Raw genomic sequence first — 72,089 nt, forward strand, 5'->3', positions numbered from 1 at the left:
TGACACATCCATAGGAAACCCCCAACTCATCCAACACTGAGATTGCTCATAAAAGTTACAAAACCTGTGTATCAGGAACTTATTTTCTCTGCATAAATGAGCACACAAGAACTACAGTGATCTACAGCAGTGAAATTATTAAGCGTGAATTGTTTGCATATGCAGAGAAAAACTGCTCCAATGGATCATAAAGCTTTACACTTCAGGTACACACCCATGGCAATACCATCCATGCCCATGTAAATGTTTGCAGGGCTACAACTACTGCAATTTGAAGATAACCACCTTCAGGCTTGGCTACCTATTTGCTTCTGTGCAAGAAAGAAGTTGCAGTACCTATAAGAAATCCATTTCCACTCCTGCAAGCATGGCTTACAAAGTTTGAAACAAAGCCTTTATCTTCTAATCATGCAGTGAGCTGCACATGCACTAGAGATTCCAATTCCAATAATCAATGACCTGACATTAATTAAAAATACCTCTCTTACCAAGGCTTCATTCCCATTTTTGGCTGTCGTTTGTTATCTGTTCTCTTAACACACTGACAGGATATCCATGGCAGAAAATGCTTCAGGTGCTCAAGGGGTACACCTGCAATAGTTAACTGAAGATTAAACAAAACATTTGTAAGACAGGATCTCAATAGCCAGACATCACAACATTTACATCAAAAGGTCTTAAGTAATACAGAGATGTTCCCAGATAAGCTAGTAATAACTTCTCAGTCTCTAAAATAATCCATCTTTTAAATAAAAGCTCTTTAATGCAATCTTTCTCTACAAATCCTTGGAACTAACTGAACACAACACTGATGTCTCATGCAGCTTCATGTTATTATTGAAAATTGTCTGCTATCTCAAGCAACGGTATCTCAAGAGAAGAGAGTGAAGCCAGCAGCAGGATTGCTCTCCTGCCTGCAGCTGAGCTGGGTGACAAGTTTGCTGATCTGCACAGCACTTGCCTTCTCCCTCCCTTCCAAGTGCAAGTGCCCCTTCACATCTGCTGATAGCAGTGCTTGTGTAATTGCTTTCTATCCTATTTCTGGCAAAAAGAAAAGAAGATCCCAACAAAACACCACAACAAGAACAACTACTTGCATGTTAAAAGCCAATGTTGCTAGTTGAGTATTAAGAGTTAGCTAAATAATTAGAAATAATTTATGAAAGCTGTGAAATCCTAAAGAATTCTGGGGCTCCTTGTTAAATATTCACAGGACAAAGACGGAACTAGAACAGCAACAAGGATCAATTTAAAGACTCATTGGGACTTCTAAAGAAAGCATTTTTCAAATGGACATCTTGTGGGAATGGAAGCAAGCAGAAAAGGGATGCATGACAGAGTCAGTACAGAATAGGGCCTGAGAAAAGGTCTGCTTAAGAACTCAGTGAGTTGGTCAGAGCAAAAAAAAAAACTACAGAACATATTTAAGAGAAGGACTTTACAAGAGTGACTTGGGCTTCAGTTGTTTTTCTAACTTGAAGTTGTTTATCTAACTTACATCTTCCAGAAATACATTACTTTCACTTATAAACACACAGCACAGAGTACCACTCAGAAGCACCACAGTCAGGCATTTAGTTTAGACACTTCTTACACTTTTAATAATATAACCTGTCTACAAAGTAATTTTTCAGACTATGAAGGATTGAATTAATATGAAAAGTATGTAATTTAAATATAATTACAGTAACTTCTGAAATATATGATAGAGTCAGCCTACACTAATAGAATTGTTGGGGCTGTCACTGCATGTATCCTCCACAATAGTTCTCATCTGCAGTCATTTAAACTGGACAGAAGAAAAAAAGCAAGCAAGAAGTCAATTAAACCAACAGACAGTAAGACAATGCAAGTGCAAGGCAATTTGAAAATTACAGTATTAACAAATGTAAGAGGACAGAAAGGCTAACATATAAGCAGTCAATGAGGTAAACTTCAAAGCTGCAGGGCTGGGAGATCAGCTCTACGTTTAGATATCCCCAGGACTGCAAACCCCAACAGTTCTTAAGCCAGAAAGCAGCTACACTTAACATGGATGTGCTTCAGGAGCTGCAGGAAAGGAAACCATTCACCTCTGACAGGTGAAAAGTTGGACAAATATTTAATGTGGTATTGGTAATTACCTGCATAAGGTAATGAATTTTCTTTCCTCCCACATTTGGTCTTATTCTGTAGAACATAATAACAAAAGGTCATTTTAGGTTGAAAAAGGTTACAGACTTGTGAATGAGCATCATTATTCCAACACTGGAGCAAGAAGGTGGTTTCAAAAGGCATCAAGCTATAGGATGGTAATAAAACGTTATTGATTTCCTTCTTCAGAAGGCAAGCTGAACTCTATTCTAATAAATAAAACGAATGTGGATGCAGGAATAGTGCCCATGTTGACTGGTGGCCCCAAACCTACACAGGGTTCACATGAGAGTAGGGATCAGACAACACAGCAAAATGCCAAGCTGGGGCATGGGCCTGCACTGCTGCCAACTGCCTCCACCTCCACTGAACTTCCAATGAGCCAGCATTTCTCAAGCATTGCTATTTACAACGGGTCAAGGAAATAAAATCTCCCACAATCACTAGAAATCAACTTATCCTATTGGAACATGTGGCCTCCTGATAAACTCTATTTTTACTAAAATTTACTCTTGATTTCCCACAACTGCACTAAACTGCCAAAAACAACATTGGGTTTGTGATTATCATTAGTTTCTAGAAACACTTAGAACCGAATTTCATGAATTCTGAAATTAACATTTAAGGAAGAAGATAGCTATCATTTTTACTTTATGGCATGCAGTCATGCATTAATCCCTAAACAGCATCCTGGATTTCAGAAGTATGAAAACCATATTTCTTGCATACTATGTGTATAACTGCTTTTATGGTGGCCCTTCACTGCAAGCATCATAAAGCACAGAGCACATAACAAATGATTTATAGCTAATGGAGGTTTGTGCTGACCCAAACTGCAAGACAAACCTGCCCTTTCTCAAAGTTATCTTGCCAAAGCACTGAGAGTGATAAAAAAAAGGTTAAAACATTATTAATTTTAATTTGATTGGCTTCAGAAGTATCATACAAGAAAACCTACATTTTTCAGTGACTATGTTTTTCCTTTCAAAACAAGCTCAAATTTTTTAGCTTCTTTATTCTTTAGCAATGCATTAAGCTTGAGTAAAAATAGCCTGTGTTAGTAGGTTACCACTGTGCTCCCTTTCTAAATACATATTAATATATTTGAAGGGGCATAGTTGTGTATAAAGAATGGTATGCATGCATGAACTGATCTCTCCTGCATGGCATGTGCACCACCTTAACACACTTCAGCATGACTGCTTTGCAGTTCAGATTAGCTTTTCTGTAGGCCACTTTCCACAGTAAGCATCATAATTGCCAAGGAAAGGTACATATCATAGCCCCGTGCTCCCTAAGTGGAAGAAATACTTCTGTTGTTGTTACCATGATCTGATATATATGGCTAAAGTGAGCATCAACACCAATAAAATATTTAGCAGCCTAGATTTAACTTGGCTTGCTATAGAGTACAGTGAAGCTTCTGACTTGATTAAATATTCGCCTTTAGTGTGGGATGCAGGTTTCGTATTTTTTAATTCTTCCCCAGAGCATCATCCAGGTTTTCATATAATTAAGTGGGTACACTCCAGACTGTTTACAACTGGGATCCCTGATGAGACTACTGTCTGAAAACTTTATGTTCTTTTCATAACTACATGCAGACTGTTGAGTTCTTTAATATTTCCTGTGCTGTGGCAGTTTCAGAGAACATTTTAAGCCATTTATTGTTAAAGCAGCCAAATGGATGCCACTCTCACCTCTCCCCACACCTTTTAAGTTTTTTAAATTTTTTCATCTGTTCTCTGCCATGGGTTTATGGCTCTTACTTACACGAGTAATTAGGAAAAAGCTGAAACAGAAGTGGCTTAATTTCAGGCTCCAAAATGAGCTCTATTACAATATATTAATCCATGGCACAATCACAAAGCAAAGAAGAAACATTCAAGTTCATTCAAAAATCAAAAATGCCAAAGCTACAGGAAGAGAACTCTGCTTGACAAATTAAAAACAGGAAAGCTGAAACAGTTCATTTCTTTACTGGTCACCACGCTGTACCAGTTCACTACCCCATCTGCCATCACATGGCACTAGGATGCAGATCTAGAATGCACACATATATATAAATTTAATATACATATTTGTAACTAATTATGTATTTAAATTAGGGTTTTTTATATATATGTGGGGAGGGAGTCTGTGTATATGAATTAATGTTGAATAGGAAGCGGCGTTGGGTAGGAAGCTTATATACAAAGCAAATCCCACAGTTACAAAAAGAAAAACCTATTACCTACACTGCCTCTGTGAAATGACCCACGACCCAAGCCAACGTTATGTGAATGTGTGCTCTTACACATCAGAGTTCACCAGAAAATACAGCCATCACCTGATTAGCAGTGCAAATACCTGGGATACAGCCGAGCCCTTTGAACACACGGCACTACCAAGAATCCACTAAGCACACATCCAGCATTACTCCACATTCAGCTATAAGCATGTGGCTGTCACATCAAATCCTGCAGTGTCAAAGTCAGAGAAGTTATCAGTTCCAACCCACCCACTGTAGACAGGAAGATGAGAAACACTGCACATTCTCAGTATGGCACTCAATTACAAGGGCAGAAATACAGTGGTGTATCAAGAGACATAAAATCGTAATTTCCTCCTAAGAGGAGCATTCCTTCCCAAATCCTTTCAATTTCTAATTTTGTTATACTGTAAATTGAGGTTGTGGCCTTGACTCCTTTTTCTTCTTTCCTTCTATCCTTCAGAGATTTCAGCAGCCACCCGTGCAGTACTGCAAAAAGCCATGTGCAGCATCAGGGAAGGCTCCCTCAGACTCTTTTCCCTATTGTATGACTATATTTACTATCACGTTAAATGAAATACAACGTTGCACGGCACAAGTTGCCATGCTCCAGTTTGTTGGTAATTTCTTTGGGGTCAGCAATCAATACAAGTTTAAATGAAAACTATGAACTATACCCCAGCTGCATTCAGATCTCTAAGTAACAGCATAACAGTACCTCCACACACAGAAGTACAACACTCAGAAAAGTGCCCTCTCGCCCCAAATCGGACACAGACATTTACATTTCAGCTTCTGCTCACGAGCCTCATGTTTATACATGAATTGCATAAGCTGTATGCAGCGAAGCTCAAAAATTCAGGCTTTGGAATAAGGACTGCTTCATAGCCAAAACTTAATGCTGAAGGAGCTCTCTGCATTCAGTATGAATTACATTTGAGCTTTAGCCCTTGGACCGACTGACATAGCGTCTGGCTTTCACTTTTTCTTTTTTAATGACAGCACAATGAGCACTTTCATTTGAAATTCAAGTGTGTGCTAGCGTGAAATACTTGCTCAGGCTTACACTTATTCAATCACTTCATTATTCAACATGTTCATCACTTAACTTGAAAGCTTCCTCATGTTTCAAAACCATCTCCTTGCCTTGAATTGTGGTGTTACTGAACAAAAGACTGCACCTCAGCATTGCTCACTGGAAAGCAGAGAGCACGGATCCTAAGGTAAAGTTGTTCTGACTGCAGCAAAAAGGGTAATGGGACAAGCCACTGACATCTGCCATTGTGGAATGGTCATAGTGGGCTCTGTGATTGGGAATGGTGGCTAGAGCTTGGCAATAAAGTCATACACAACCCTTGGAAGTAAGCACACCAAAGCACTTTTAATCCCCAAGATACACTGTATTAGCACATGAACTAGAATGTAATCAATTTTTGGCAGTGAAAGCCAGTTTACTAGGCAATAAAGATTTCAGTTTTCAGCTACAACTACTTCAGTGCCTGCTGGGCTGTGGCTTATGGCTCCAGAACTCCAGTGCTGCTCAGGTTCAGCAAGCTTCACCAGCTTTCCCACAACCACCTTCAGAGCTCAGCAAAAGCTTTTCCCTGTCTGCTGCACACACATACGATATATACATTAACCATGAAAATAAGACAGAGAGATCTCACCAAGAACTGAGCTTGAAGAGGCCTTTACAGTTGGTGAAAGGCAGTAATATACTGACACTGTGAATTCTAACATCCTCCCTGCTTTAGTACTACTGGTTTTACACACAAATTAAACACTCTAAACACTTCGTTACACTCCTGCTAACGTTATATCAGAGATAGCAAGTCAATGTGGGACAAGAAAAGTGAGTCCAAACACTGCAGTATTCCAACAGATAACTTTCAAACTATAATTCGTTGTAGGAAACGCCAGCAACATAAAGCCAAGTCTGTTGAAGACTGGCTTTCATACTGAAAGCATTATTTTCATTGCCATTGGTATATAACAAAAAAAGATTTTAAAACACTTTGTTTCCTGAATATTAAGTTCCATGCTGTGTAAAGCAATTGCCACTTCTCTTAATTTCATGATAATTGCTTTATTCTATTAAAACTGGAGAATGTTTTTAGCATAGAAGATAGTACATAAGTTTTCATTTGATCGTAACAGCCAGTCTGCACTCATCCATGCAACATTAAACACCAACTGTAAAGGAAGCAAGATGTACAGGGTAAATAACTATGTTGCATCCAGAACTGCTCCTCTATGATCTAGTAAATCCTTTCACTGAGCAAATGCCTGAAGGTGAATTGGAAGGAGGCAGAAAAATAAACAAACAAATCACTCTAATCGGAGAGAGAGAGGGAGGCTGGTCATCCAGTGCCAGTGGCTCACAGACAACACACCACTTAGCACATAACCAAGGTACAAGAAATCAGGCCTCTACCACACCAAAAAAGCCTCACTTTTCAGTGCCCTGGACATGCTTTGCTCTAAGCACTGCTTCAACTGCTGAGACTGAACTCAGCAGATATAATAAACAAAACATGAATAAAAAGCAAAATAGTTTCCATATGCCCTCCATGGAAGGGAAGCATGCAGTTTTTCTTCTTGATAACTTCTGTTCCATTACATTTCACAAACAAGCAGTTTTTACTACAAGTGGGAGAACTGAATGATATCTTCTCAGCCTTCCACCCAGCCTTGTTTTCACAGGGTAAGAGGAAACCCGAGACCTTGCTGCTTAGACATCAAAATTCACACAAGGGTAAAAATAAAAGTGAAAAAAAGGGTGGCTGGGCAACAAGAAGAGAAATTATAAACATCAGTTTAGAAATAACTTACATAAGGATTTCCCAGTATATTGTAGGATGCGACTTTACAAGCATAAAAGCTGAATGTGCAGCAGATTATAGCACCATGTGCTGTCCTGTAGGATTCTGCTGACCCTGCATGACAGCCAGACATAAGCAGGAACATCTGCTCAGACCTCTGGCTTCATTTCCCTCTAACACGTTGTCTAAGCCTCAACAAGAATTAACAGCAAGGAACTGCACAAACTGGGTGAACACTAATAGAAGTACTACAGACTTAATCAACTAAGACTTCTCGTAAGTTATTTTTCATACTAAACCAAAATTAATTACCAAAAGAAGATGAGGAAAAGAAAAAGAAAGGCAGCTTGAAGCATTTCTGGTGCCAACTAACTTACTAATTACAACGACTCCAGGGGAACAGCAATGAAGTAAGTACACAAACTCATTTATTAGATTCTGTAAGAACAAAATCAAGCATCAAACAACAACACAAGTCAAGGCTCATATGTATGTTAGCAACTTCCAACAGTGGACTTCAAACCCATGACTGGAAATAAAAGTACTACATCTGTGTTAACTGTAGACTGAAATCTTGAAGACATTCCTTAGAATCAAAAGTATTTCCTTCCCCTTCTTCAAAGAAAGGAGAACTTGAATCTGAGAAATGTACTGTCTACTGACAGTTATAAACGTTCTTAAAAGTGGTAGAACGAGTAAGATCTGAATCTTCAGACAGCGACAAAAAATCCTTAACTTTATCATCATTTCAGGCAGATTAAATTCTTGAAACAAGCATTGCTGTGATCAGTTCTTAGAGGCAGACACCTATCCTGTTCAGTCCATCATTTCATTACCTAGTGAGTGCTCACTGCAGGCAAATTAAGCAAGTATTTGAGGATCTGTAGGATCGGGAATGAAGACGTTGAACCCAGCTAGACTTACAATGAAGCCTGAACAAATTTGTTCACTTGAGAGCATAGAATTCAGTCTGTAGCTTCTGTGTACAAGCCTCGTGTGTTTAAACCCAGATAACTCAATAAAACAATATCATATTTATCTATAATTAAGATTAAAGCTAAACACTGGCTATAACTCCGACAACTGAACACTTCTAATTTTAAATAGAGAGCTCTGGGAGCTGTAACAAAACAAACCCCAGAATTGCCATATAGAATTGCCTGTCTGGAGGGCCTAAATAATTGAAGGCCAAGTAACAAAAGCTGGAAAGATTTTTGTGTGTGTTTCGTTTTTTGGGGTTTTTTTTGCTACGTAACTACAGCAGATTTTCTTCCAATAACACCCTCTGAGATTTATGAAATCTTCAAAATAGGACACTCTCTCATTTAAAGTCATTTTACAAACTCTTTCAAAGCCATTATCAAACTCATTTAGAGCTTGCAACACAGCTTGCCACGGCGTTATGACACTGTAAGCACTGCTAATTCACCAACCTTGAAGGAAAAGCAGGCACAGAAGCCTTTTATCGTCATCTCTGATCTTTTTCCTCAATATCAAGCTGAAAATAGCTATTTTTCAATAAAACAAGTAGTTAGATGCTTTTAATATGCTCTAGCAGATGCTTTAAAAAGTTAATTTGAGAGCTATGCTTAGAAAAAAAATCTTGTGTGTATGCATGATTATTACACACAAGACTAAAAGTCACAATACTCTTAGGGCAGAAGCGGGGTGTGTGGGCTAATGTTTTTTTTGTGTATTTTCCTGTGATGAACAGCTATAAACACAGGCTTTGTTGGAAATGCACGTTTTCATTTTCCTCCCTTTGAAGTTAATGGAGTTCTGCTATTCTTTTTGATAGTAGTACAGTTTGCTCCTCATTTAAGACTCCTATCCTACATTCACTTGCACACACATATCTTAATTACACAGGAATTACTGAGCAGAGAATCCAGGCTATCTTCTTTATTTTTACTTAACATTTGAACTGATTAAAAAGAAAGAAAGAAAAAAAAATCAGATTGACTTACCATCCTCTACACGCTTCCCTTTTTGCTTGGAGACAAAAGTTACAATTACTAAACCATAATTAGTCTCTTTCAATCTCCAGCTTTCTGATAGTAATATTCAATTTTTAACTAAGTCAAAAAAGAAAAAATCTGTTCATTATAAGAACATCGTAAATTCATCTCCAAGCATCCCAAGTTTAGCAAAGTCCTTGTTACTTGACAGAATGCAAGACCTCAGAGCAGCAAGGGTTGGTCACACTGTACTAGCACGGCACTGAGAATAGGAAGAGCCTCCCCACCACTGAGCGAGGTGAGCAGGACAGGTCTTGTTAACAGCCAGGTTCAGTCGAGAGCTTGGATCATCACATAAGTCCCTAGAGCAACGTAAAGTCAATGAGTTGGGCTCAGACACCACAACAGCAGCCAGAGTCAGGCACAGAACATTAATTGCTTAGAAGGTCCACGGTGGAAGCAGGGCTGCAGTTGCAGATGAGAAAGGCCCACGGGCAGAACTCTGTGGAATTGGAGACCCATGCTCCTAAAGCATAGCACAGAAAAGGACTGAAAATCCCAGGCTCAGTCAAAACGGGGCTCCCAGGCTCATGGGAGGGTGTGAGAGATGGCTCCAGGTGAAGGTGGTCAGAACTGTTAAGGTCTGTTAATTCCCTCAGGTCCCAGCACAGAGATGTATTTTCAGTTTTGAAGCAGCAGCTGAAGCAGATATTTGTTCTCTAGGGGACAAAAAGAAGCAGCAAAAGATTTAAAAAGGAATTTCTCACTTCTGAAAGCCTCATAGCTTACATCACAAATGTTTTTTTCTTCTTGTAGATGAACAACAGAGGCAGCTAGTTTTTATGGCCTGTGGCTTACGCAAGACAACTATGTTATTTTAAGAATAATAACCAAAGCCAATCTGAGAGGACTGTCAAAATGAAAAGATCAGAAAGGATTTCTGTGTAGGACTTCTAAAAGCCAGAAATGCTGTTCTTGATCTGAGACATGCTGTCTGTTTCCTGGAAGGTAGTGAGCCTTCAGCTTCCATCTCCTCCCTGTATTTTGCTCTTGAGCTTCTTGAAGTTTCCAGCAATTACTGAATCATGCAGAAACTGAACAGGTGGCATAAGGCTGCCTTATACTTTTTAAGTTCCTTAATGCTTTGATTTAATTTCACTTATTCACAGTCACTTCACTTACACAAGTGTCCCAACACACTAAGGAGAAAAGTCTTGCTGTGTTGATAAAGCTTTCGTTTTCTGGCTGAATCAGAAGCAAACATTTTATAATGCAGTTTTCAAAGCTGATGTGCATTTACCAGAACAGCCAGAAAGACCATCTAGGCTCAGGTATGCTTCTGACACAGAAGCCTTTTAGGCTTTTGTTAACCAAATTTGCATCATGGCTTTACAAAGTGGTTTATTATATGAGTGTGTATCTGTTAAAAAAATACATCGGTTTAAATTAAACTGTTAAGGATATAGATGAAAAAGTTCTATTTCTAGCCAACATGAAAAAATAAACATTCTCACATCATTATGGAGCACTGCTGAAAAAAAAGCTTTATTTTGGGTTTTTCAGAGAGCAGTCTTGTTTAACTAAAGGACAGCCACTTAAAACTGCAGCTCTGCTGTTCATCAACACTGCACCTTCAAACGTCACGTCAGTGTGTTACCGTGGCACAGAAGCTGGCTTCGACAGGCTTCAGAGGTGGAACAGGACTAACCAGCCAACTTCTGAGTTTTTACTCTTGCTGAAGTTACAAAGTTGTTAAGAGAACTTCTGAAATGTAATTCATTGCCTCTGGAACTTAATATTTTTTAACTGTTTTTCATATATTTTAATGCTTCTGAGTCATGTTTCCCTCCCTTAAGGGTTTCTAAGCTTATCTTATGACCTGCAGTTCCCCAGCACTACACTGCTGACATTACTGTTTTTGTCCCCGGGAGCTCTAACATTGTTCTAGAAATTTTTAATTAGATATCACACCAGTGGTAGTGCTGTTTTTACACTGCTCTATTCAGTGGTGAAGAGGGCCTGGTTCTGCTCTCAATTCTTACTTCAGCTGCAGAGAATCAATTCCTTGTGATTCCCAAAGTGGAGACAGCTTTGTAAGTCTGGATCTATATAACCCACAGAGCATGTATGTTCAGCTTTCCTCACCAATCATCCTGCTGCATGCAGAGAGCTCTGAACCCATCAGTGGAGGCTTTGTACAGGCTCCAATGGGCACACTGCTTGCAGGACCACATCATCAAATTGCACCATCAAATTTGTGCAATTTCCTGGACTTATTTCAGGCCAAACAGATGTCACCAGGCCTGGCCCCAGCTTGCTGGGACTGGGAAACAACCTCTTTACCCACACTGCTCAGTCAAGCGAGCAGCAGACAGCCTTCCAAGAGCCCAAACAGATTAACTGCCTGAAGAGCATTGGGGCAAACTGTTTTAGATGACACCAGTCTTAAAACAGCATTATCCATGATGCCAACCGAAGTGTGTGTAAGGACCAGGGGCTCACTCACTGCGCAGCATTACCCAGAGCCCATTCTGCTTGTGGATCAGGCTTGGAGACAGTGAGCAGGGAAAAACGGCAGTGACAGGTGAGAAAGATCCAGGAATCGCGAAGTTAAAAAGAACGTGCACTGCGTGAGATAAAAGCTTTGCGCAAGGAAGGACGACCCACAGTGCTAGTGAGGGAGCATCCAAACACAGCACCCACCGGCTCGCCACACTCAAGATGGCGGCACACTCACTTCCGATTGGCGGGTCTCCAGTGCCAGCCAATCAGCGCGCTCGTCGCCGCACGGTGGGCGGAGCCCGGCCTGGTCCTGCGGGATGAGCCGCTGCGGGATGAGCCGCCTCGGTCCGTGCTTGCGCTCGCGGCTCCTCCTGCCCGAGCCCCGCGGGCCGTACCGGGGTCTGGTGGGCTGCAGTGCCGCCTCACACGCAGGCATGGAGGAGCTGCTGAGCCGCTCCGTGCCGCCGCTGCCACCGTACGAGACCAAGGAGAAAGCGCCGCCCCCGGCGGAGCTGCGCAGCGCGGAGTTCATGCGGTACTACCGCGGCCTGGCGGCCGGGCCGCCCCGCGCCGAGCTCCTCGCCCTCCTGGCCCGCGACTTCGGCGTGGACCACGGCAAGGTGGCGGAGCTCAGCGCCAAAGTGCTGCAGGCCCGAGAGCAGCAGAGGGAGCTGGGAGCCCTGCTGCAGGCCGAGGACCGGCTGCGTTACTATCTGAACCCGCGGTACCGGGGGCTGTTCCAGCAGCTGGGCCGCCTGGAGGGAGGGCTGCGCTTCCTGGTGGAGCTGAGGGGAGACCTGGTGGAGGGGCTGGCGAGCAAGGCGGTGGATGGGCCTCACGTCAAGGTGAGGGCGGCGGCCCCAAAAGGCGGTCAGGGCCCTAGGGGGTGTGTGCTGCCGGGCTGTGTCCCGTGAGCACGGCTCGCTTCCAGGTGTATGCGATGGGGTGGTACTGGGGCAGTGATATGGAGTCACTGAAGATGTGGCTGCCAAGCTGTGCCAGATGCTCGTAGAAGTGGTGTGTGGCTCTCACAGCAGCGGGTGGTGGCAGGGCCGCCGCAAGTCACAATCCAAAGGTTCTGTTTGAAGGAAAGGTGATGAGTTAGCCAGCTCAAATCCAGGCTGGACAGGGCTATGGGTGGCCTGACTGGCTGCCTGATTCAGTAGTTGGCAATCCTGCTCGCTGCAGGAGCTTGTAACTGGGTGGTCTTTGAGGTCCCTTCCAACCTGAGTCATTTTACAATTCTAAAACCTCTCCCTCTTCCAATCCAAATCAAGTTTGACAAGAGCAGGGTGGCTTAATGTCAGTACTGAGTTTCTAAATTTGCTAGGAAAACTGCAAATCATGGTCATTGCATGGCCAATGTGGAGACAATTGGTAACACTGTAGTTACCAAGCTAGTGCACCATCATCATCAGTTGACTGCAACCTTTCTCCCAAGGAGTCCACCAAAAGTACATACAGAACATGTCATGAATAAATATTTTTCTTTGTAGCTTGTCCCATAAGTGGGTTTTCTTTTCTGTTAAGTATGACTCAGCTTTTCCTTTCATACGCCTTGTGGACAGTGTTATGGCCCTTTCCAAGAACCAGTACTGGCTCAGAAGGCATTGTTTGGAAAGGCAGAGTGTAGTTGGATGTGTTTATTTTTCACGATGCTTTTGGGATTGTTTTCCTTTTTCACATTCTACCACATGCGTGTTTTCTGCTATCTTCATAGCTGAGTTAGTTTTTTGATGAGCCCCCTTGCAGTATACAGTGGAATTTGCTGAAATCCTATGGATTGTTTTTTTTTTTGGCTTAAGCTCTCTTCATTACTGTGCAGAACACTCAGCTGCATTACTTCTTTTTCAAGCCCAAGAAGGTCTGTAATTAAGTATTCTTTCCTCTCATAGCCACCTGTACAAGGACGTGAAGTTGGACGTTTCCTTGAAATAACTGCAGCCTCATTGACAAGGGCTCCCAGTGGATTAGGATATCTGTTCACTTGTATGACAGTGCTGCTGTCATGGCGCTCCAAATATTGAGGCAGTTTTCCCTGAAGATCTAAGAAGCCCTTATCTAGAGAAACAACTGGGAGTTAAAAGTTTTCCTATGAAAGAAGGAGGTGTTTGGTATTTACCTATGTAAAGGCATCTCTAGCCCCTCTAGTTATTGTGGATTTTGTTTAAGTTCTCCCCTGCATAAAAAGCAGAACTACAGAAAGAATTTAATAATTGCTGTTTGTATCTGCACTGAGAGCAAAACATGGAAGTAAAATAAAAAATATGGTTATGGTGCAGGAGAATTATAGAATGTTGCCTGCTGGCTTTTGGGTTTTGCCTGGTCTGAAAGATTTCTTAGACAGTCCCTAGATTTTACTTTGCATTTTGAAAGGCCTATTAAAACAAGGATTGCCCACTACTATGTGGTGTAAATATAAAATATTGCCTCAAAACATCAGCACACAAACAGCTTGGACTGTTATATACTGGTTTATAAAGCATTAATATTTGGTATTTGTTCTAGACGTTGCTGTAAATAATGAGTAGAGGTGGTAAAGTTGTTTCCTCATTGAACTAATTTCCTCATTGGGGAGGATTTCTTAATACAAGAAAATCAGGCTTTTCATAAGGCTTTTCCCATCTGTTGCCCAACACAGATGTGATATGAAGATCAGAAAACTCCTGTTTTTCTGACTTATACCAAAGTTACACTTTATTATACACAGCCAATATAGTTGGTAATTTTTCATGCTGTTCTGAGTATGTCTAGTGTTCAAATCTAAAATGAGGCTAATTATTAAAAGGGATTTTTTTATTTGTTGTTCTTATTTAAGGAATAAGGGCTAAAATTTTATGGCTGGAAAAGCCTTTGAAATGAAAATAGGAATTAATTTACCAGTAAATGTATGAAATAAAAGAACCTGACTTAAGAATGTTCTTACTGGAACCAAACCTGTGAACACTATGACGTTTGACACAGCTCAGTGTTTTGCTCATGACTTGAGTCAGCTTTACAGCACCTACAGTGTGATGCTTTTCTACACAAAGAAGCTTTGTTGACATGCACAGTTTGTTGAGCTGTATGCAATCCTCTTGCTTTATGAAGTATTGTTATTTACAACCAACAGATGATGTGTGTTGAGTTGCAGTTGCCCATAAATAATATACCTGTCTACCAAAGTCATTACTTCACTTTCTTCTCTGTTACAGTTGCATGGCTTTTATACCACTGTATCTTAGACCTAAAGTAGCTCTGTAATGCTACCCTTCTGCATTTTGGAAAGTAACTTCTAGTCCACTTAGAGTTACATCCCATCTTATAGAGTATGCTTGCTAAACCTGTAATGCTTCTGGAAGCAAAATGCATCTGATTCCATGTTTTCAACTTGTAAAAGTTTCTGTGTAGCACGGCTGCCTTTCTCCTGGGTCTGTGGGGGACTCGATGACTAGCAGGGTGCAGCATCAGCATTTTTCCTCGTAGCTGCTGGTCTGCAGCTTGAAATGGTGTTGACTTTTCAAAAAGCAAGTGTGTGCCTGGAGAGCCATAGGATTCTGTTAGTGTGACCCTAACTCCGACAGCTCTGGCTTAATTTACTGGCTTGTGTTGTGCCCTTACAAAAGAAAACAAAGCAATCATGAGATACGTGCAGAAGCTGTCACTACAAGGAGGGGTGTACGTTATTTCAGTTTCATATTTACTTTTTATTAGCATGCACAGCCTTATGGTACAAGTGCAGGTGGAAGTACAGCGTGACAACAGGCTTTCAGCTCATGGAGCAAGCATGTTGTGTAACGTAAAGGCAGCTCTGCTGAGAAAGACCAATAAAGAAATTACACAGATTTGTAGATGTGACCTTATGGAGGAGTTTATGGGTATTCCCTATGTTTGGAACAACACAATTGACATTTTCAGTATTTGCAGCCTGTGTCCGCATATGCTGCAATAAGCAAGCTCTTTTCTTAGATTTTTGAGGATGCTACTGAAAGCTAGCAGAAAGATGGTGTTACATTTTTGTGTGCAACAGAATTGTTCTGTGTGGGTGAATGTAGTTTTCTTCCAGGTGGTTTGCCCTCATAGACAAAAATATATGCCAAACAAAAGCCTCTGTTTTAGTTTTGGTAGTATTTCTTCCTTTAGGAAAGTCCTGAGACTACACATAAGCTTTGGTAAAATGTTTTAAGCAGTGTTAATTTCTAGTTGGTTTTATACTTTTTTCCCCCTTTTTGTTTTAGTTAGATGTAGCAAGCTGAAGTGCACTGGAGCAGAATTTTGTGTCTTTTTTATCTGCAGCAGTGGCTCTTTGATAAAGGTCTGAATAGAAAGTGAGCAGCTTTTAGTTTCAAATGAATGGTTATGAAGTTAGTTTCAGATAAGCCTATAGTTCTTTTCAGGCTGTTGGTAAATTGGAGCTACCATCATGCTGTGTCCTATATGCAAAGCAAATATAAGAAAGAAAAGTAACTTTAGAATCTCTTTAAGGGATATTCATGCTGTGCTGAGTTAAAGAAGACTGCAAACTCAAATAAAGAATTTCAGATAGGAAAAATTTTAATAATATAGGCAGCAGGAAATTAGTGTGGAATATAAAATTCATTATGATGATGAATGCTTCTGAAAGTATTTGATATTACAGTTGACTTTAATTTCGGTATCTTACTGTTCCAAGTCTACTGACATTCTTGAGCTTTGTAGTCTTATGCTGCTGCTTTTGCTTCTCTTGCTGAAAAATTTTCACATTTATACAGAAGTTAAAAGAAAGTTCTGTAAAAGCTTCTGGTGTTCGCTGCATCAACTTCCAAGATGTGCATTTCCCATTTCGTTATCCCAAGTGGGCATGTGCCACTCCAGTGCCATTGAGTCTACTGCAGTAATCTTCCAAGGCATGGAAGACTTGACTACTTGGAAAAGATTCAGAGGTAGAAAATTAGATTGAATTTCAAATCCTTATTTTCATCAAATTTCCCACAGTTTGTTTCTTGCTATTTAAATCAGTGTCTCTGAGCATCTATGCAACTGCTGCTTTGTTGTCAAGACTTTCTGAATGCTTCTATTTATTGTCTGCTTTTCCCCTATGGTGTTTTGCATCAACGTCTGTTTCCCTATCTGCAGTTTAGTACTGACAGTAAATTCATTCTCCCTGTAAATATCTTCATTGTTTTAGTCCTGTGTGTGGAAAACTGAGCTATTTGGCCTTTAGTCTTGAGTACATACATGGTTTTCCTTAAACTTCACAGAGTTGTGGTTTGAAATGATGAGGGTTTTTTTTTTTTTTTTTGTCGTATCTGTGTATTCTTCCCTAGTTTATTTTCCTCTCTTTTTTGTTGTTGTTCCTGTTTGCAGGAGATGAGTGGTGTTCTAAAGAACATGCTTTCGGAGTGGTTTTCAACAGGATTCCTGAATCTGGAGCGGGTCACATGGCAATCACCTTGTGAAGTACTGCAGAAAATTAGTGAGTAAGTGTTAAGAGTTCCCAGTTTTCATTGGTGGAATGACAGTGAAGCGTTTGTGGCTGCTCAGATCTACAGTTCTCAAGATAAGTACTTCTCCAGTCCTTACTCTTAGGTTAGGTATCATTAAGGAGTAGTTGCATTTAACTCAGTTAAGAGCACACGTTAAAGTTCTACTGCAGTTTTTTAAGTAAAGGGAAAGGAATTGTTGCCCCAGTATTTACTCACATACAACACAGATAGACTGTCTTTTCTAGAAAATGAGTTTTCATGCATCCTTCTCAGCTACTCTTTCCCCTGCACATTACTAGAGGTGCTACTACTTCTCCTGTACACCCAGGCTCCCACTGCACTACCTTCTTGCACTCCCTTTCTTCCCACTGGTGCTGCTGCTGCCACCTTCTCCCCTCAATCTGCCCCAGCAGTCACAACAGTGTTGGTGGAGAGTAAGTATTTAAGTGTGATGGGGTGCCAACACGCAGGAACATATTTTACTTCTCAGGTAGTGTCTCCCTTTCCTGGTTGGAACTGGTGAGGTGTGCAGAACTGCTTGTGAAGCCTATGCAAAGAGAGCATAGTGGGTTTTTTTGTTTTTTAATAAGCCTTCCTTTAAATCTACAACGTTTATTTTTGACTTTCTGTCAAATACTGAAAATTATAGTGATGAAGTTGAAGGTCATTGAATAAAAATTAAATTGTGTGGCGCTCTGTTATATGAAAAGCTTGAAAAATGAATCTCTAAAGAAAGTTGTGAAAGTACGTGACTTAAATGTGGATGAGGCAAAGGAAAGATCTTACACAAGCTGAGCTTTAAAATAAAAAGAATTGGTAATATTTAATCTTCAGGATGTTTTGGCAAACATACCAGACTTTTAGATATAATAGGGAAAGAATATTTTGAATGATTGTTTGAAGATGCGACTGTGGGAGTGCTAGCAGAAATTTAATTGCAACTGAGTATAGATATTGCTGATCATGATATACTAAAGCACTTGGCTAGATTACTGAAAACTATTAAAGTCGAAGATGTCACATCCTTATCTGCTTAGTACACAATGTGAACTGGTGAAACAACAATGCACAAAATACTTTAGGCTATTGAATGTTTGAAAAACAAGTGATGCTATCAGTGCATGGGTGGTGCATTGGCGACAAGTGTGTTTTAGAATGGGCTGAAGTAGAAGAGGAGAAATGCTTTTAGGTGGGCACTTCAGCCTAAACTTTGAAAGATGTTAGTAGACTGTGTTACGATTGGGAGTCCTTTTCTCTCTTTCCTGTGAAAATTTAGAAGCATTTTAATGAAGATAATCATGTTATCTCTACTTCATAGTTAGGGGAAACTGATTCCTTAGAGGCGTATGCAGGCTGCAGTCATCTGAGCTGGGCATCCTACTGTAAGCACAAGGTGTGAGTGAGATCTCATAGTGAGCACATCCCAAATTAAACCATAGGACTGGCTCGCAGTTGGCCTTTACAGTTGATTTTGTCCGAATTTGATGATGGTTTTTACTTTTTCCAATTGCAGCCTAATTCTCCTTTTTTAACCTGAGAGTTTTGTTACTAATACCAATGCCAGAAGTACTGAGTTTGTAGGATTGGCAGCTGCCTTTGTTTTTTAAATGAAACAACGAATGTTTCTTTTTCTTCATTGAGTTCTGAAGCTGTGCATCCTGTTAGAAACTGGGTGGATATGAAGCGCCGAGTGGGGTCATATAGAAGATGCTACTTTTTTTCTCACTGTGCAATCCCAGGAGAACCGTTGATAGTCTTGCATGTTGCATTAACCAGTGATATCTCCAGCAGCATCCAGGTACAGTCACTGATACATTAAGTCCACAGCAGAGTGCTTAAATTACAGTGTACACCTTTTAAAGTCTCTAATTAATAGTTTGGGAGTATTTGGTTTTGTTTCATTTTTAAAGAGATGAGTTGGTTTTCTTCTTAAAAAATACAGGGTTTTTCTGAGTACCCTCCATGTTATGTAAACAAAGATTTGGGCATTTTGTTCAAAGTAAAAAAGAAAAGGAGAAGACATAAATAAGAAAATACAGTAAATGGAATTAAAAATCTCAAAGCAGTTACGATTGATTCTGAAAATGTAAAGTCCTGATACAATTGTTGCCTGCATTTCCTCATGAATAAACAGCCTTTCTGTCTTGATTGGATTTTTGTTTCTCACAGAGAATAATGAATAAAGCGGTGGGAAAAACGTGTTAAAACACTTGAAAGTTAGGAAGGAAGGCCCTCTCACATGTTATTAAGATAGTAATTACCGCTAATATTCTGATTTGTTCTTATTTTCCCAGGCCATAGTGAAAGAAATTCAACCTTCAGAAACGGAAGATGAAGGCAAAATTACAACAGCAATTTTCTACTCAATCAGTTTGACTCAGCAAGGACTGCAGGGTGTGGAACTTGGGACTTACCTCATCAAACGTGTAGTAAAGGAGCTGCAGGTGGGTGTGCAGGGTGCATATAAGGTACTCTTTGCTCAATGTGCTCCCCCTGTATTGCTGTCTTAGTTTCCATTTTGTCTCATTTTTCAAGGTGGGGAGCTGCTAGTTCTTCTGCTACACTTTTAACTTCTTACCAGATCAGCCTTTGTAAATCTGGAAGGAGTTGGAAGAATGTTTTCTGCTATTGATTGATGTTGCCAGAGATATATATCGGGCTTGGGTATCTATTTCTTTGCTCAGACATTTCTTACGGTGTAGAAAGGAAAACATCTTCAGCACTTGCAAATACCTGAAATCAGTTACTTTATTCAAATTGGTTCTTTGAATTTCTGTAATATTGTGGCATGCTGTAGGGTTATTGTTAGCAGTTTTAGGACTACTTATTTCTAATACAGCCTTCTTCCCAGCAACAGGAATGGGAATTAACTTACACGGAGTGCCATGAAAGTCAGATTTCTATGTTAAGTATGTTATCTCATTTAAGAGTCTTTACTATTTAAGTTGCTAACAAAGTTACTACTTCAGAGTAATGATCAACACTTAATGTTTTTATTAATTGTTCCTACATGTGCATTAGTAGCGATGTTTGGAAAACTGTGATTTACAAAAATAACTCAAAACTGTATGCACCAAATTTCTGCTACTACAAAATGATTGACTGGGCAAGTACTGAATCAGAGCTGGCTGCCCTGAAGATTCTGTTGTTTATTTATTTATTTATTTTAATAGCTATTTTGGCTGAATTTTGTTGCTTCTTGCTTTCAAAACAGCTTTTAGATTAATTGTCTAACGTGCAATAGTCCAGGTATAATTAGGCTGTGCCATCTGCCTGATCTTGACTGAGGGGAAATTGGGATAAATTCATGCAGTTATCTTTCAGATCTGAAATTATTTCTGGATAATTGAGTTGCTCTCATAAAATAACCCCACTGACAATGTCTTTGTCCATCACTAAAATTGCTTTCAACATTGGAAAAATTATGGGTTACAAAGGAAAGTAGACATATCATACTTAGATAACATAGGTGCAAGTTCAGAAATGTCACGTGCCCAATGGGAAATTGCTTTCTTATTTAATTGCTTTCTTATTTATAATTAGGACAAAGTTTCTACATTTCAACATTATAAAATGCAAGCCTGTATCAGTCTTCATCAAATACATAATGAATAAAAACCAGTTTGGCTGAGATACCCTTAACATCTGCAACAGACTATTGTCATGTGATTTATGAACAACTATCCTTTTCTCTTATCTCTTTTCCTGGAACTTTATTTCATACAGCATGAATGTAGTTTGTTCTAGATGAGGATACAAAAAATTAACAGTTGGTCACGTGTTGCTGGAATTCTGAATCTCATCATCTCTTCAGAGCAAGGACAGATAATCTTATATACATCCTTCAGTCAGTCTGAAATGATCAAGCTGACTGTAGGTGAGAATTTATGAAGTGGAGCAGAGCACACTATTTCAGGAAGTTACAGGCATGATCTGATTGTGCATTCTGAGTTGAGCTTTAATAATCTGTGAAAACCAGCTTTTATTTACAGGTTGGATCTTTCCCTTTAGAACAGACCTTTTAAAGTTAAATTTCACTCTCCTAATTTTGTCTTATATCTGAAAATGTTAATTGCCTTGCAGACTTCACATCCAGACAGTAAGTCACCCCTGCCCATTATTTTCTCACCCAGTACACTTAATGGCCATCAATCTACTTAAAAAGCAAGAACATACTTTAAGAATGAAGCGAATGCTCAGGAGAGAGTGTATAGAAACTATTTTCTTCCAGATTTCATGTTTTTTATCATCATCTAACAGTAGAATTTTTAGTCAGCATAGCAGTTGTCTCTTTCAAAATACATCTGAAAGACAAAGATTTCAGTGACTTTTTGTCACCTTCTTGTTTCTCTTAGGACTTATGGAAGGAAAATCGTAAGCTTGATGTTGTAATAAATAATGCTTCCATGTGTTTCATTCTATTTGTTTATTGATTCTTCAGCACATTTCTGATTCAAAATCAGAGTGTGGCTTTGGTTTACTTTGAGGTGGGGGGAACAGATAGTTTCACCTCACATCCACTGCAGATCTGTTTCTCTGCCAAATGGATATGAGGAAGGCATACACAGAAATCTGAAGTTAGGAGATATTTCATTTCTTTTTCCAGAAATCTTTTCATTTTATCATACTTTATGACAATCTTGTAAAGCTTGAACAGCAAAATAAAGCCTTTCTTGTGGGTAGATAGCAAGTCATACATTTTTGTGAGGTCTGGAGTGAAAAGATGGAATTTAATCCAAAAGCACTTTAAGCACCACTTACAGGCACGAGAAGGCATGATTATTTTGGTTGTGTAACTTGTGAGCTAAAATGGCCTTAATGCCCCAATCTGCTGGAAATAGTTGTTTTAATGAAAGGCCATGTTGAGGCTGTTCTAACATGATAACAACCTCCATGAATTCTCTCTACACCATTTCTTTTTTTTCTGATAGTAGAGTTCGTTGGGACACCATTGTAGGTCTGTGATGAAATATAGAGATGAGAGGTGATTCAGGGCTGTGAAGAATGTGGTTCCATAATATTTTGGGTTTTTTTCCCATTTCTTTGGTGCTGGAATCTTTTTCTCTTCTTTCCACTTCTTCCTGCTTTCATCTTCTTCCTTCCAGAGTGTAGTTCTTGAATTCAGCAAGAACTGTTTTCCATTACATCTTTCATCTGTGAAGTGGCTCTAAATCATCCTGCTGTGCTCTTATCAGTGGTCAGGATGAGGAATTATTTAATGTGTCCCTGTGACACCTAGTCATTCAACCTTCACTGTATGTGTGGTGACTCCTCTGTCTGTGGACTTCACCTTTCAGTGCAGAGAAGTTGTGTTTATTTCAGCTTCAAAATACTCAAGGTGTGAAATTTCTGCCAAGTTATCTTGTTGGCAGCAAAGCGGTGCACGTGGTCAGCACTGCTCTTGGCAGCCTTTTAGAAACCTTCTCCCAGTGTTCTGTAAGTCCTCATCAGTGCCTTAAACTGCATAAATGTGCACTCTTTCTCTGGTCAGGTGTAAGTAAAGGGCTTTGCAAGGTTGTGTACATTCAGATGGGACCCGATTCTTTGGAGTGGCATTATAGTCACTTACTTGAAAAGGGACAGATGGTGTAACAGTAGTGCTGAGTTGACTTGGTGACAGCAGCTGAAACAGTGTGGTCTCAGCAAAGGTATCCTGATAGTATCAGAAATGTCATCTCCTTAAGCTGACAGCCTGTGTAAGTTCCAGGGACTGTCTTAAACTGATAACAAAATACATGGGAGAGTATTTGAAGGAGTTGAGAATTCTCTTGCTCATTGTATGCATTTGAATGTTACTGCTTTATACACTTTTATAACTTGCTATTTGTTTAACTTTTGTTAACATCCTTTTGGCCTGCAGAATGGTATTTGATTCATGTTTTCCCAGTGAAACTTATTTATCTGACTTTACCTTACCTTAACCTGCTCTGACGCTTGTACTGCCATTGTTACCTCAAAACTGAATTCTCAGCTGTCATTCTTCATAAGGAGAGCTCCAGATTGGGCCTGTCATGAATGTGTATCATTAGATCAGGGAAAAAACATGCAGTGAGGTAGAAATATGCTAACATCCAACCCATTCCCCATTGAAGCATTTATTTGGGAAGACTTTTAAGAACTGTACTGAAATATGGAACTAGGCATAACCATATAGAGTAGATACTGCCTCTAAATTCAGTTATGACCAGATTTTTTAGAAGAAAGTTTAATAAATGGGCATTTTAGATAGCAAGATTTCTAAAAATTAAGTTTTAATTCTTCTGAGCTGGTTACATACATGCTACACAAGAACCTATGTAAGTTATCACTTCTCACCTTCAAGGAGCATCAGCTATGGATTCCCTCATGAAAATACTTCTTGCAGATGTGTTTTTATTAGGACCATTAGGAAAACTGCAGCAATTGAGGCTCTGATGAAGGTTACAACCCTCAGAATTAAGCACAGTTAGTTTGAGGGTCTATGGAAGTTAATGGCCACTGTGTCTTGTCCTAATTTAAGCAGGTAGAGGACATGTGAAGTTGAGTCACAGATATGGGTCCTTGGTTTTGTCTCTATATGCTCAGAGTTGGCAGTTTGAATCCTTAATCTCTGTCTAGCTGTTATGATTTGGCGTTTGCCACAGGAATTGTAATATAATTGCATGAAGGGAATGGATAGAACAGGGCAGAGTAGGACCTCAGGGAGGTAGCTTGGATGATGCAGAAGGATAATTGTTGACAAAAATTTGCTGAACAAATAACTTAGAGGGGTTTTGTAAACAAGCCAGCTTCTGTTGTTGCCTAAGTATTCCCTTTTGGGGTTATTCTGGGGCGAGCAGTAGACTGAGTTCTTTAGTCCAGTGTTACTACTGTGGTCCCAGTTCTCCCTGTACAGATCTGAAAATAGGCTATCTGGGTTATATTAATGGGTATAAAGCAGGGGGTGAACAACCTAAATAATCTCTAGTACTTCTTAAGTTTAAGCTTGTTCCCAGAACTGGATTCTAAAACAATTCCAAAAAGTAGCTGGAAAAAAAAAGTGGGTGCTGGAAAACAAGCAGGCAGATGCCTTTCTAGCAAGCTGATAGATGCTAGTGAATGTATAGAGATTTCTCATTAGACAGACATTTAATTCCAAATGTGTTTATAGCCTCTCTAAGTGGTCTGTAGCTCAGCTGAAGGCACATCATAGCAGCTCAGGCTGCAGATGACAGACACAGATAACTGGTGAAGCCTTTGAGAAAACTGCTTACAATTTTACAGCCTGTGGCATTTGGGGAGGAAACTGATAGCTACTGTGTGACTTGATAGAACACTTAACAATTGGTGACAGGTTTTAGCTTTCTGGTTGGGCTGTTGATAATTGCTACCTTAATTTGATCTAGGTGACCTGGGGAGATCATAATTTTCAAAACAGGCTTTACTTTCATTGATGAAAAATGTGACCTTGGACTTCAGCTTTCAGAGTGAAAGACAGAGATACAGATAATATGAGAAACAAAACAAGTAAAAGACAACCAAACCCAAAAATGTACCCCAAAACAAAATGAGCAGCTGCTTCTTAATGGCATGTGGGCTTCTGACAAGAAAATAAACATTGATGGATCTCCACCAATAGCCTTAGAAACTAGCACATCAATTTAGCAACAGCATAAATGTGCACACTTCATTGCATCTATTTATTTTTCTACAAGATGTGGCTGCCTCAGATAAGCTCCTAAACTCAAGCAATTATCAGATATGTAGTAGTCTGTACTCAGCTTCAGAATGGGGTCACTTTCCTATGTCTTATCTGTCCTAGGAAGTTTAAAAAAACAAACAAAAAAACACCATTTCCCTTTTTGTATATATTAATAAAAGCTACCAAATAAATCTGTGATGAATAATTTTGGGTTTTATTTGGTGAACAAGTCACTCCTGGAAGCGAGTGATAAACAAAGAGCAGCCAACATCACAAGGAAGCAAAATGACCCTTCTTAATTAGCAACTTTGCAGTGATTACTATTAATACACAAGAATGGGAAGGAGTTGTTTGTTCTCTGGTCACTGTGGGAGGTGTGTTGTTACCCCCTCAGCTCTGCAAGCTGGGAGATGAGATCAGTACTGCTACCTTATGGGAGGATGAGAATGGCTCAGCTTCCGTGTGAGGCTGCTTGCTGTGTTCAGCAGGAAAATGGTATTTTAAAGAAGTACACTTCTTCATCAGATACAGTGCAGAAAACTTCTGGACTTCACTTTTTGGTCAGCACCTTTTTCTCTTGGACCGATCAACTTTTCCTTTTCAGCACTTGAAAGAATAATTTCTACTTCCTGAATTTCAGCAGCACCTTCCATCTTCCCCTATCAGTTTTTAACCCTAAACATCTGTGAAGATGAAAAGAGACCTAAGCTATGGTACCTTGATAGGGTGGAGTGATATTATCAGAAAAAAAACAAACAACTGTGAACCTTTAAAGGAATATAATCCCATCTTTGGGTCAAAAAGAAAGACATCCTGTATTCCTTGAATTCCTTTCTAGAGGAAAATAGCCTCTAATAGCTGTTTTGTTTTTCCTTTTCCCACCCCCTGCTGCATGAACATGACATCTGTACTACCCCTGGCAGCACATCTCAGATTTCCCATTGGTTGTTCATTAATTTAAACACTCCTGCCACTTTATCCCCATGTCTTGTTTTCTCAGTGCTGTGTAGTAAAGATGAACTTCAGAACCCAGCAGAGAATGAAAACATAGTAAAAGAAACCCCTGTTTTGAAATTCAGTACTTATTTTGAGGGAACCTTGCTGCTGCTTGAAGATGCTCACATAGGAAGGGTATCTCACTTTATGGGTTAAGGTGTTTTGTTTCTGTGCTTTCAGATTCATTTGCAGGTGTAGCCAGTTGCAGAGTTGTCATCCATCACTACTGCATGGACAGGCAGGTGGGCACTGGGTCACTGAATCTTCAGAAGGGGTATGTAACTCTCCTTGTGGGCAGAAATCTGTCCAGCTGCAGTAAGTGCTAATGGGCAGAAGGTCTGGTTTCTTGCCAGCAGTGTCTCAGCAGCTAATCTGTGGGCTGGTCACAGGAGAGCCACCCACCAGTGGACAGCTTTCAGCTGTGTGTGAATAAATGAAGGTAACAAGTGATGCTGCTCATTAGCATCTTGACAAAACTGAAAGCTATCAGCTCCCTTCTCCAGGGACAAACATCTTGATGTATTTTTCCAGTAGCACGTACAAATGCAGTCCTGGGACATCTTTCTGTGTTTCTTCTGGAGCATTGTTTTTGTGCTAGCAGTGTTGTCCTGGGTGTGGGAGCGTGTGTTCAGTCAAGGGAAGTGCAGCTGATAAGGGAGCACCTGAGCATAACTCTCCTTTACCATACTAATTAAGATCCTGCTGCTATAGAGAAAAGTGGATCCTGGATGTGATTAGGCATACTCTTTAATTGAGCTACACTGCATGGAGATGGATAAAGGGAGATTAAAAGAAGATTCATTTGATTCTATATTTAAATTTCTTTAAAGTTATTATGAACTGATTTGTGGATGAAAGAGTCTTTCTATCCCTGGGGAAATATTTAGCTTGGGGCTGGGAGGGGAAAGTTTTTTAACAGGTATGGAGTTGCTTTGTTCTGTTTTCACTTCTGCCCTTTTCCTGACCCACAATTTATTTATTTATTTTTAAGATCACTGTGATCATTGCTCCTTTTCTCAAAAGCAGAGAATAATCTTTTAGTTTTCTAGAAACGTAGAAAAAAATATTGAAGAAACACTTTTTTAATTAAAAGTAATTTGCCATACCCATATTCTCTGTGGCTGCCATCTGCAGTGAGAGCACAGTCCTAATAAACTGTTCTGTTTATAAATGCTGTATCCTCTACATGCTTATGCTTCAGAGCGACTCTTAAAAATAAAATATGATCATGTCCTTGAGTGGGAGACTTGAAAATGTTACAGGAGATCGATGCAGTGGTGTTGCACTGTCAGACCATGGCAGCTAGAGTAATTGAGACTGTGACCTGGTCAGGAACTCCTGGGCTTTTTTGGTTACAGAAATGGCCATTTTGTTCAATATGATAATGAAATATATATTTCCATTAAATAATTAGCTTTTTGCTCTATCCAGTTCTGGTGAAAAGGGATGTTTCTTTTTATCTTTTGTCTACCCATCTTGCTCCTGCCTGGTCCCAACAGAATTCTGTGACTTCTGCATACTATTTAATGAACTTCAGATAAAGAGAGCTAGTGTGCTTAGTTAGTTTATGCACCCGTAACTCACAGAACTGAGCAGGTCTGTGTGAACTGCATGTATCATGGTACCAGAAACCTGCAGAAGAGCAGTGAGCTATTTGGGAAGCTCTCTGTGAGCAGGAAAAAGATGTAAATAACAATCAGAGTATTAGTTCAGTTATTGAGGCTATTAGTAATGTATTCTGATTTGTAATGGGGATATGCCCCAGGTCTGCTTTCCCTGGCTTGTGTATCCTCATGACACAGGACACAGGCAGCAGTGAGGTGTGGAGCACAGCAGTACCTGAGGACATAGCTGTGCAGGTGCAGTCTGAATGCTGTAGCAGCACGCATCCCATTAGCATTTGCCTGTGTGAGATAGCATCTCAGTGATGATGACTTTTTAATGGTTATCTGGGAAGTGCTTAAAGTAGAGGAAAATGTGTTTTGTAGTCATTTAAAGACAATTTGCTGTTGACATTCAGATGCTTCTGTAATGCTGATAAATGTCTATTCTTACCAGTTTCCTTTATGAACAGTAATTAAAACACGGTGATTGTTTCATTACAGCGGTGGCTTAATTCTATTCCTTGTCCTTCTTCATGCTCCTTTACAATAGGGTTGACTTTTGAGGTCAGTTTTGTTAATTGCAAGTGAGAGTAAGTTGAACAACCTTCTCTGTTCTTTGTGCTGATGTGCCCCAAAACTAACATAGTTTTCGTTATGTATGTTTTGCTTTACAAGATTATGTGATTAATTGTTCTGACTGGTGGATTGATAGGAGAGCACAGGCTTTATGTTCAAATATTTATTAACTTTTTTTTTACTGTCTATATATTTCTTATCTTGCTACGTTATCCATGTAGTTTATAGTTTCTGAATAGCATGAGAAGTACAACACGCCTCTTTCAGAACTTCAGAAACTGCTTCTTTCCCTTAAAAAACAAACAAACAAAAAAAAAAAACCTGGAAGTTGTACCTGTACTAATTTTCTTGTAGGCTGAAATCATAAACTCCCCTCAATTAGTTAAATATAAAAAATAAATTATTTAAAATGTCTTGAAAGCATATGTTGATTGATTTATGTTTTTAAAATCTTATTCCTCTGGAAAACTTTTTTTATGGCACATGATTGTGTTTATTTCTGCCTATAAAATGATATACCAGCATATTGGGATGGAAAGTACTGTATAAGTACTTTTAAATCGATTGTGCATTTGTGGGCTGCGATTCAGTCTGTTGTGATTCTCTTAGTGCTTTAGGTGCCTTTTAGACACTCACCTGCCACTGTTGGAGGGTTTTCCCAGGGAGGTGGTGAAGTCACCATCCCTGGAGGGCATCCAAGCAGCATTTAGATGTGGTACCGAGAGACATGGTTTAGTGGGAAGTGTTGGTGATAGGTGGACAGTTGGACTGGATGATCTTGGAGGTCTTTTCTAACCTTGGTGATTCTATGATTGTATATTTCTTGGGGTTTGCTCTGCGTGTGGCAGTTTGTTTTCAGAACCCTTCATCTTCACATCTCGTTGTCAGTCCTGACAAAACTCATGAGTTTTTTTTTTTGCTTTTCTTTTGTCTGCAGAAAGAACTTCCTCAGATAAAAACTTTTTCTACTCTGTCGCCTATCCCTGGGTTCACAAAATGGCTCGTTGGTCTCCTCTCCTCACAGACAAAAGAACTGGAAAAAAACGAACTTTTTACAGAATCAGAACGCCAAGAACTGTCTCAGATCACAGGAGATTGTACCACTGAAACACTAAAGAAGCTCTTAAATAACAACGAATGGGTGCGCTCAGAAGAATTAGTCAGTGCGCTCCATTTGCCTCTTATGAGACTGTGTGCCTGGTATTTGTATGGGGAGAAACATCGTGGCTATGCACTCAACCCAGTAGCAAACTTTCACCTTCAGAATGGCTCCGTGTTGTGGCGGATAAACTGGATGGCAGACACAAGCCCTCGGGGCATCGCTGCTGCGTGTGGCATGATGGTCAACTACCGGTATTTCTTAGAGGATACAGCCTGTAACAGTGCAGCCTATCTGGGGACAAAAGCCATTAAAGCCTCAGAGCAGGTTCTTTCCTTGGTGTCACAGTTCCAGCAAAATAGCAAGCTTTAAAATTAAGGACAAGTGTTCCTCAGTTACGAAGAGCTGTCATATTTTGCTCTGTCTGTATTTAAAAGCGAGCGTCCCTTATAAAACAGATTTACTGAGCGTGGTGGGGTACAGAATTATCTAAATTATCAGCTGTCTTGCTTACATTGCCATATATTCAAAGCCTGATTTGTTGCAGTTGAATCACTTGAACTACAAGACATGCTATGTGCAAATGAATTGGAGGTATGCATTAAGGAGAGAGCAAATTCAAATAGTTACAAGCCAATGGTAGCTTGTATGGAAAGTACTTCAGCCATACCATTATTCTGTTGATAATAAACATGTATAAATGTTATGGTTTGGGCTGGGATACAGTTAATTTTCTTCATAGAGGCTTATACAACATTGTATTTTAGATTTTTGTTACAGTAGTAGCCATAACACTGTGAATGTAGTCCTGCTGAGCAGTGCTTACACAGAGCCAACAATGTCTCAGCTTCTTTTGCTGCCCTGCCTGCAGGTGTGCAAGAAGCTGAGAGAGGACAGAACCAGAGCAACTGACCCAAATGAGCCAAAGGGATATTCTGTATTATACGGTGTACCCCCAGTTATAAAAGCTGCAGTGAAGAGTGAGGAAGGGGGGACGTTGGGAGTGATGGCCCTAAAATGTGCCCTGCTTCCTGGGAGTCACTGCACAGTCTGCCTACCAGTGGAAGGAAGCAGGTTAAATTGTGCTGCTTTGCTTTGCTTGCACGCACAGTGGGAACCCATCAGTGCTTTTACCTTTCTGCTTCTCTTCCCTCATTCCACCTGGGGGGAGTGAGCGAGTAATTATGTGGTGCTGAGCTGCCTTTGGGGTTAAACCACAGCCATAAACTGTCTGCAAAAGGAGCTGCACTTCTCTGTCACACTGCCACCACAGATAGATGAGTACCAGAGGATCTGGAAAGAAGGTAAATTTTTTTGGTCAAATGTATCAGCAAAAAAGTACTGAACAATTTTAGCAGTGCCTTTGTCTTTTTCTCCCTCAAACACTTTAATGAAAAAACACTAAAATTCACACAAAATCTTTGCTTTGTTGGAGCATTAGAAAGCCTTACATTAATGTTCTTGAAAATCAGGGCTTCTCAGGGAAGCAGTAGTGTTAGAACTGCACTTTTTCCTGTTAAAATATGATGAGCAAGAAGGAAGTGTTAAATTGAAAAGAGATAAAATAGAAGAGCTGATAAAGAGCTTTTTTTAATGAAGAGGTAAGTGTGGTCTGTAAAAGAATAAAATAAACTTTCTCATTAAATCATGTCTTTGTGTATTTCAGTGTGTACCCTGCTTCACTCAGCAGCATTTCTTCATGGTAGTACCACCAGAGAAATAAGGCTGTTGTCACAGCAGAGGTTGATGCTGTTCTGAAATTCCCTATTTTTTTTTCTGTTTACATCACTGCTTTTTGTTCCTGTGACAGTAAAAACACTTTAATACAACAGCTGATCACTGGAGGTGGTGGTTGCCTTCGTTGTTTTCAGAGCTGGAGGACTCAGGCCCAAGGATCAAACACGTGAAATGCTGGAAACTTAGTGGGAGACTTGGATGAAACAAAGCCATCCTGGCCAACCTGAGGAGGTAACTTCAGGTCGTTGTATTTTGCTTTTGGATTGGTACTGACTGTAAGTCTGCACGACCACGTGTGTGTATTCTTCATAGTAGTTTGTATGGGAGCTTTCAGAACCTATGATTCATGGAAGTTCTGTCTGAAGTTTGACACGGATGTGTTAAACCTGGTTGGTGAACACGTGGGAGTACAGTGTGTGTGTATATATGTATTTGTAGTATATTTATATTTGTGGATAATGGTTTTTAAGGCATTTCTGCAGTTTAGAGTGTCAGGCCTGGAGACAGAACAAACTACTCATGTGTCTTGTCATTTTCTATGTGGAATGGACATTTTACTAATTAGATTTCAAGGTGGAACTTAATTGCTTGTAAAATATGTACAAGATATTCTTGGCTGGAGGGAATGGAGAAAGAGAACCCTCTCCCTTTGCTATATGCTCTCCAAATTTGAGTAAAGCAGGTTACTTCAAATGAAAGAGTTCTGAAAATGCAGTAATTTTGAGAGGTTTATTTCAAAATTTTCAGAAAACAGGAGCTGTGAGAGTAATTAAATGTGCATCTCCAGATGGAAATGAAACACAATCCTGAAGTCTTAATGTTGGGACTTTGAGGCTGATGAGTTTTTTCCTCTTGATGCCCTAAATGCATGGGAGTTAGTTCAATTACTTGAAGTGATATTCTCTTCCCAGGAAGGAAACAAAGCTTGCTAGAGTTTTGTTCCCACTTGGATTATGTCTCTAGACTTCTGGCTTACACCCAATGTGAAAGGCACTTTGCAGTGCATGTATCTCAGCTTAAGGGAAGCCTGCTTCTCTCTTTTTCTTCCTATCGCTTTTAAAATCAGCAAAATACATACTGTCATTTTATGTGAAAACAGCTGTAAGAGTTTCTCTCAAATTCTAACACAATTTTGTCCCTTTTGGTTGCAGGGCTGGCTGCTCAGCTCGTTGAGAACGTTGTGAACAAGTCCACCCCCCCTCTACCTTACCTTATGCATATGTCACATTTCTCTGACTTACTGGTCAACTTTGTGCTTTGGCAGTCAGCTGGATTTAGTCAGGAGCTGTTCTGAGTTGTTGGAGATGTGGGGCTGAGCAGCAGGTTAGAGGAAAAGATTACCAGCATCTTAGAGAAGCTGTTATGGGTGGGCATGATTGTTACATGACATCTGTTCTCCATCAGAATCATAGCACCTGCGGAGTTATTTCCTCCTCAGCTGTGTGTATGGATTTGGTTATTTGGATGCATTTTGCTTTCTGAGGTCACTTCATCTGTTACATTGATAAGCTAGCAATGGGAGGCCAATGGTCCTACCGTGGCTTCTGCATCGAGTTCACAGTACAACTTCAAATGCTGAAAAAAGTCAGTTGAGCTCGAAGGTGGGGCAGTGCCTGCTCACAGAGGCCACCAGCTGCTGATTGCTATTAGTTTTCTTTCATTGGTCATTGGCTCCTAAGCATCTAACAGCACTTGCATTTTCCAACTTCTAAAAGAGTGATTTTTAGCATGAACAATACCAAAGAGAGAAAAATACCCACCATCTGTACTACTTCTTAGGATAATAAGCGTGTCATTAGAGAAGGATTTTATTGTATCAAAGTGAGCCTCCACAGCTCAGGAAGCCAAGAGAAGGCCAATTTCCTTCCTTCCCACCATGTGTAAGAAGTGTTACTCCAGTTTTTAAAAGCATGCTCATAATGGTGAGGTAACTGCTTGCCCTTTTAGGAAACCAAAATGCCCAAGTCCCCAGAGCCATACTTCCTGGTGCTACAGCCACGTATTTCAATATATTTGAAGGCAAATTTAGAGTATGTTATGCTGCACAGTGTTCCACTTTGAAGTGTCGAGGTTGAAATCATTAGTAAACCTTCCCTTCTGTAAATTGCTCTGTGGATAAAAAGCTAACAAATACATTTGTCTTTTCATGATTTCTTTTCTTTTTTTTTTTTATAATTGGTATCAAAGCTGTTAGCAATGGTATTGATAGCTGTCACCTAATATCCAAAGGTACCTCTTAGGAGAGGGGGAAAAATGGCATGATTAAAAGGGTAATAGCTTAAAAACTGTCACTTCTTCCGTTGCTCAGTTCTGAAATGAGACATTTAAAAATGAGAGTAGCTTGGTAAAGTTGCAGTTTTCTACTATTGACTTATGCTGCCTTTTCAGCTGCCCTCCTCGTGCTAATTGTATTCTCCCATTGGAACAGGGTGATGTGAGTTTCGGTGCAGGGCAGGAGGTTTTGAGTGCAGGTTTTTAACCAGTACTGCTGAAATGGATATCACTTTGGGTCATGCTGTAAACAGCAGCACAAAAAACGTGTGCTGTCTGGACTGTTACGTGGTGCTGCCTACCCGACCTGACTTTCAATCAGAGGTTCTTTAAGTCCTTAAAAGCACAGGGAGGAGGAATGCTGACATGTTTATATCTGGGCCTGCTTTATGTTCTACCATCATTTATGTTCTTGGCAGAACCTATACAATCCATAGGAAAAAAAAAAAAAAGGCTATATAAAATATTTGTAAGGTGCAGTGCTGTTTGTTCCTCAAAGAAATAGCTCTTGCAGGGAACCCCACCGTGCCAATGGCATGTGACCAACTGGTTAAGAACACCAGTTTTGCCAGTGGGTTTTGTCAGCTGCCCCATCCCTCAGCCTGGATCCCTGCCTTGCTCTGGGCACGTCTGCCATACCTTTTGTTGCTGTGTGTCTAGAAAGACCTGGGTTGGGTGGCTTGCTTCCTCAATAAGCCTTGACAGCTGATATGATGCTAGGTGCAGCATCACAGTTTCACAGCTGCATCCCACTTTTGAAAGCAAATCAATAGAAATGATGTTACTTTGTCACTTAGCTTGTTTTATGATCAGCTTACACGATTTTTCTTCTCACTGGATGGAGGTCTCTGTTGGTACAAGTTGCATGGAGTTCCACAGGAACTGTGTCCTGTATAGGTAATGAGAGACCAAATAATGCCTCAACAGAGGATATTCAGATTATTTGCACATGCTGAATTATCACATAGCCCTCTTAGAAGAAAGTAATAAGTGCTTCTTGCATGAGGCAACCTCTCTCTGTATTTCACTGTAGGCTTTTAGTTCAATTTAGACTTTCACAGTCTACAAAACACGTCTCCTGTGGTCTCTGTGGAAATAAGTGCAAAGGTTTAGTAGAGTGAATGGACTAAGATAATGGTAGCTTGATTCTTCAGCCTCTTGATAAGGAGACTTCCCTGGGACAGTTGCTCAATTTTAGTATTATTTTCTCTAGAAAAGGAACCAGTGATCATGTTCATTGGAAATAAAGCTAAGAGATCAGCTTCAGCCGAAGGACGAGCTTTTATTTGGAACAAACATCTTTTGAGTTCTAACCAAGTAGCTCTGCGTTCATAATACGTATTACACTACAGGTCTTTATCCCATATTGAAAATATGAAGCTCTGTGCTTCATTTATGGCATAATATAAAGCCTTTTTTTTTTAATATCAGTGGTAGATTTTATCATGGGCTGCAGATCTCTGGGTTGTTAGCCCTGCTGTGAGAGAAGTAGGGCAACCACTACAGAGCCCTTTCTTGCTCAGAAATTGTTACCAATGAACAGTTGTCTGCTATTTCAATGCTACCTTCTCCCAGGCAGTCTACTGTAGAGAGATGCTTCACAAAGGAATGGTGAAAAACAAAGGTAATATTTGAATGTAAGAAATTACTTCGTGAGTTGGAGCAGCGTAGCTGTATTCTTCCATGGATTTCGTTATGAACCCGATTAAGGTAAGGTTACTCACAAAAACACTAAAAACAAAACAGGCAATTGCAGTAGGCCACAGTAACACAGTTTAATCAGGAACCTGTGAAGTGTTAGGTGGGAGGGAGCATTAACAACAGAATGAATAATGTAGGTTTGCATGCTTTTAAAGGGGGACAAGATTGTTCTAACTTCTATGTGGACTTATCATTACTTTTTCAGAAGGAAATGATACTGAGGATTGGAGTAGATTGAGATTGAGTAGACTGAGATTGGCCAGGCTGGGAACAGTGGCTAAGAAAGAGAGTATTGAGAGAAAAGGTTTTGGGTAGAAAATGTGTTGAAGAACGGTTCAATATATTGAAGGACATAAAGTGTTTAAAGGTTTATACAAGGAAAACAAATGCTGTAAAAGAAAGTGAACCAAATCTTCATTATTAAGATGTTGTTGCACACGTATTTTTCTCAGCGTGCTTGTTTATTAGCAGAATCATTTCCCACAGCTGAGCTTATAAAAGTGAGTGAGAAGAGGACGGCAATTAGATAATCTCTCTGACTCTTACAGGATTAAAAACTTCCTGCACAGACAGACAGCTGAAATACAGCTTCCATTGAAATGAATGCTAGAACTCCTAATGACTTTCAGGGAGCCCATAATGATTTGTCTGCCTGCTTGCTCATTTGGTCTATCTTGATTTATCTCAGGTTTGCTCTTCCTTTGTGTACTTATTGCTCTCGATGCAGCCTATCAAGCCATGCAACCCCCTATGATAGCTCTGTAGAGATATATTTAATTTGATTTGCTGCTGTCCCCAGGAGTTTATTCTCTGTCAAACAGCTGCCTGTTGCAGTGAAACCTCAATATAGGAGAGCATAATGGTTTACGGATAGAGCATTTAACAACCACCACTGAATGGCATATGTCTGATAAATATGTTCAGAACATAGTCGTGGAATGTGCGAAGGCCATTGTCCTGGAACGCTTAGAAGGATACAGCTAAAAATGCAGCACAGCAGAGAGTTATCTGACAAACTTATTCACGTCTTTACAAACACCTCTGCTATTTGGGTGCCTTCACACTGTACGTTTGAGCCCACTACTTCTAATCCTGTTCTTAAGGTAAGGGTAAGGTGGCTTCAGTATACGTGCCTGTGCTGTTACTCTGCTGTTCTTCGTATCCCTCCACCACTGCTTGTTATTCTTTATTTTTCCCCCTCCGTTTCAGAAGATGAAATAAAATCTATGTTAACAGCAAGTTAACTGAGGCTGCCGGAGCGAGAAGGACAAAGAAATGCACATCATTTGCATGTGTTAATAGGAATAAGGAAGCTCAGGAAAACAGCCCGTGCCCGTACTCCATCACTGCCAGTGCTGCTGCTCGGAGCTGCCCTGGTGCTGATCTACTGACGCTGGCTTTGTGCCAGAGTACATCCCGTAAGTGAAGTCCTGCCCTTGGTGAAAGTGCTTTGATATTAATTTCAATAGGGCCTGGATTTCATCCACTTATGTTAACGGAGTAATTAATTTCTATTATTCCCATTTGCACATTGCTTCCCACGCGCTCTCAGGATGGTAGAGATGAGCCGTAAAACAAAATGGAAACACTGTGGTATCGTGTTAGAAGGGCATTTTCAACTGGGTGTAAAGATGTTACCTTCAACCTTTACTTAAGTTTATGGCTGTGGGATGCCACATTCCCTGAGAACTTGCTTGCCTGCTCTCTTCCCTTCATCTGCTACCTGCCCATGCTGCTCCTCATCCCTTCAGCCTACTACTTCTCCCCTTAGACCTTCCAACTTGATGGCTGTGAGGAGTAATTTAACTAACATATCCCCTAATATATAGCAGTGCTCCAAAGACCTCCTTGACATTTAAAGTGTTAGAGCCAAACCTGCTCACTGTGAGGAAAGCATTTCCCAGGGCAGTGAAGGGGGCATGTCGGATGGGATGGCACAAGGGGACATTACAGGGACAAACTGAACAAGCACTTCTCATCCTTTAAGTGTCTCAATCCCATGGATCAAGTCCTGCCTTTGCAAAGGGCCCTGGAGATGGTTTGTGTCTACAGGGAACTTTTTGAAGTTGAGCAACAAGTATGTGTAATTGAATTCAAATTTGCCTGATGGATTCCTCCCAGCGTGGCTCTGTTGCTGTTTGGCCCCAGGCCTTTGCTACATTCCTGCAGCTGGTTTACAGGTGGGGCTTCTGAAATCTACATCTGTCCAGCTCCTCGGGTTTAGGGAAATCACCAACACATAGCTTAGGCATTCATCTGTGTTCAGGCAGTTTCACTTTTATGGTGGTATGAATAGATGCAAAAATGTCAGGCTTCACTTCTGGGTCCCAGCATCACCTTTCATGCTGCTCTTGGTACTCAACTCATGGCAATATTTATTAACTCATGGGAAGTTGAGCAAATGAGGCCCAGAGATCTTCTGAAGACTCTACCAAAGGGTGTTCAGACAGACCTGTTCTTCAGGGCTGGAGTTGTGCTTTTGGGGCAGGTGTATATTTCTGAAAGGCATATGCTGGTCCCAGTTCTCAAAAACGAAGAATTCTAATGAGTACTTCTTAAAAAATATATAGGAAAAGAGAATAACATTTTATCTTTGAGAAATCTCATTTCTCAGATAAAGCATGAACTAAGGTTGTACTTCTATTAACTGGTGACGGATGCACTTAATGGCAGCTCCATGCTAACCACTGGGTGAAAGAAGTGGCCTATACCTTTAGTGGGCATTACAGGGATGTATCTCCAATTTACATTCAGTTAGTTTTCATTTTGAGGCATCAGTATATGTCCTCAAAATATTTTCTTACTGAGCACTAATATTAGTGTGCCTAGCTCCGTAAGCACAATTCTGTCATCCGAATTTTCATTAGGGTGAGGAACAGAATAATAACTCTTCCTCATGTGCTGTCAATCCAGTGACTGACACTTATATCACAATCTCAGCTCAGTTCTTCATGTGAAACTGTGGCACACTGCTGCAGATTTCCAGGGAACTGCCCTTTTTCAAGAGAGAAAAGAAAGGAAAAGTGATATTTGCCTTCTGTCACTAGGGAGTGTGTGTACACAGCAAGTGTGTTTTGTAAGCTTGTCCTGTGAGTGGCAAGCTGTCATAGAGTGGTCACACATCTTCTAGCAATAAGAGACATGGCATATTTTGCAGGAAAATTTGCAGAATGACTCTGAGTAAATCAGAAAGCAGTCATAACCAGCAAACGGAGTCCTAACCCAACCCTGTTGGAAAATTGTATAAAAAATTAAAGCAAATCCCCATGCCAGAATACAGGAGATGGCAAATAACTAATTACCTGAACAGTACTTCAGATAGTGGATCTTTTCTGTGTAATGGAGATGAACAATTCTTCTATCAAGTTAGTTTTTAATCAGTTTTAAGGGATATGTGCACACCTCTGTGTGATGAGCTGACAGTTTGTGCTTTGTGCCTTGGGGTGGAGGTGCTTTTCTGCTTCTTGGCGAGTACAGGAGCTTCAGGATGAGGCAGAGAGGTCCTGGGAACATTTCAGAATAACAACAACAGTATCAATAACGAAGAGGAGGCAAAAGGTGACTGCAGGAGAAAACCTGATTAAAGAGAAAGTTATCACAAGCCTCACTTCTGCTGGGTCAGTGTCGGTCTGCTCTGGATGTCCTTGAAGTTTTTCTTGATGAATTTGAAATGTGGTTTTGTGTGCGCTCAAACAAGAAACGTGCTTATGTATTTTTAAACAGCACGTTGTTTTGTCTGGGTGTGTTGTTCTGTGAGTGGAGTTTTGCTGTGCATTTGGGGTGGGCAAACACTGCAATTAGATAAGCATGTGGTCTGAGATGTACTGCTCGAAAAGGAAAACAAAAGGAAATCAGGGGCCAAAACAAAGCCTATCAGGAATAGTAATAACTTGAGGATGTGTGCATACATTCAGATGTTGTACGTTTGCTGCAGGTTATTATAGGAGTGATCTGAGTTATATTTTGAAGCTTTTCTTATGAATAGAGAAGCGTGGAAGAACGTAATATGTTTAGCTTGTCAGAATACCAGCTAGAGGGTGAAAATCAGAGGAACCTTCAGAGGATTTAGCACCACCTCATTGATTCTGTGGGACTTCAGCAGCTTAGCCTGGCTGGAATATAACCCAGTAAGTGTAAAAAAACACATTAAGCCACATAAAGAGATGAAGTTAAGCAGCATGAAGCTTGTTTTTGCAATCCTTCCTTAAGTGCTCGAGGTTGCTTTTTTATGAGTGAAGGAATTTGTCTTGAAATTTGTCCAGAGTGACAGGGAACAGCTAAGCAGAGAAATTATGAGAAGTGCAAAATGTAAACAAAAATAACATTTCAAACCTTAGCTTTACTCACTAATTACCCCCTCAAGAGTCCCACGTCTGTTTGTCCCCTTCTTTCTGTTCCAGGGCAGCACTTTGTTGGAAGCCATCTATACGAAAGCAAGCACGCTACCTGTTTATAGTTTTTTTTTCCTCCAGTAAGGTCCCATAATTCTTTCTAATCTACTTAAAGGATTTAGCCAAAGTATTAACATGAGCCAGAAGGGATAATGTTGTTATTCTATCATAGAATAACATGAATATCCTTTAATATAGGTAATGTTTGTGGTACCTCACCTTTTCTATACTTCACCACTTCTTTTTTGTCCCCTGTTCTTTATTTTAACTTCAGCAGTAGATCAGTTCTTTCCATCTCTGCTTAGTCAAATGATCAATAATTCAATATGCACTATTTCCCAAACAAACCCCTAAAGGATGCCTCTGAGGTCAATGAACACTTTGTGGAAGGATATTTCAGTCTTTGCTTTTTGCCAGCTCCGATGCAGCGAGCGTGTACCAAGTCTTAAGCCTACGAGTGGTCTCCTTTCTTTGACTTATTGATGTACCCTGATGACTTAGGGCAACAGGTTCTATCAGTGTTGTATCCAATTATATTACACAACTCCAGCTTTCCATGGTCTGTACTCCAAGCTGGGCAAATGTGGGCTAGCTCCATTTAGGAAGCTGGATATGAATATTAATGACAGGATTGGTTGGAGCTCATAAGCCTTGTTGATAAGCTAACTTGGGCATGAATCTGGACTCATGTGTTTGAGCAGGCTGACATCCTACCAATTACAACACAGGTGGTCAATCTGTATTTGCCATCCTCTCCCCTTTCCAAGGGGGAGATGATCAGAGGGGGTAAGCAATGAAGCCAGGGTCAGCACATACAGAGGGGAGGCAGATCTCTGCCAGCACCACCAGGCCAAGAGCTCAAGTTTGTGTCTCATCCTTTGCAGACCCTGGAGATACACTGATAGTCCTTCTAATTACAGTCTTAGACTGATGTTGAACTGGGAGGGCTCTACACTGGTAGGCACTTTTTGATCCATCCCTTTTTAGAACATTCTGAGAGGCACAGAATTTATTTTTGCTTCATCTCAGTACCCCTGCAAAAGATTTACCATAATCCTTGTTTGCAATTGACAATTCTGGCCAATGATTCTAAGGTTTGATTTGGCAACTGAACTCATAAAATAATGAACATAATCCCTCCATCCTCCACTGAACAGCTGGTACTAACTTATTAAAAGGCAACCTCATTCCGCTCTAGCTTTTGTTGGATTTTTAGCTATTCCACCCTCTGTATGGTATGTTTACTCGATATTCTTTCTTTTTTCTGTTTTTCCACTAGCTTTTCTCCTATTTACTTATCTGCATTTCAGTACCTGCTATTCTGTATGATGTTAGACACATCACTTCATGTAGTATTACGTTTGATCTAAAGCCTTCTATTGACCCAAATGCTGTCATCATTCTTGACTTCTCACTCTGTGATGTTTCTGAGCCACTTTTTCAGATCAACAGTTTGCAACCCTTTCTAACTGATCTCCCTCTGCTACCGCTCTGTGTTTGAAAACTTCTCAGATTCTTGTTGTGCCACACCTCCTCATTGCTGTCTGCCATCCCATCTGCTCACTTTTCTTGGAGACCTCAGTCTGTTCCACATACAATTTCAGTCACGTAGTGTGTGTTAGTGTCACTGGTCCTCTGTGATGCAGTGGATGCTTAGGGAGCCTTGGCATTCAGCTTTCCCCAGGTAAGATGTCAGCAACACGAGATGAGGTTGTGTGGTTATTTTACTGAAAAGTAGGTATAGTAGTCATGTGAAGAGAGAGTCCCACAGACAATACATGCAATCACTTCACTAATTAACCCACACAACAGAGATTTATCCTCACTGGAAAGGGTTGGCGTTGTATTGGATTCTCTCTTCCTGCCTACTGCAGCTTTGGCCATAATGCTGAGGTCAATACTTTGCTTCTTGACTAAACGGTTCTTCCATGTACTAAGACAAAATAAAAAGAGGTGTAAAAGTGCTGTTTAATGGTTTCCCTATAACAGCATTAGTGTGGGTGCAAGTGTCTCACTAAATACATGAATGTAGATAATCCTTTCTTTCTAGCTCTCTTCTTCCAGGCTACATTTTTTCTCCTTTATAAGTCATCCCTGGAGAAATGTTCACAGTGAAAAATCATTGCTAACTTCATTTTTTTTTTTCCTTCCCTGTGAATTTCTTTCCTGGAGCAATAATAAGAAATAATGGGTACAGTGCTTTCCTACGGAGTCTGTAGTATATAACAAATAGTCTGGTGTTTTATTTGTTGTTGCCGTGTTTAATTCAAGTGTATTAATTTTTCTCTTTGGCTTATCTATTTTCTTTCTACGTTCAGAGGGCCTTCCAAACCTCTTGGTGGTATCACTTTAGGATCTAGATTGGCTTTGTAGTTATATGTGGAAATTAAGATTCAGGTCTCAAGTCTCACCTGTTTCCTTTCTGGATTAACTTCAGAAGCTCCCATTTTTCTCAAGCAATCACCAGTGACAAGTTGTAGGTGTCCAGCTTAATAAACCAACTGTAAACCAATATCAATCAGAGCCTACAACTTAAACTGACAGAAGAAGAGAGATGTTTTCTTGGAGTCTCTGAAAAGAAGACCAGCTGAGCCACAGAAATCAGCCTTGTGGGTTGTCATCCCAGTTTACCTTTCTGTAAAATGATTGCAATATCTAATCCACGACCAAGGTGTGCTCAGTCTATTTAAAGCTTGTGAAACGTGGCACAGCTCTGACAGGATTGCATCTGATGAGTGTTAAGTTAAACGATGATATTATTTTCTGTCATTGTGTGGTTCTTCTGCTTAGAACGGATTAGGGGAAAGCGTCAGGGTGGGCAGATTCTCTTTTTTGTATGTGGTCAAATTTAGCAAATCCAAAGACAGAAAGATTTCCTCAGTTACATCTTTGTGACCCTGTTTTCATCATTAACTCACAGTTAGAAAAAGAGACATCTGCATTATAAATGGAATCACTAATGACAGCGTTCATTTCCAGTCTGAAGGCTCATTGTTTTGACAAGTGAGGACTCATTAAATGAGGGTGGGAAAATGGAGACAGAGAAACTTGGTCTGTCCCATCTGGACCAGGCTTGCTGGTACTGCTCTGAGCAGATAGTGAAGGGGTTGGAGGGGGGACAGAGGGACAAAGCAGAGCAGCCACTGCTGCTCAGTGCTTGCATGCTCGCTCCAGCTGAGCAGTGCAGCCTCACAACACAATTCATCCTCATTCAAGTGGCACTCAGGTGTGTGGCTGATACTTCTGTGCCTTGTGTCAATAGCAGAGGAAACACTTCTCTGGCCTTCCTGCCCTGTAGGTATCCAAGCATTCTACTGTGTGGCTGAGACCTGAGCCCACCTGATGGCAAACATCAAAACTCAGAGAAAAAAAAAAAAGTATGTAAAGAAATATGAAGAAAAAAAGCAAAAACAAGTTCAGGAAGAAAATTTCTCTTTCATAGCTATTAAAATTAGAAAAAATAAAATCATAAAAACAAACCCAGTAAATAACACATTAAAATGTTGGTTTAAACATTCTACTTTATCTTCAGGTCTGTAGGGACTCTCCCTGCGGTCGTTTTGTAGTTCTTTTCTGTGCCTTAGAGCTGTTGACAATAAGTTGCTGCTTGCTATAACTTGAATAGAGGCATTGCTCTTGATTATGCTGCAAGTAACTGAAGACCTTCCCCTCTTCCTCTGATATCCTTGCACGTTCAGTTCTACAGAAGTGGTGTAAACACAGAATCACTGTGTGAGTACTTCATCCAGCAGTGGAGCTTCCACTCCACAGACAGGTAGACAGTGGGATGTAGCTCCAGGAGCGTGAGCACAACAATGAGATCAGCTGAATTTTTGGCTTGCAGACCAGGGCTGGTGTGGGGCTGCTTGTTTCCTCAGTTCTTTCTGGTTAATATTTGCTGAATGATTATTTGGAAATAATTTAATTTCTAATTGCTTCTTTGCCAAATGGGTAGCATTTTATTCTTGCTCACATAGATGCTGTTTGTAGGAACACTGGGACTCTGAAGTGAAAGCTGCTATATAACTTCAGAACATGATTGCACTAGAAGTGCAGCAGCCTAATGAAGCATGGATCCAGCTACTAAAGCTGGAGACTTTAAAAATGAAAGAATTTTTGCTCTGGGATTCAAAATCTAGATGACTTGTGAAGACCATAAGAGATTGCTCCTGAACAGACAATACCCCAGTGCCTCCTCCAAGTGGATGCCCAACAAGCAGGACAACAGTACAAGCAGGGGAATCTGAGGTGTGAGGTGTTCATCTGCAGCACAGTGTTTATGAATACTAATTTATTTCTTCAGCTTCCATTCTGGATGGGGAAGTTTATCTATCCAGCTTCGTTTCTCTTTTCAGGTGGTCCTCACATTGAGTTCTTTTGATGGCTGCAGATTGTAGTGCGATTCTAGTTTACATTGGATGAAATTACTGCTATACTTTATAATCTTTTCATTTCTATATTTGTTCTCGTGGTTGCAAAAGAAAATAAAGACTGCTTTTCTGTTCTTGGAGAAAATTAAATGTGTTACTGTTTTGCTATTAAATGCTTCTTGCTTTTTTGCTCTTGTTCAAAACAAAGAATGGATCCATTTAAAAATAATAATAATAAAAACTTCCCATTGCCTCCAACCCATAGGCAATCCATCCTTTACTTTACAAAGTATATTTGTAGTAATCTTTAAAAAATTTTTTCATCTCAGAAGCACTCACTTCTGAACCCAAGCTACATTTTTTTTTCCTGTCACCTATACATATTCATTATACCTTGGGACTTCTAAACTAATTTGTCTTAGACTAATGAGCACAGCTGTTCACAGCAAGTTTTAAGTTATGTTCTTGGCCTGTAGCTAGCACCATCCTAATAATATACAGTAGTAATAGTAAAGAAATGCAGTAAATAAATAAATAACAGGGGAATATAATCAAGAAACAAGAAGATAATATCCCTTAATAAAAAGCAGGTTGCAGTACACAGTCGTGACTCTGTGCCATTAGCTCTTCTTTATCTATTATACCTGAAATATTTGATCTGTAGCTGTGAGCAATCTTTAGCACACAAAAAGGCAGAGCTGATGCAGAAGTAATTTGCAAGTAGTCAAATGCCCCAACTTTAAGCCTCTCCTTATTGTCTGAGATGATATAGCTCTCCTTTAGAATGCATTTATCACATAGTCATATTCCTTATTTGCTTTGTTATGTGACTTTAACTACATCTTCTCTCCTTTCCTTGGGTCTATAAGAAATTAAGATTAGTGAGTTGCCCCTGAGACTGCAGTGTCATAAATAAACCACTATGAAGTCAGGGACCCGAACACAAGCCATTAATGAGAGGTAGGTGTGAAATCAGGGGATTCAAATCAATGAAGCCATTTCGTAGGATGAAGATTGGTACTGTATTTTCCAAGAATGCACTCTCAAGCCCTTCGTTTGCTCAGCCATGGAGAGCCACGTGCTCCCTTGTGTGCTTCATTAAATTTCCCCCTGTATCGTCACTATGCTTTCATTACTGGGAAGGTGCAGCTCTGAACCGTAAAGCATTCTCACAAGGACCCAGCATTTCTGTGGTACTCTGATATTCCAGATCTTCCAGTCTTGGCTAAGTTTGGAGTTGGTCACCTTTGCACAACTGAGAAGGATTTGCATGCACAGGGAATATAATATTTCATATTGCAGCACTCAGGCAAGGATATTTTGGAGCAGCAACTGTACATAAAAAATAAACTGACATAACAACGTCTTATTCCTGTTGATGTCATTTGAATTATGATGACTTACTCAAGCTGAGGTTCTGGTCCCGTAAGTTAGTAGAAAGATTATTCCCCTTTGGTGACTTTGAGCCAAAACAGAATAGAACTGTGACAGTGGGAAAAACTGAATTAGTCATCGGTGATAATTCAGCAGCACTCCGGCCCAAAGCTCTGCTCCAGGCACAGGAGGGGATAAGGCAAGATGCTCCCTGGTTCAAGGCTCCAACATAAGTCTTTCTGCAAGTTATGCTGCTGGGAAATAAAGCTATGCCAGAGAAGCTGTGTGCTTTTAACCTTCAGTACATTTATGTGAGAAAGCAGGGGGAATGAAAATGGGTAAATGTGCCTGTCAGAAACCTTGATCAGTCAGGGAGGTTTGTAATATGCTTGTAAAAATATAGTGTGGTCTATGGCTTTTATACGGTAGTTCTTAAGACAGAATCACAATTCTTAAATAACTGCTACTTAAGTCATCGGAGAGCAAGTCATAAAGAAAATGGTACCGAGAATTTTCTCCTGTTAAAAGGCTTGGTGACTTCAACAAATTGAATGTTTCAGCCTCTTATCAGGCAGCCTTTCACTCTACGTATTTATTCGTATGCTTAACCTTAGGCCCTGTGAATTGTCCCATTAACTGCCCCCCACCCCAAAGCACTGCCTTTACATTAGTTAGTTAAGCTGGGTAATGCCACAGCAAGTAGCCCTGGAGGGAGATCAGGATGCCACTGCTCTAAATGCTATGTAGACACAATTAAAAAGACTTCCCCAAAAGCCTACTGCCAGGTAAGATCAAGAGAAAACAGATGGATAGAGGAGAAGCAAGCTCAGGGAAGAGAGAGCACCAGAATCCCGTGTTGTGGTGTGTCTAGGTTAGCCAGGCCTGACTTTGGGTGGGCTTGATGACACCAAAGGGTCTAAAAGCAGACAGAGAAGTTGTGCAGAGGCACTTCAAGGAGATGTGCCCCAGGGGTGAGTCAGGGAAAGGACAAATCAACGCTTCCCTTGGGAAACTTAAACCTGGGGGATGAAAATTATGCACGTATACAAATCTTTGCAAGACTAGTGCCTATGTGTTCAGGGTGATTTCTCATGTTCCTCATTATGTATTTGGGTTGTACAGTCAAATCTTATATGCTTGGCTCCATGGGGTAAAATAATTAAAGATTAATAAACAGATTCAACGCAAGAAAATTCTAATTATGAACAGGCAGAGTTCTTCAGCTTGGAAAGACGGGGGGATAGATATATAGGAGATATGTGTGTATAATTTCCATGAGGTTGGTATTGCTTAAAGGCAAATAGAGCTTTCACAATTTACAGCTTTTTTCTTGGACGGTTGCTTTGTTTTTTAAAAACACTTTTTGGTATTTCCTTAATTTCTTTCTTTTCCTTCCTGTTCTTTCTATGCCATGGTTGAAGAATTGCTGCTATTAATATTTCATAACCTCCAGAGTACGCGCTAAAAACGTGGAAATGTAGAAACAAATCACACTTTGGTATTAATGCAATATTGCAGAGTGTAGTTCTCAAGGCTGTGCAAAGAAAGGATTAGACTTTATGGGGGAAAAAACCTAGCAGTAAAAATGTGTCTAGCAAAACACATTGAGAGTTTTTAAACAGTTTAAACAATTTTATCACATCCTGTAGTGACTTATTAACAGTGTCTTCAACCTTTTATATATTCCAATAACAACCTGATGTCTTCATCTTATCGTACGGGACTGTAATTGGCTGAATCTAGGTACCACTGCCCCGAGGCCATACAGTCTCATAGACCTTAATGGCTCATTAGGTATTTATTCACTTTAACTTAAACAGCTCAGCCATTTGTGGAAAATGAGTCTTTAAAATAGAATTAGGGGTTTTTATTTTTTATTTTCACCTAAGAGTAGTGCATAACTTGAACTGCCACTGAATTTAGATTTCCGAACCTGCCAGTTTAATTTGGCCTCGCTGTCTTCCTTTTTCAAAACGGGTTATAGCTTTGTAATCACTTCTTATGCTGAAGATCTGGTGGTAGTTAGAACTACTTGAATTAAACATAATGCTTCCTTCAGTTAAAAAACAAACCAACGCACCACTAAGTGATCAATGTATTTTGATAACTCATGCTTACAGGTGTCATCTCTACAGGCAATATCTAGCCTTTAATCACCAGGTAGCAGAGAGTGGAGGGGGGGTCCTAATTAATCTGAATTTTAGCCAGGGTGGTGGGTGGTTCTCCTTCACTGTTCAAAATATCCTCAACACACATGGTACACCATGGGTTGCGTCCAAAAACGTGAGCCCTTCAGAGAGATTGCAGCAGTTCACAGAGGGTGGGGAGAATATACCATTGAGTTGGCTTTAATGGGTCCAGCTAAAGCCTGCACTTTGCATGGTCAGCAAACAGTGGTCACATTAACAGATGAACCTAGCATCCCTTTCTGCTCACTGATCTGGAAGGCCTGGCTAAAGGAAAGCACGGTTCGTGAACAGCTCTTTATGAGAGAAAGTGCTGGGCTCACAGAGCACTTTCTAGCTGCTGAACCATAGCCCTCACTGTGACAGGACCTGTGCTAGAGGCTAGAACGGAAATCATCACTGTGTAGGAGTGGTTCGGCACACCAGTTCTGGTAGATACACAGTCCCTCGTCTCCCATTCATATAAATCTCTGTGTACAGTAAATGTGACTGAGAATGAGGGCTTATTCTGTACTGTTTTGCGTCCCTGGTTTTCTTTACTGAGAAAAATACAGTTACCAGAAAATGAAAAGCCCATAAAATGCTGAGGAATCAAAACAGTACCTTTATTATGAATAGATGGTGATGGTCTATACATGCTACATGCTCACATCAGCATGGTGACAGAGGCTAAAATACAGCCCTGTTAAAGCTGGGGTCTGAAGAGCAAAAAGAATCCAGAAGTGGAGAAAAGCAAGCGTTTGTTCTTCCCTTTAGAGTGAAAGAAAAAGTACTCAAAGATTGTCCTTCTACCAGAACAATCATTAAGGTTGGTTAGTTACTGTAACTCACTTAGAGTGTGGTTTAAAGACAATTTGTATCTGATATCACTCTGCCAGCTGAAGCGAAAGGTTCGCTTTTCCTTTCCTCTCTTCTCTCAAAAGGCACTGCCAAGAGGGAATGGCAGGGGTCAGGGGCCTGTTTTCTTATGCCATGTCCCTTTGTCATGATCCCTTGTCCGTTTTCTGCATGCTGAACCCTATCTACAACTTCTAATACCCCATTTAAATTGGTTTCAAATAAGAGGCAGAGGAATGCATAAGCAGAGATTTCTGTTTCATGTCAGGGGAACGGCACAGAGAGCATCTTGGTCATCCTTTCTTTTAAGCTTGTATAGTCTGCTGCTCATATGCTACCTCCATTGATCAGCATCTTTGAAAAATGAGTCCATTACTGTCTATACAAAATGGTTCTATGAACCATTTTAAAAAAAGCAATATATCTACAAAATTAACCTCTGGACAGCTTTCAAGGTTTTCACCCTCTCACAATAACATGATTACACTTAGAATAGGCACCCTGCTGTTTAAGTACTGCAGGCAACGGGGAGATCTGCAGTACCTATGCTACTAAAAAGATAACAGCAGTGACAGCATCAGCAGGACTGAATGTCACTATGATGTGCATGAAATGCTGTCATATTCTCTGCTGTTGTACCCTGCATCATGCAGGGAGTAAAGAGGCCACAGTATCATAGTTCTCCTCTTTCCCTCCCAGCAGCTCCACCCTATGAAAAACTATTAGGATAACAGTTCTTCTGGGGCAAGATAGTTACCTACTAAATCAACACTACTTCCTAATGAACAGCTCTTGAGTTGGGCCTAGCTCTGCTTAATTTAAAGTAGTTGTGTTGACATAATATATTTAGACTTCTGTAATGTGTTTGACTTAGTACTGCACAACATTCTGATTAAAAACAATTATCTCTATACAAAATCGGCGTTGCACATATTAAACGGCTCCCAAAGTGTCTCAGTGATGGCATGTGGGAGGCAGCTCTAAGGCAGGAATCACTGCCAGTTCCTCTGGGGTCTCCATACAGACAATCCAGCAAAGAATAGTGGACATAAATGGCACAGAAGTCCAATGTCAGTAGCACGTCGGGGTCATGAGGCGGATGGAAGAAAAGAAGGGATTGACATGGGTTGGTTTGCTTAGCAATAGGGGTTAGTACATTAGTTTAAGAACCAATGTATTAGTTTAGCAAAAGGAATCCATAAGTGACAGTTCTAAAACTTTTCAGCTTTAGTAGGTGAACACTCTTCTTTTTCCTCAATAATTTTGGACTGGGGACGCAGTAGAATCCTGTATCTTCTGCCTCAATGATTTTACCTCACGAGAAGTACTGGAGTCACAACAGAATACTGTATGGGAACTGTTGAATCACGGCCTGAACCACTGATTGGTCACCTGAGGTGAGTCAGCCCCAGGGCCACAGGTGGAGGTGATATAGCTGTGTGATTGGAAGGAGTGGAGCCTGGCTCCACCTCTCCCAAACCCCATTTAAGGGCTGACCATCCCCAGGGAAGGATCTCTTCTTGGAGCTCCCTCCTGCATGGAGTCCACAGTGAGCCTTTATCATCTTAAAGGTGAGCCACTCTCTTTTGCTTGCTTTCTGTGTGCCCTCTATACAGGCCTACTGAAATATGCCATCTTCCATACTATTTTTGAGTACCATCCTTGGGGATTATTTTCCCTACAAATACTTTTATTTTTTGCCCCAAAATATGCAAGGACATTTAACCTTGGGTTCACATACGTTGTTTTCAAAAGGTGGCTCATATGGCCTAATAAGCAATGGAAGTCTTCCAAAATGGGGAAAAGTGGGTGGAAGTGGGTCAAAGGTTTCAGTGATGAAAAGGTTTCAGTGATGAAGCTGATGGTGAAAAAAGGGGGAGAAGCAGGTGGACACTTGACCACCCTAAATACCACTGAGCATAACCCTGTGGAGTGTCTCCAAGTACTGGGGGACACAGCCCCTCTTTTACCCCTGTACCTGATACTGATGAGCACTTCCCCCTGTCCCCATAGGCTGAAGTATTTATCTTGTTTCACAGGGACCCCCTATCCTCCCTTTTTTCTTCCCAAACGTCAGCTTCTGTTGCAAGGACACCTTATCCTTGTTTCTCCTTCACTGCTTTCCCTGTAACAAAACCCAAACTCATAACTGAGGCTACACTTTCTAAATAAGTGCTGTGCAATAGAGGTGGACCAATCTGACTGTGGCAGCCCCTGCTATCTGTGCCTGCATGGAGCACCTGTGGTTTGGGAGGGTTCTGGAAGATTCCTGCCAGCTCCAGCTGGTGCAATCAGCCCCAGCATATGCTGCAGCCCCACCTTGGGGCACAGCTGGTCGTTTAGCTCCATGCCTTGGGGGAAGGGAACTTAACAGAGCAAAAAAAAAAAAAACAACAATGTGTGGAAGTGTTCAGAGTGACTGCAAACTGTGAAGCATCTGCATGGGGAAAACATGAGGTGGGAAAAGCAGCAAAGAAGGGCAGCTACAACCCCTGTCCCTGTGCATGGCTTTGGGGGGGGAGGTGATGAGGTGTGGGTCTGCATGCTCTGTGTTTGCAGTCCACGTAAGGGAGCAGTGGGTGTTCCCTCAGTGCACCCAGCACGGTTGGGGTGTGATGAAGATAACTTTGCTTTTAGTCACTGTAGTGGAAGATATGGCCCTGTAGGTCTCTGGAACAAATAATTTACCTGAGTTGGCTTGAAATCAGAGAGGTGGTGGCAGACAACTGGAGCCAGCAGTTCAGGTCGGGTTTTGGGTGCTGAAAAGAGTGACTCAGTGTGGGGATGAACTCACTGAGGGACATCAAAGAGTTTTCCTTATTTTTTTTCCCTAAAAACCTGTTCCAGCTTCTACCACAAATTGAGAAATTACCACGTCAACCTGGACTACACTGGGAAGTCCAATGGAGAAACTGAGCACCCCTTTGTGGCCCCATGAAAGACCGGGGCCACAGCCTGTGGTGCTGAGAGAGGAGGATGCTTTACTATGGCCTAACTTATTTATTTCCAAGAGAAATGAGAGCAGCTGCATTCACTTTGCATTCAGCAAACACGGGTGAATTCAGGGGAAATAAATTCACCTCTTTGTTTCATCTGCACTTCTTTGTCAGGTGCCATTTTGTCAGACTGCCCTGTGCTGCTGTCTGTCCCACAGCAACAAAATGGAACAGGATACTAGCAGGAAGGTTCAGCCTTCACTGCCATACCTCCAGTAACTGCCTCTGATGTTGTGGGCCAACACGATAACATAGGAGGCATTACTTTTGAACCCTTAACGTGGGTCTGATCAGATTTAGGAGTTTGGGTTCTCCCTACAGTCCAGTGGGACTGATCACCTGTCAATAAGACGAATAAATAATGGGATTTGTCTTTGGAGAGCTTAGCATGCGATGTAATTTGTCTGCATCAGTATGAAAGTCCCTGTCCCAACATTTCCCGTGTCTAAGGTCTGTAGCTATGACTTAATGAAGGCGGTGATCCTTAACTTTCCATTAAGGCCATCTTACTGTTTTTCACGGGTACTTAAATTTGCATGCAGAATATGTTGTTTGCTGTTGTACAGTTTGTTGCATTAACCCCTGTGTGCCACACCATTGTATTCCATACAGCAATATGACATATCACATTCTGACTGAATGTGTTGCCCTTGGGTATGCTGGGGTTAGTTAAGCAGGGTTTCTGGATGTTTGATTACCGTGTTGAGTTAATTAATGGGCTGCATGCTATCTCTATTAATTAGACCATGCTCAAGCCTTGATAAAGTGTGTGTCCTCGTAGTGCAGCATAGTAGTTTCACAAATCCCCTACAAACTGTGGTTAATTACAACCTCATCATGATTTCAGGATCTAAGAGAGGAAGGAAAAAAAAAAGAAACTTTTTTTTAATGGTTGTTAAATGGTTCTAAGAGCATTTCCCATGAAGTGAAAGTAAGGATGCTTTTTGGAAGATGATTTGGTGAAAAGAAACATTTTTCTTTTAGGAGGGCAGTTTGTCGCTTTTCCTCCAACTACTTCATCTTATGTGCGTATTTATGAAGTACAAAGTAAGAAGACAGGAGCCTTTTGTTGTAAAGCTCTGAAGAAGGCATTATCTTCTTGTATCTGTGTGGTTGAGTAGCTTAGGAAAGAAAAAAGTCCTGTAGAGACACATTGCTTCATTAGGGGTGGAAAGACAGTAACCTATAGTTGATATTTATTTAAATTTGATGGTCAGCTCTATGCAGCAGTGCAAAATCTGCTTTCAAAGTGCCAGGAGAGCACGCTACCCCTTCTCAAATCACAAACTCCCATCATAGCAAAGAAAACAAAACCTTCTTTCAATCCTGCAGTTTCTAGTTGTCCTTGGTTTCAACCCCTTTGACTGCTGTATTCCTGTGGATGCTCACAAGTGAAGACATACGTCCATGTCTGACAGTGGGGCTGTGCAGCCTGAGAGTACTCTCCTTAGGCAGGAGATCACAAATAAAGGTTTTGTAAGACAGACTGCTTTTCTGCCAACTCTGAAGCAGAAAAAAGGAGTTTGGCCCGCTCAGTACTGTAAAATTCTTTTAAAATATTAGCATTTAGCATTAAATATAAAGTGATCATTATTCTATGTATATTTAACATAATATTTACTAAAATTACAGTTAATTAAAATTTCACGATCTGTATGGAACTGACTTTGAGTTTAAATTACAGGTTTATTTCCTCAATTATCTGAAGAAGAAAAGCTGGCTGCTGCATTAAGTATGGCCTGTTCATACCGACACACTGCAGCATCACTTGGCCTTTCCAGCTATTCATCTCCATAGGATGAAAATGTCTTGCGTGGAAGCATCAATGCCAGTGGTAAGTTCAAATTTGAATTTAAGAATGCTGTCAAAGCAGATTAGACAGTAACTGAACAAATACTCTCTTTACAAGCCATCTAGCAGCAGGGCATGAAAGGTAATCGGCTTCATTTTACCTTGACTAAGGAAGATGCAAATGCAGGTCTGACTGTCTTTAAAATGGTGGCTGATCAAAACCCTTTAGACTTAATTTAAAATGACTTCAAGAAATGTAATAGTTGCTGGGGGAAAAAAAGTATCAAGTCAACTCAGACAAGTGTTTTGTCTAGGAAGACATAATTTCTCCTGTTTTTCTGTTAGAAAGCTCAGGGGAAAAAAAAAACACAGGAAAAACAAGAAGGAAGAATAAAGAAAATAAAATCACCTTAGTAGGAGCTGAGATTGCTCAATATTTCTTATAACAAAACAGGAAGAACCTTTACTTAGCACTGTTGAATCAGACCATCATAAAAAAGTCTTAGTGCATTGTAAAAGCAAAATAAACTTTCCCATTCCCCTGTAGAAACAAGGAGTCTTGCAACCCAACACATTTGTCCTGCTTTTACTTCCTTTTCTCCAACAAAACTGGGGTGCAGACATCTACCTGAGCAACTCCTCATTTACAAAAGACATGCAACTTTATTCCTGTGTAACCCCAGCTTAAACGTAGGGGTTGATTCCTGTTCCCATTCTAGTTATGCACCAATTAACAACTGAGATTTAATGCTCACCTGTACCTTGCTGCACAAGAAAGAAGAGCAAATAAGAGCCAGATGGAAATGTTGGGTTCATTTTGAGGAGGCTGAGGGCAGGTGAATGAGATAGAGAAGCTCACAGCAGCAGCCTTCCAGTAGATGGCTCTATTATACACCAGTCTGTCCGACAGCTCCTCCACCTCTGCCCAGCACGCTGTGTTTTGTGCACATCCGTGTTGTGTTAGAAGCCTGGATGAGACGTCTTTGCCTTTTCATTTGGGCACCAGTGTCGAGCATAGGTCTCTTTTAATATTACTAGTTTTTCCCCTGGTCATAACGTGTAATTGTGAAGCTATCATGACAACACAGCAACTTTCATAGTTAAACTCCAGGGCACAGAATAAACCAGTACTTGTCAAGCTGATAGGCTGAATGAGGACTGGTAGCAGGTGAAGAGAGTTCAGTTGAATTATTGGTGGCCCTTTTATTCAGATAAAATTTAACAAGATCAATTAAAGCTCTTTGTTTAGTGGAAGGCTACTTCACAGATGCGTTTTCCAATTTCCATTTCTTTTTTGTTGTTTTGCTTTTTAGCGAAGAGCACAATATGGGGTTGATGACTCCTGTTATTTTGCCTGTAAAGAGAGGTCTTAAATGCTCAGAAATGCCTGCCAAGTGCAGCCGTTCAGTTCTACACCACAGAACTAGATGAGTTTTGCTCGAGTTATAAAATGCATTAATTTAAGATTATACCCCTGTATGCTGTGGAACATATGTAGGTACAGCACAAGGATGACAATTTGTCAGGCCCTTCTCCAAGCCCTCTTTGTGAAGAATGAGATCTCATTTGGATCTGTTACAAGTGAATAGGAATTATACACTCAAAATCATGCCTTTGTTGCTTAATACTGCAAAATACTGTTGGTGTAATTATTTTTGTGCCATTCTCTTGTCCTGTGGCATCGATCCAAATGCGATTCCTACTCTCCCTGGCTGTAACCCAAGACCACATGAGGCCCTCAATATCCCAGTTCTCTCATTCAACTACAACCGGTGTCTGTGGCCTCCTCCAAAAATTTACATTATCTATTGTGTATTGCCATTCCTTCACAGAAGTCTCTCATGTCTTTGATATAATTTTCCTACTTCTTCACTTTAGCTCTTGGTATATTTGGAGCCATTGTGACATTCTGTTTTTCAACTCCTGGTACATCTTTTGCAGTACAGGCAAGCAGCCATGCATGCAAGTAAAGTATGTTCCCCAGAAAACTTATATTAACTGGGGGGTCACAACCATTCTGAGTAACATATAATTCAGAAGGAGCTGGAGTATTAAACAAATGAACAGACAGTGGGAAGACTTTGGCTTTGAGAAGACAAGACTGAGGGAACTCTTATTACCTCCTTATAATATGTGAGGGACAATTAGAAACAAATCAGGGCCAGATTCTTCTCAGAAGGGCACAACAAAAAGACTAGATGCAACTATTATAAGTTTTAACGCACACAAAAACAAATCCAAGTGAATATGTGGAAAAACCTTCACGTGTGTGAAGCACATGGTTAAGTGCTGGAACAGAGGCCAAAAGTCTGTGGAATTTCAGTTGTGGAAATTATCAAAAGTTGACTGGGCAAGGCCCTTTCCGTTGTTATACAGCTCCAGTTCCTACTCTGCTTGGAGCAGAAGACTGGATTAGGTGACTTCTCAAGGCCCTTTCCATAGAATTTCTCCACAACATCTCTCCTGGGTTGTATTTTTTTTGTTCAGTTTGCCTCATAATGAAGTATTCTAGAACAGTTCTAGAAGTTTTGGATGAAGAAAGTCAAGACAAAACTTCCTTGGATTAGAAGGATTTGGAATTTATAATGGTCTTTAGGAGGGAAGGGAGAGGAGACAAAATCTAGGTATAGCTCTTAAAGTTTGTTTTTCAGCAAAGATGTGTTTCATTATTACAAAACTTTTCTTTCTGCCAGAGCACCACTGATATTTAATCATAGCTCTCATTCTTTATGTTGGACACGGGATATTGAGTGTGTTGTAGCTGCAAGTTTAACAAGACTCTATCCTTTAAGGATAAATACTTAAGTCTCTAAACATGGAGTAGAAAACAAATCTGTTGTCTTATGGTTGTCTCAGCTACTGAGCTGAAGAGTACAGCTTCCTGCATCAACAGATAACAACTCCTTGCATTTGTGTCCTAGCAAGATTACCTCCAGTCCCCCTTGAATGGTGCAATTTCACATATCAGTCTGACTAAAACAGAGGCAAGCACTGCCCCGATGCTGGGATGTGTTGCCTAGCTTGGTATATAAGATGTCACAGATTCTCTGATCTTTTTTTAAAGAGTCAAAGTGAGGTGAAGTGGGCACTGTGGTCACAGGAAAACTAGAACTTTGAGTTATATTTCAGTGTAATTTTTAGAAACCATGAAGGAAGTACTTTTTTGTTTGCTTGCAACCCTTTGCTGCAACATTGAGGATACTTTCCTTCTTATCAGAAACTGCAGGTACATAATTGAGTCCAAGCTTTTCTTAGAAATAACTTGCAAGAAACAGTTCTTCATGCTACACAACATAAACAATTGCTGAAATATGCAGATCAGGAAAAGTAATGATGTGTAATACCATAATGTTTTAAATGTCTTAATTTAGTTTATAGGCACTCCAAAAAAATCTCTTAAGGAGCCAAGCATCAATAATGTGAGCCTGTGCTAGCTGAGTAATTACCTCTTGCTGCTGAGTTCTTAAATATTAATTTGCTGTATGCTATTAATCATGTGCAACACGGTAGTCTCTGAAGGCAAGGCAAAATCACGGCTCTGAAGTAAAAGGAGAGAGTAGCTCTTTCAGCCAAGGTTCAGAGTTTCCTGTTCATCAGATTTGCATCTCCTGGGCTTTGATAAGCCTGCATATGACATACTATGCAGTGCCTGTTTGCATGGCAGGTGTAAATATGGGGTTGGCCATGTCAGGTTACATGGCAATGCTAAACTCTTCAAAGCACAGCTGGAACTGTAGGTACTAAACCAGCTGGATGCGGTGGGTTATAGAAGGAAGGTGTGAATGTCTGAGACTCTTGGAAGCATACTGTTTTGCTCCTAAATTACTGAAGAATTACTTGTAATTCTTTGTGAGGTGTCTGAAGAAATACTCATGGCTTTAATTTCTTGCCCTTAAAACAGGAACTGCTCTTCTTTGCTTACTGAGGTCAGTGAATATCTTTGCAGAACAGCTTCTGCGTAATCAAGTCAGGGCATATTTGAATTGCAAAGTGTGGTATAGTAAAGGCACCCAAGCTAAGGTTAAATGGATGGGGTCAGATACCAAAGACACTTCAGTTGCAGTAGTATACAACAGTCCCAACTAATTCACGCTGCTTGACAGACTTAACAATAAATAAGTAATAAAAAAATCCAGAATAAAAAACATATAAAAAACCCCCACAAAATATCTTGAATTGTCATCTGAAATTAACACTGTCTCATGCTTTTCCACTGGGGAAATTTCATTTCTTGAACTTCTCCCAGTTTTTTCAGAGAGGTAAGCACATCTGAGACAGGTAAAGAGCGAAATGTTGGTATTTCACATTCCCTGAAAAGAAATAAAGCTGATTTGGAGAACTTTTTCTTTGATTGAGCAGGTTTTATTGGTTGAGGGGAGTCTTTTAATGCATGTCTACTGCTAAGGTTGTGGTCACAGTTTACTGTGGTTCTGCTGTAATAGCTAATGCTAGCTGTGGCAAGCATGAGGATAACTGACTTCTGTCTTGAGAGAGAAGGAAATGTCAGCCCTAATGGATGGTGTAATAGGTAATGCCAGTAAACACTGGGATGAGAACAAAACAAAACTCTGCCATTGCTGCTCATTTGTTGTAGGATTCCTGGTAAGACATTTCACCCATTTGGGGCCCCAAGTGTCTAATTGAAGCATCAAATTTCCACAGCGCTTGTGAAGCTACTATACCTACTGGCAGAGGTAATCATCCCTATGTCATTGTGCTTCCTGTTAAAATAAGTTCATTTTTTTTGCTTTCCTTCCTCTGGAAAACAGTGGATACCCACAGTTAGGAAGAGAGAATGATCCTTTTCTACCTTTCTCAGTCACTTGTCCAGTATGAAGTGAGGATAATTCCATGTGCTCTTACAGATGTGCTGTTGAGTGCCAGAGTTTTCCAAAGTTCACAAGTTGCTGCTTTTTATACTGCCTATGAACTAAGATGAGTGGGCATTGAAACCCACGGGTGGGCGTTGTGTGCATGCAGCTTCCTGGAAAGCTTTAGTTCTGTCTCCTCGAGATATTATGAAGTTGAGAGCTTCTAAATCATTTGGAAGGGCAAAACTCTTGGTAAAATCTACCTGGAAAAAACATCTCTGTACTTTAGGTCACTTTTAACATCAGTCAACTTTCAACCAAAGCTGTCCCTCTTTGCTTTTGCTCTCCCTGTTTGCTCACACCTCCTGCAGAGTGTCTTGGGAATGAAGATTGCAAAACTCTATAGCATACTCAGACCTGAGCATCCACTGGCCATAAAGAGACACAGATTATGTTCCCTGGGCTGATCCTTCAGGGAAGCAAGCCTTCAAATCCTGTGCATCAAGCAGTTTGGTGGTTGTTTACCTGTTTTTAAGATGAAATTTTTTAAATGATGCTTAATCACACCAAAGAGCGTTCTTTTCCTCAGACAAAATTATGTATTTACGTACAATTCTCTAATTGCTTGCAGTATGTTGTCTCCCAAATGTAGCACCTGCTCAAGGATGCTGCTGATTTAGATATAACATGAGGAACAGTACAGTTGCACATTCTGTAAGGCAGGAGAAAAGTCATTTTTAAAGCATAAGTAAGGAAGATTAAATAATAATAGGAATAAAAAATGTTTTTTTCATATTTCTTATCAGCTTCTGTGGCAATGATTGATTTTTCTACTGAACAGGGGTATATTTCTAGGAAAACATGGTTTCATTAAATGACAGAGATGAAGTAAAATGCCTTCTGTTTTAAAAAAAGGACATTATAAAGACATGAAGCTTTACAGCAAACAAACAAAAACACCATATTATTTGGCCCATGCAAATCAAGGAGGCAGAACTCTGAATTGGAGAATCTGACTGTAGGTCAGTGCTGCTGCATTCTCTGTCTGCAGAGAGGCATCCACACTTCACAATCCCACAACGGAGGCGAGGCTTTGTCCAGGGCTTTGTTGAAGGCTCAGCATAAAGTTTAGGGCTGGTAGAAGCTTCAGTGCTCTGTTAGAAGCAGACATCTGAATCTTATCTGAGTGACAATACTAAGGTGATTTCTTCATCATATTCTTCATTTCAGTCTTCATTTACTTTGAGTCTTCCTTTTTAGCTACCACTTTCCACCCAACTCTGGTGGACAATGTACTGAGTCTGCTCTGCTTCCTTTTCCTTTCTTTTGCTTTCCCAGGTCTTACTGCAGACACTTCTCCCAGGCTGTTTTCTTCCATGTGCACTGCCTGCAAATACAGTGGGGAGTAAATATTCTTTGACCATCAGGTTCATTGACAAGCCTAGGTCAGAATTGGTAGATAGAGCTTTGTTTGTCCTAGTGGAATTCTTGCAGTTCATAGTTGCTTCCTTTATTGACAAAAATGAATTTTTATTACATCCAGTCTGCTTGCCTCGATCTGCTCTGTGCATCGTAAACTAAAAAGCCTATTTGGTTGTGGTTGCAAAGACATTGGGTGAGATTGTACCAGACCATTCATGGAAAATAACTGCATTGCGATGTTGTGTATTTTTTTTATTCCTGCCACTCAATTTCTTTTGTTTTCACTTCCTCCCTTGGAAATAGTATGTTTTTCTGATCTGAAAATGCTTCACAAATTACTGTTTTTCAAACTCATATGTAGTTTGTCTCCTTTTAAAAAATGCAGGGAGAACTGGATAGCTTCTTTGCCCACAGCGTCCAACGAGGTGGGCTCCAGCCTCCAAGCTTGGTGTTGGCTCAATCAATGAGTTTCTGAGTTGCAGCAAACTCAGTTCCCTATGGTTCTAGGAGTGTTTTCCCTCTCTCTCTCTCCAGGGCCTGATTATCTGCTCTTTGCATTCTTAGCATGAACCACGGGTTCCCAGCTGTGCTGCAGATCTGCCTACCATCCTTGAAACCCCCAAAACATTCTTAGCTGCCTGTCTGAATCCAGCTATGCTCATTCCCTCCCACCACTCCTACAGATGATTCACCTGTATTTTATTTTAAAGAAATATAATGCAACCTGTTAACTGAACAAATCTGTTACACTATGGTTTTTAAGTGATCTTTGTGACTCTAAACCCGAACTCAGACTCTGTCCTTGCTTTTAGCATTTGGTTTCACTAAGGAGCATTCCTGCCTTTATAAAAGTGACTCTGCTGTGCCTTTGGTGACTGTGCTTTGACAAATGGTGGTCATGCCACACAATGCAGTGTTCTTGATTTCTGTGGCTTAGAAATTTTTACAATATTGTATGAAGTCACTCAGGATATATTTCTTTTATATTTTTTTCTTCTTGGAGAATATATTTTACTTTACATCTGGATCTTAATAAATTCTAAATGAGCATATATGAAGGGACAGAAGAGGGCTGTGAGGTAACAGAGCCTTGTCCTTTTTGCTTGGAGCCTATTCTTTGCTGTTAAAAAGCAAATAGCTTTGCCACCTGCAGCCTTTTGGAAGCCAAAATGAAATGAGCTGATGTTCTCTTTCCCATTCCAAGCATACAGGTGTCCACTGTATGAAAAGTGTTATTGCTGTTGGCATCATTTTTAATAGTGTCAGCACAGAACCCAAATGGCTCTGGTTGGAAATTGCCCTTTACACTGAACTGGGGCACGCTGGCTGGCAGTATGGATGAGCTCTGACACAAGGCTGTACCTTGTTAGCAAGGAAACAGGATTTCAGCCTTTCATGTTTGTAGTCCAACATCTGCACCCAGTATATGTCTCAGAGTTCATTAAATCACTGTGGTATTTTTATTGAATGCAAGCCCTGAAGTCCTTGTTAGAAAGGATGCAGGGCTTATACTCTAAGGTAGACCAGAGCTTCTCAATTCTCACTCACATTCTTGTCTCTGATAGCATTGTTACCCAGGTTTTCTACAGCAGGATGACCTGTTAGGAATTTTATAGTGGAAAAAAAATGTACTGCTCTTGAACCAGAAAAGTTTCTTGGGAATATGTCTGCTAGTTCTGATGGGAACGATGTCTCAGACCTCAAACAGAATTTCATTAGTTTATTAACCCCATCACAGAAGGAAACGAGGCATCTGTCAGAGTGCTGCCTTGCCTGCTTAATCAGCCAGGACTCCTCTCGCTGTGAGGACAGTAGGTTACTGCATTGACAGAATACAAGGCTTTATTCGTTATGTTCTTGATTTATAAGCATATCTGCATACAAAAACAGCCTGCCTTGCTTCACTTTTGTTGTGTCCATGGATATAAACATTTTGGGAACTTGAAACATCGACATAACAAACAAGCTGTGTTGCCTTCATCACTACTGCTCCCTGCCCCAAGTTTTGGATGATTTTACTAGCATTATTATTATTGTACTAAAGACCAAGGTGTAGCTATGGAATTCTGCTCTGATGGATGGATTTTTGGAGGTCTTATTCTCTTAATACTTCTAATGTTAATAAATCTGGTGAAAGGTGACCGTAGTTTCAAATGCCATGTGAAAGAATTGGTGATTTTTAGCCATATTTTTAGCTTCTGAGCAGTGCTGAAAAGTCAATACAGAGGGTGAAAGCAGCATCAGCAGAGAATACCCTCCACCTGAATTCTGTACTGGTTTGGAGGTGAGTCTGAGAGAACTGGGAAGTAAAAACTGTGCAGCAGCAAGAGAGTCAGTGTAATAAGAAAGCTTGGATGAAGTTAGAGGCAAAAAATAACAGTGATGCAAATCAAAGCAGATAGGCATATGGAAAACACACATCAAGGCAGCTGAGTTAATAGGGACTCAGAAAAATCATGTTATCGTTTGGTTGGAAATCCCATCAAATGTACTTGGCAGGAGAAATTTATTTAGATATAACTTCAGAAAAAAACCCCACAAAGGATCTATTCTGACATGTGAATGCCTCACATTATCTACGAACACACAGGTGGCTTTTGGATGCAACATGCTGCATAACAGATGCCTTTGCCAGTGTCTCAAGAGCCACTTGTTGTGCATTCATACTGAGCCAAAATACTTTGACAATACAAAAGATTTGGGAAAGGCTGTTTGGCTGAGGCTTGTGTTGTGAAGCAAGCATTTAAATCCTGATTTAAAATCAGGGTTGTTTTCATTGGTCATTTGAGGATAATTTAACCAGCTTACTGCTTTTATTCCCATAAAACTATGGAAAATAATTGTGGAGATATAAACAACAGTGATTTTACAATGGTTCTATATGTGTATATTGATATCACTGCCCAATTTGGTCTTTGCTACAAGTTTCATTAGCACAAAATGCATAAACACAAGTCTCAAACAGCAATCAATACTTCACTAGTATGCCATCAAGTGCTATATCACACATTTACATAAATGATTAAATCTTCTGCTTTGCTAATGCAAGCAAACTTGGTGCAGTGCAGATAATGATGCTGTGTGCATGGCATTTAGTGGCACTGTCACTCCAAAATTTCAGTGTTAGGAGGGTCAAGAAACTGAGGCAATACAGAGCCATTATGTGAGAAGTCTTGCCCAGAATGGCAGATTTCTGCTGTCACAGAAATGAAGTGTTTTATTTTTCTATTTTTTTTTTACCCTACTTGGGATGAGAGTGATTTTGAGAACAAATCAGCTCCCCTTTCAGCTGTGTCTGTGTGTGTACTCTAATACTGCCAGCGATCTGTTTCCTGCAACAGTTCTGCTGGATTTTATTTCAGTGATTTAAAGGTGTAAGGAGAGTGATGGCAGAAGCTAGAGAGTGTTGTGCTCCTGGCTCACGGAGACCTCTGTAAATTCAACTTTCCCATATATGATACAGAAATATAACAACTGTTACGGGCTCGTGGTCCTGTAGCTTGGGTGATGCAGGTGGTAATAGCTCATATGGGACATTCTCAAACTCCATATTTGTGGAACTACTATTCTTTGCATGTATTTCAGTGGGTTTTGGGTTAGATCCTTAAAAGAGGAGTTTATACCTCCCCCAAAATTCAGAGCATCCCTCTGAAATATTTGTTAACGCTTCCATCTCTTCATTGCTATGCTGCTGCTTCTCCAATCTTTAGCAGAAATGCATTCTTATTTCCTATTTCTGGAGAGAAGTTTGCTTATCTTTCAATTGTCCTGGCTTTCTGCAGGTTGAAACAAAAGGGCAGAGAGACCTTCCAAGAGATTTTGCTTTACAATGTTTTATTGCTGAATGATGAATACCAATTTAATTATACTTGGGAGCCCTGGCTGTGTTTTCTTTTGTTAAGTCAGAAGTGTGGAAATGAGTTTCAGCTACTACTAAAAAAATTGCTACAATACTACTGTAAAATACAGAATTTCCACGTTAACTGGCTTGTTCTACAGCCCTTCTAAATTGAACTCAATTAAGCTTCATGTCTCCTTCCTTGTCAAAGATATAATACTTGTGCAGTCACGTGTGGGATGTGGTAATGCATTTAATCAGGAGATTTGTCAATAGCTCTAAACAGTGTCCTAAGGTGCCCTTTGTGGGAACTCACTTTAAACTGGTGTGAATTACTGCAGAGGTGGTAAATACGTCTTTAACTATGTGTAGGATATTTATTATGGGATAGAACCCAGGGCACACCATAAGACACGGGAAGATTTTTCCACTTTAAGGCTGGTGAGCAGTATTTCTGTGCATGGATGTGCACAGATGAGAATGTTCACTACAAAACTCATTTTATACGTGGGTGAGGAAGCTTTGTATTGATACATTTGAGTTTGATTTCTATAGAAATATTATACACATTTGCTTACAGCAAATGCTGGTGCATTTTAAGAGATTTGAGTGAAGCATCATCACTTAAGTATTTCAGAACAACAACAAAAGGCCTTGTTTTGAAGAAAACAAAGAAAAATGCATAAAAAAAAAGACAATTTTCTTCCAATTCACAGAAATTCATAGTACCTCCACGGGCCCTTCATTGAAGACCTGGAATTATTTTGAATAGCTGCATTTTAGTCGCTGTTTCTCTGTTGCTACTAGTTCTTCCTCTAGCCCCTTTAAACTTTACTGAGCAATATCGAAATGAGGAAATTTCAGCGTACTGTTAATAAATAACTCAAAAAAAGCCACTCAAAAAAAGTATTTATTTTTTCCTCATGGAGTGGAATGAGACCAAAAAAACTTCCTTGTCAGATGCCTACTGGAGTACTCAATTAAGCAGCAGCAGTACCCTGTTCAAATTCAGAGCAGAATTCAATAAATACATGCTGCATATTCACCTTCCACAACTAGTAATTACAAATAAGATGCAATCAACAGGTCTTTTCCAACAAACCTCGTGGCACTGTTAAGAAACCTCAGGGAGGGGTTAATTGAAAAGTATGCCTGCTTCCCAGCGTGTGCTCTTAATGCTCAGCACCACCTTCCCCACATAAATTAATAAACAGGGAAATAGAAGTGTGCCAGCAGGTGCGATTTATATAAGGAGGGTATAATTCTGTATGGATTCAGTTATAGGAAAGAGCCCTAGATGTCACCTTTTCAGCCAAACTGGGCCTAGTTCATCCAGCCCCATATTGTGATATGTAAACTTCAGCACAAAGGTTTCTGTTAGGGGGCAAATGAGAGCTACTCCATCATCAGAGCACTCAAAGAAAGAAACTGTTGAGAAAGGTGATCCAAAAGTGAGTTTATTTCTTCTCTCTTGTCTGCAAGGGCCATTCAGAAATGCCACATTTTCTTGATGTTTGGGAGTGTCAATCACTACTCAACCCTAAATATTATTTTCATAGATTTTAACAGCTTTTGAAACACAAGTAGTGCTTTCAGTTCTAACCTCAGCTTCCTTTCTGCACTCTTGGATGACATCAGGCAAGGAATTGTGTTTACAAGAAACTTTCCTTTTGTTGTGAGTGCTGTAGCAGTTCATGTCACAAGAGACATAATCTAAAACATGGCAAAAGTTGTGGAATGCACAGCAAATTATTTTTAATAAACTCAAATTGTTGCTTTAATTGCCAATATACTGAAATTTAATTGCCAAATACTTGAAACAGAGGGCATGGTATAAAAATGCCTTTCAAAGAATCAAGTTCTTAATCAGTTAATTTTCCAAATACGACGCAACCTCACACCCTGTAATGCTCCTCTGCTTTCCTGCTTTAAGAATAGGAAATCATAGCACTGTCTGCAGCTTGAGCACATAGCTCATGGAGTGCATGGAATCTTGAATCTCTTATTGTAAGGAGAAGGTGAAGATACAAACAACCCAGTGTCTCAGGGCAGGTTAGGAGGGAATGATCTGGAGGGATTCGGGTTTTGGTTCAGATTTCCTTTTCATATTCTGAAAGTTTATAACTTCTCATTGCTTTCTTGGTTCCAAAAGGGCAGTGCATTTTCCTCCCTCCCTACAACTTTGCTGCAGGATTGGTAAGAGTGGCAGGTAATAAGAGAGGGATTTGTGGAACGCAGATGGACAAGGCACTAGTGGAGGCATCAGGAGCTCTGGCACTGATTTATTGGACGAGTGATTTGGGGCCACGTGCAGTAAACAGTTTGAGCATTGTTCATAATCTTTAAATTACCTCCCCAAACTATTTCAGCCGAATTCTATAATCACTAGACTTCGTTTTCTAGTGTTCCATTTCTGCCTTAATGAAGCTGTAATTTCTGTCTGCACAGGGGCCAGCTTTAAAAGAACAGTTGGTGGGTACTCCTTTCATGGTAACATGAGTTAGGATGATGTTAGAGACTCAGGGGGAGCTAGGACATAACATATCTCAAAGGGATAACTACTGCCCATCAGCTGATGAGCAGTATCCTCACCCTCTGCAAGGCAGAGGCTGTCTTCTTGCCAGGTTTCACCGAGTTCACAATTTTCCTGAATATTGTTGGTAATCAAACCTGTAATTTGTCAGCCTGAGCTAGAAGCAAGAAAACCGTGGTGGCTTTTATTTGTTTGTTTGCTTTTTTTTAAAAGATAATTCTGCACTGTATGCTATGAGATACAATTTTTAGGTACTCTAGGAAATTTTGAATAAAAACTGTTACCTCTGGGGTGTTTGGTCTTAAGTGACAGGGAGAGGGGGCATCGATATATTTTGTGTACGTATCTATATTCTGACTCAATTCATTTTATATTAAGTAACTGGATCTATATATATATATTTTTCACCGTGTTTTCCATGCTTGTTTAACTTTGGAAAGTGTGTTGTGATCAATAGTAGAATGTGTTTATCAAGCAAGAAATATCATTTTATTTAGTTGACGATTGAGCTGTGGGCCCTGTACAGATTTATAGCAGAACATAAACCAAGGGAAAGAGAAATAAACTATTATTCAGCTGAATTACAAACACAAAAAGACCTGGCTTTGCCTCTGATTTACTCCAGCTGTATGAAAGGCACATCATTATCTCTGGTAACAGAAAGGACACCTGTTTTCCTCACATCTTTAAATTATACAAGTCGTAGAGTCTCCTTGTAGTGTTCTTCACCCCAAGAATCCCAAAGTGGTTTCTATATTGAGACTGTATAGGGGAGTTTTGTCCCTCAAGGAGAATTCCCTGTAGGACAGAAGCTGGCAGTTTCTCATTGTGAGCAGGACTGTTCTGGAGTATCGGGCAAGCAGGTTGACTCTGAAAATCAGTCACCAGGAGGTGAAAATGGGTACATGCTGAAAAATGAACAGCAAGGGAGTTTTTCTCTCTTCTCTAAAGAGGCCACTGTGGGTTTGATACTGATTTCTTTCTGGTGGTATTCACTAGATCACTAGTCGGATGAGAGAGTCTCCAGGGTGTTTGTGGTAATGGCACATGGTCTGACTTCAGAATAGAGAACCAAGTCAGCTATATAGCTAGCAAAATTCCCACTGATTTGAGTTGCTACAGGTCATATCCCAAAGGCTCTTTACATGACATGTTTCCAAAATGAGCAGCAATCCTGCTCTCCTCATGCTGACAATGTAGCTGCTCAGCTGGCAGCCTTTAATTTGCTATAGCTCTTTTAGAGTCAGATCTGCACATTCCTCAAGTGCACCCAAGTTTTCTATTTCAGTTTGTTTCTCTAAGTGCTGCAAGTCATAATCTCATGGAGTTATACATACCCTTTAAGAAACCCCGTAGTTATGCTGCTTCTGTATTCAACTAGACTCAAGGGTCAGTAGTGTTCCACAACACTATTTCTTTCTCATCTCTTACTCTGCTTCTTTGAACCGGGGCCAATTTTTCATTAAGGAGAACTCAGCAGTAGAAAGAACATGTGGCAGCAAAAGCAGAGTGTTTTTTTTTTCCATTCCCTACTGCCATACAGATTTTTATTTTGAAATCTAAACACGATGTGTGGCATGCTATTCTTCATCTCAATCAATTGGTAACTTCTCTGTATGTTGTCACCAACAGTCGTGAACTGGGGAAAGGCAATCTCTCCCAGTACTAGTCCTTTCTAGGCTAGGTTAATAGAAGCCCTAGATGAAAGATTATTCATATTCTTGTATTCAGATGGTCTCACAAGGTGATTTTCTTTGAAGAAAAAAAAAAATCAGTAACATTTGTACCTCCAGGATCCTGTCTAAGCACTGCAGTTTATTTCATGCCTCTAAGTCAGAGGTCCATTAATCAAAATACTTGCCACAGAATTTCTAACTACCTCTTTACTGACTAATCTGGGCTGTTCCCTGATTTGATCACATGTGTCAGTTAAATGCAAGACTGAGCAACAGGACATAAATTTCCTTGCAGGCTTTTATTCTTCCCTGTGTGAGGCTGGTGAATGGCACATTCTTAATTGGGGACATTTCTTTCAAGTAACCAAGTGCCTGATTTGCAGTCAGGACTGGAGCTTGAAGAAGCTCTGTATGTATGGCCAGATGATCACAAGCAATCCTATTCAGAAGCAATGCTGCCCATCTGCTGAGGGTGGTTATTTTCGGCTAATGAGTGGTTGTGTCTTAAGATGTGCAACTTAGTCTCCTGTGATCATTTCTTCACGTTTTTACTCTTGTTGGAGGTACAGTGTTGAACAATTAAGTAAGTCACAAATCACTTAAATATCAGGGAAGGAATTCTGCTCCCTTCTGCAGTGGTCTTCTTTTGGCTTCCCAGCCCACAGTGCTGTAGACAGAGAACAAGCTGCTCATTTAGCACTTTCATAGTACAACTTCTAGCATAAGAGGGGAACATTTCCAAAAGTGATTGAAAATCAGACAAAACATATCCAGAAGGAATAGCATTGTGGAGATGCTAAGCTGCATCAGGCTAAAAGGCAGCCCACAGGCAGAGCCTGAGAATCTGAACTGGAGCAGTAGTGATTTCCAAGCATCTCTTGCCTGCTTTGCTTAGGTCTCCTGGAGAACCCCATCCCTTAGGCACATGCTGCCATGGGAACAGAAAGAAGGAGCCCTTTAATATTCAGTGCACTGAGTAGATTTGCTATCAATATGCTCTTAGAATGATAGCATTTCTGAGTTTAAAGGTGCATTCACTTCCCAGTGGAAATTAGACTTTCCAGAGATTATGAATAAATACCTAGATATCCCAGAACGTAATTTGAGCAGGTTCTGGACTACTGACCAGAAGAAAATTCAACTGCTGTACACAAAGACAAGTTTGCAGCTGTCAGTGCTACCAGACAGGGTAACTAGATTATGTCAGGTTTTGCTTACAGGCAACTGAATGTAAATAAACCTGAAAAATTATTTTACAGTGTGACTGTAGGTGGTAAAAAATACAGTCATGAAGAGTTATGGTACCAGCCAGGATTACCTTTATGTCCCTAATCTGCTCTCAAGGCTTCCTTTTTACCTTTGAAATAATAATAAAAAATTGCTAGTACCTTAATACTTCTCACATGTCAGCTCACACCCCCTTGGGTTAATACATTCCACAGTCTTGTTGTTTACTTCTCATTAAGCTAAATGTTTTATGCAAATCATCTGACATAAAGCCAGACGACCAATCTAGAAAGGCTGTAATTCCATCTGATGAGTTCATTCAACTGAAATCTGTACTTAATTTCCATAATTATACTACCCTATTCTCATAATGTGAACTGATTGCTGCAAAAACACAAAATAGCTAAAATGCATTCAGATTTAAAATATGAAAATGATATGTCCCTTTGGGCACAAGTGTTATGTTTTACAAACAGTTTCTCTATTTTCTTTATTTTTTCTTCCACAAAATATCTCTTTATTTAAGGCTGTGTCAGCCTCATTTAATGACTATTAAAATGATAAGAACCATTTCTAATGCAGTTTTGTCTTGATAGAGTAAAAAAAGGAAGAAAAGAAATTTGAGAAAAGAATTACACTAGAGCAGTAACAATGATATTAATGTGTTATATTCAGAAGCCTGAAGATGGGTATCATCCTTGTCATGCAGCTTAAACTTAGAGCAAACTGACTGTGTTGTTGCTGACAAGTCTAAATATCTTCTTAATTATAGAATCGGCCAAATTGAGTCACTGCAGCACCAATCAAGATGTAAAAGAGCTAGCATAGCAGCTTTTCACACAGCTTGAAGGAGACGACAAAGGTCTGAGCTTTTTTTTTGGGTGGAAAAATCATGCCTTCCAAACATCTTGTTTGATTGCCCAGGCCTAGAAAGGAAATCCTTGTTGCTATCCTTGAATTAGTTGTGATATTTGAAGGAATCTAGTCTAGTATAGAGACATCAGCATGCTCTATTCAGCAGGTTCCTCAAACGATCCAAAGTTTGTGCTCAGCATAACTACCCTAAGGACTAAGTCACAGAGCTTCTAGAAGTCCAAATATTAGATCTTAAAGAGGCATTCAAAAAGGCTGAATGCCATTAACCACACTGCATTCCAGTCTCAGTTGGTGTACAGCCTTTGCTACTAAAGTGATCCACAGATTGCATGTGAAATTAAACTTGTGGTTTTTACCCATACAGTAAGAGAAAATAACCAATCCATCTCACACATGCTATGTGTAAAGACACTGTGATATTCAGAAATCTATCATTCTCTTTAATACGGAGCTTCTTATTTTTCTGTCTTCTGCATAGAGTAAAACATTTTTCCTTGTATTGCTCAGAAAGGTAGTGGCTAATTTTGATAAGGGTCATTGATTCTCTATCAGGTCCAGCCAGTTTCCCATATGCTGCATATGGTCCTCCTCCACTGTCAGCCGAGTCTTTGAATACATCATGTTTTGTGGCTGCCCACTTGTCTGCCATCTAGGATCTGCTTTACCAAGTCATTGCTTTTTTTAATACAGGGTAGATATCCTTGACTGGTAATCCCTCGTAGAGTGCAATGGTACAGCAGTTCAGTTCTACTAATGAAAACTGTAATACTATGCTTTGAAACCTAGCCTCCTTCTATGTGGGTGGAATAGGAAATGATGGCTACTTTATTTCTATTCAATCTTTAATCACTGTTGTCTCACATACTCCTTCTTCATCTAGGCTTCTTTTTTGTGTAGTTGGAGATTTTAGGAATTGATTGAATTTTGTGTGCTCTCAGGTAGCAAAGAGATGACAAATAAAGTTCACTTTCCAGGAATTTCCCAGTTGTTTAAGAATGGAGTAGACAGTTTTATATGACGGGTGTTGAAAACAGTTTAATATGTATGATGGATGTTGAAACCAGTGAAATATGCCACGCTGCTCTGCATCTGTGCTGCAGGAATTCTATAGAATGCAGATAATTCTGAGTTACCATGATGATCTTTCTGGGGAAGAAAGAGAGCAGAATCACATTATAGCTTTCTAATAAAAATAAGAAGTAATCCTGTGAAATTCAAGCTCATCCAGCTAAATCACTTTAGCTTTCTCTTATCCCTAGCTTAAATATCCTCAGATGCCTTTCCTGAAATGACAAACACTCACAGATAAACAGCATCAGTTATTGCTGTGTGGGGAGATGGGAGGCAGCCTGCCTGCCACCCGTGCCCAATAGCACTGAAATATGCAGGCTTACACCTGTATGGTCAGAGTGAAGTTCACAGTGCATTTGCATTTGGGAAATGCCTGAAGAACTACAACAAACAACATACTTCTGTGCAGTTGGCTTAGCCTCCATTTATTGATGTGTTCTGGGAAGGTATGTCTGGTAGAACAGAGCTCCTTGCTGGGACACTTGCTGGTTATGCTTCAGAAGAAAAAGAGTCACTTACTTAATTGTCAGCAACACTTCCTGGAGCAACTGGTTATTCCAGAAGAATGAACTTTTGCTTATCCAATTAGTTTAATGAACTGGAAGTGTCTAAACCCAAATGCTCCCACTAGCTAACTGAAAAGCTTTCTGTACTGACTACAAAGGTTGTTCATAGCCTTACGGATTATTAAGTTTATACTTTGTAATCAGAACTCAGAAGAAAATATTGCTCCATAAACCGAGTTCCGTGAATTTCACAGTTGAGAGGAGTCCCTTTAAAAAAGCAAGATAGCATTTTACTTGGATACAGACAGGATGAAGAGGCTAATGAAGCCAATTTGAAAAGGGTGTAATTTGTTCTACGAAGTGTTGGCCATTGTCGATTCCCTCAACTATTGGAGACTATGACCTAATTTTATACAAGATGAATCTAGTCCTGGAACCAGCAGTCTGGATTTGCATATGCTGAATGAATCTGCTCTTACCAGGCTTATTTGCATGAACCAATTTGGATGCAGCATGGTCATAAAAAGACTTGCTTGTGTTTCTCTGGAGTTTTCTAACTAGTAAAGAGTAGTAATTATTTAATAGGGAATGTAGGAATATTTCTCAGTGTCTGTGACTCCCTGGAATTTACTTTGAATTGATCCCAGTATATTATTGCAAATCAGAAAATACATCTTTTCCTGATTTTTCTTCTCCCTCCCATTTCTTCCACTAAAAATTACATGGGATGCTCTGAAACTAATGCCTTCTATTTATTTCCATGGAAACAACAACAGATACTAACAGCCAATTAACACTATTTGATAGAGAAGATTCTCAGCTACAAAACATTATTTTTCAACAAAGTCACCACTATTAGCTATGCATTTTCACCAGCAGTGAACATTAGCCTGCATGCTGTGCTCATAAGAGTCTCCACCAGCAGAGGTAATCCAGTGTTTCACAGATGCTATGATGGTGTTGTGGCTGAAACACACCACCCACCACCTCGCTGTTTGGTCTCCACAAACACTGAGAAGTGTTGTTGAAGGTCAATGAATGCAATTTGACCCGCATGGAGGAATTCAATGGCATGCCTTTGCTTTGTGTTCATTTCCGTGGCATACACCATTTTGTCAGACTGCCCTTCTGCCGCCATCTGAGGCATGGCAATAAGATGTAATGGAATAATATCAAGGATCAAATTCTATTGCCATACCACCAACTTCCAGCTCTGATAACGTGGTCCAAGTAATCTAATAGAAGGCATTACTTTTGGAGCAGCCCTTGTGCATTAAATCAAACTGATTGGTTTTAAATTGCATACAATCCTCATGACTTGCAGAATTGGTTTGCATCTCAGTTGAGCAACAATTAGTAGTCCTTTTATTATGTTTGTATGTACGGAAGCCCTTCCTAGCTGCTATCACCACACAAATATCACCACTTCT

At 40.2% G+C, this 72,089-nt stretch overlaps 1 protein-coding gene across 1 annotated transcript; it reads left to right on the top strand.

Annotated features, from left to right (window-relative positions):
• Window positions 1-11,998: 11,998 nt before the first annotated feature.
• MLYCD (malonyl-CoA decarboxylase) lies at window positions 11,999-29,812 on the top strand. Its single transcript, XM_065733111.1, has 5 exons — window positions 11,999-12,511; window positions 16,992-17,104; window positions 18,752-18,908; window positions 19,405-19,554; window positions 28,884-29,812. Exons 1-5 carry the CDS (start codon window positions 11,999-12,001, stop codon window positions 29,415-29,417), a joined length of 1,467 nt encoding a protein of 488 aa, XP_065589183.1. The 3' UTR covers window positions 29,418-29,812.
• Window positions 29,813-72,089: the final 42,277 nt, after the last annotated feature.

The sequence above is a fragment of the Cyrtonyx montezumae genome, unplaced genomic scaffold (assembly GCF_038088225.1).
Source record: "Cyrtonyx montezumae isolate F1298 unplaced genomic scaffold, pur_monq_1.0 scaffold_17, whole genome shotgun sequence".
NCBI classification, from domain to species: Eukaryota; Metazoa; Chordata; class Aves; order Galliformes; family Odontophoridae; genus Cyrtonyx; species Cyrtonyx montezumae.

Excerpts from the sequence above, each read along its gene's own strand:
- MLYCD (XM_065733111.1), top strand. The coding sequence starts at position 11,999 with ATGAGCCGCCTCGGTCCGTGCTTGCGCTCGCGGCTCCTCCTGCCCGAG. Across the intron at positions 12,512-16,991 it reads TGGATGGGCCTCACGTCAAG|GAGATGAGTGGTGTTCTAAA; the intron begins GTGAGGGCGGCG and ends TCCTGTTTGCAG. Across the intron at positions 18,909-19,404 it reads ATATCTCCAGCAGCATCCAG|GCCATAGTGAAAGAAATTCA; the intron begins GTACAGTCACTG and ends TTATTTTCCCAG.